The 72,089-nt window shown below is 34.6% G+C and overlaps 3 protein-coding genes across 49 annotated transcripts in view; all 3 read left to right on the forward strand.

Moving 5' to 3' along the window:
* rp1l1b (rp1 like 1b) overlaps positions 1-831 on the forward strand; it is a 68,530-nt gene extending 67,699 nt beyond the window's left edge. Inside the window, exon 7 of the mRNA XM_087298097.1 lies at positions 1-831. This exon is cut by the window's left edge and continues 12,390 nt beyond it. The gene's annotated coding sequence lies outside the window, so the exon portion shown is untranslated.
* Positions 832-24,183: 23,352 nt separating this feature from the next.
* On the forward strand, positions 24,184-46,387 carry blk (BLK proto-oncogene, Src family tyrosine kinase). Of its 42 annotated transcripts, none has more exons than XM_087297658.1 (18): positions 24,184-24,232; positions 25,138-25,208; positions 25,282-25,369; positions 27,210-27,322; positions 27,726-27,767; positions 28,418-28,482; positions 28,567-28,645; positions 29,043-29,079; positions 29,598-29,691; positions 30,571-30,669; positions 30,895-30,998; positions 33,667-33,816; positions 41,311-41,463; positions 44,211-44,390; positions 44,485-44,561; positions 45,209-45,359; positions 45,704-45,835; positions 45,945-46,387. In XM_087297658.1, exons 7-18 carry the CDS (start codon positions 28,568-28,570, stop codon positions 46,145-46,147), a joined length of 1,458 nt encoding a protein of 485 aa, XP_087153784.1. In that variant the 5' UTR covers positions 24,184-24,232; positions 25,138-25,208; positions 25,282-25,369; positions 27,210-27,322; positions 27,726-27,767; positions 28,418-28,482; position 28,567; the 3' UTR covers positions 46,148-46,387. The 42 variants fall into 42 exon arrangements, with proteins under 42 accessions (XP_087153784.1, XP_087153794.1, XP_087153813.1 ...); XM_087297668.1 differs by having other exon boundaries at positions 27,260-27,322; XM_087297687.1 differs by having other exon boundaries at positions 27,260-27,322; positions 28,585-28,645.
* A 7,795-nt stretch (positions 46,388-54,182) lies between these two features.
* fndc4a (fibronectin type III domain containing 4a) overlaps positions 54,183-72,089 on the forward strand; it is a 70,124-nt gene continuing 52,217 nt past the window's right edge. Inside the window, exons 1-3 of one of the 6 annotated variants that reach the window (XM_087298144.1) lie at positions 54,183-54,223; positions 54,306-54,356; positions 54,833-54,980. In XM_087298144.1, the coding sequence (XP_087154270.1) occupies positions 54,971-54,980 (10 nt within the window). In that variant the 5' untranslated portion in view covers positions 54,183-54,223; positions 54,306-54,356; positions 54,833-54,970. Of the gene's footprint in view, positions 54,357-54,832; positions 54,981-63,394; positions 63,891-72,089 lie in introns of those variants that run through there. The other 5 variants (XM_087298147.1, XM_087298145.1, XM_087298143.1 and 2 more) reach the window with 5 other exon arrangements.

The raw sequence follows: 72,089 nt of genomic DNA on the forward strand, positions 1-72,089 counted from the left end.
GAAACTTGAACAGCAGAGGAAGCTCTGTTAGCTTTAATGATAATAAAACCTTTAGAAACTGTATTCAATCAATAACAAAAGAACATATTTAATTGCAATTATTTATATAATTCAATGATTGTAAGCCTTAGCCACATAAGGGACTGTTAATAAATGTATCAGTCAATGTATCATATACTTTGTTTTGCTGCTGCAGTTTTAAAATATATTGAAAGACACTGTAAATGAAAATTCAGGTATTATAGTGACGTAATGGAAATCAGGAGACCAGATCTGTGTGAACGAATGAATGAGAATTAATGTGTGTTGTTGTGAAAGTGGTTGCATATGTTATGTTAAATGTTTCCTGCATTGTAGCAATATGGATTATTTATTAATATGATTTACCTAAAGGTTATTTGGGGGAGATCATACCTTTTTAAAAGGTTAAAGCAAAGCATTTGTATCCCTTCTAAAATACATGACAGAATCACCATCTGAATTAGTCGGAATATGCATGCTTACTTAAAGTAAGTGCAGTAAATGCACAGGATTAACATCACCAGAAATCATCAAATAAAGAATACTGCGTATTGTAAGGACTGAGGCGCATACAATAAGACTTGCCTTAGATGTTTTGCACACAACACATAAAGGATGTACGTCTATAGGACTGAGGGTTTTGTTCAGACAAAACTATGAATTACACTGATGCAGATGATGCGAATGTGGTTCCTTCATTGCAGTTTATTCTCTGCTGGCCAAATGGTTACTTGTTAACTTAAATGATATTAAGTCCTTGTTACTTGAATGTACTAATTTCCTGCCTAAAATAAATATATTTAAGCTTTATTGTTTTTATTTTTATTTTTTTTATTTCGTATGTTATTTTATTTCTGACTTGATGAAATGAATCAAAACTTGACAAAGTCCGGGTGCTCCTCATACAGTAGAATTGATTAGAAAATTGACTTACTTGCTTTAAAAATGCAGAAGCTACAACACTGTGTGTGGTTGGAGTAGATTAAGAGTTGATTAAGAGCCAAAAATGTTCCAGTGTTAAAATAAGGTCTGAATCTTTAGGATGTTCTTTACATGCCTACATTTATAGTAGTTAAGTTGCTTAATTGAATTACGGGGTTATTGTTATTTAAGTCTGTCGCTAAAGCATTAGCCAGATCTAATAATGGCTCTCTGTGGAGACACTTGCCATACTGTTGACCTGACCTGAATGATAATCCGAGACAAGGGTTATTATTTAAATAAGGAAACAAGGAAATTATTTAAATTGTTTTAAGAAATCAAAGCAAGTATAGCTGTATAGTACTGCATTAATTGAAATTTCATTATACTTTTCTCATTTTATTCTTTTTCAATCACCTCTATTCATCATTATATATATATATATATATATATATATATATATATATATATATATATATATATATATATATATATTCACTCATTTTCTTGTCAGCATAGTCCCTTTATTAATAAATAAAGCGGAGTGAACAGCCAACTAATCCAGCATGTTTTTACGCAGCGGATGCCCTTCCAACTGCAACCTGGGAATATATATATATATACTAATCTAATTATAATATATATATATATATATATATATTTTTTTTTTTTTTTTATACAACTTTTTAAATTAATTAATGCCCTGACATTGTTTAAGAATCTGTTCTAGACTGTTCTATAATTTCACACCACATACATACAAACTCTTTTAGATTTGTCCTTGTTTTCAAGCTCCAGAAATGTTGTTCTTCTCAGATTATTTCCCCCTTGTTTTTCTTCAAAAAACTTTTGTATGCATTTCGGAAGTAATTTATTCCTAGCTTCAAACTGTGCTTTTTTAAGTTAACCAAATCATTGAACTTTAGTATCTTCAATTTAGAAAATAAAGGATTTGTATGCTCCAAATACCCCACATTTTCAGTCTAATTACTTTTTTCTGCAGTGTATGAAAGGATTGTAAGCTAGATTTATATGTATTCCCACAAATTTCAACACACTAACTCATATATGGCAACATAAGTGTAATAAAATAAATAAGTAAAAATAAAGGTATGCAGGTTGTCACTGACAACGTGGCAGCGCAGGAGGTAGTGCTATTGCCTCACAGCAAGAAGCTCGCTGGTTCGAGCCTCGGCTGGGTTAGTTGCCATTTCTGTGTGGAGTTTGCATGTTCTCCCCGCGTTTGCGTGGGTTTCCTCTGGGTGCTCCGGTTTCCCCCACAAGTCCAAAGACGTTGTACAGGTGAACTGGGTAGACCATATAGTCCGTAGTGTATGAGTGCGAATCAATGTGAACGAATGTTTCCCAGTGATGGGTTGCGGCTGGGAGGGCATCCGCTTCGTAAAAACGTGCTGGATAAGTTGCCGGTTTATTCCGCTGTAGCGACCCCAGATTAGTAAGGGGACTAAGCTGAAAAGCAAATGAAAGAATGAGCTGTCACTAAGGTTGTACCTTTTCAAAAGGTACACATTTGTACCTAAAAGGTCCATATTAATACTTCAAGGGTGTATATTAGTACCTAAAAAGTACAAAACTGGTACTCTTAATTTTTTTTAGGTACTAATATATATTTTGAGGTACCAATATGGACCCTTTATAATACATACATTGATTTATTGTCCAGGATAAGTCTTGCTTTATACACTATTGCTACAGTTTTTAATAACTTTCATATCACATCATTTATTTGCGGTTTCCAACTAATTTCCAACTAATTTCCAACTAATGGTCCAATACAACACCAAGAAACTTAATTACATATACTCTTTCTATAGCTTCATTATCAATTTTTAAATCTATATTACGACATTTTTACTAAGTTTTTATATTTGGCCAAAATCGAAAAAAGGTTGTCTGTTTGCAAAATTTTTTGGGCACCATGTTTCTCAGTGTAGGTAGTGGTGAGATTACAGACCTTAATTACTCTCTTTTGACTATCATAGTCTTTCTGTATGTATAGCTCTTGTCACTTCACACATTTTTCCTTCAATAAAATGCATGCATGACAAACACCTTACACTACATTAGTGTTCAGTAACCCTTCAGTCCACTCACATCACAGAAGCCCTGATGCTTTGGTCACCGTGCCTTTCAGAAGTTTTGAGTAAGAGCAGAATTATTTCAAGGGAGCTGACTTCGTCTCTGAACCTTCAATAGATCATACCGTGACTTTCATGACACAATAAAAAATACCCCCTGAAAATATTGAAGGTGAAAATCAGCAAACTATTAATAACCTGACCCACCTCATCCATCAAGCACCTAGTTAAAGAGTCAATTCCCAGCCAGTGAGACACCTGAAACAACCTGCGTTTTGTTTTTGCTCCTTAACTTCGCTGTTTTAAACCGGCCGACCAGTTCACAGAACAGGGGCAGAGCACAAGGAGTCAATGACGACTCCAATTACTCAAGTGAACACTCCCCAAATCCGCCATCACCTTTCCTATGCGTTCATCTCAAGGTAATATTTGCAGACTAAACGGTATGTATATGGGACTTTTAATTACTGTCTCCTTCTGACAGGGTAAGTGTGTGGCTGGTTATTTGAAAGCGTCCTGAGAGACTTCATTCCCTGCCTTTGCAGTGCTGGAGTCACAGGTACACACAGCCCCATTGGACAAGTCTGATGGATGGTTCTCTCTCGTTGAGTTTCCATCCTCTGCTTCCGGAGGGAATGTGACATAAATAATTGGTGTCAGTCCCATCGACCGAGTGCCACACTCGAAGGCGGGGCTGAAGCAGCTGACAAAACACAGCTGTCTGATCTCACAAGTTCTCACCACATCTTAGAGAGAGAGAGGGAGATGATGGTGATGAGGTGATCAGACTGTTTTAGCAGCATGCGGATTAACATGCATAATTAAGTGTGCTTTGCTAGTATGCAGGTAATTTAGAAGTGATTTGGGGATTACTGTCTTTTCCTTAATAATCTAAATCAAGAAATCTCTTAAAGGGATAGTTCACAGTATAGCACATTTATGGTATATGGGCCATTCGTCAACTACAGGCACTTTTATACTTGTGAAGTTGAGTAAAAAAAAAACTTGTTTAAAATTAACCCAACATAGCCTCATAAGATTAAACAATTTGTCTAGTTTTAAGATCTGGAAGAGGACAAACTTAGATAAGAAGAGAACTGATCGCGAACTGAATAAATGTCTATTCCACCACATCTCAATATACAGCTTTTATTTCAAAATAAAATAAACTATGGCAGTCAAACATTGTCTAAGATCACTTTTGTATCCAGTTTACCCAATTTTCCCACTATATATAATAATTATACATTTGTTAATGAAATAAATTAGTTGTATGCTGAATTGTATATCTGTCACACTCCAAAATGTAATATTAATTTGGTTAAGAGCTTATTAGAAAATAAATAAACGGAATTTGTATATTAAATAGAGCATGAACTTATACATTGTGAATACACTTTTAATGAAATACTTTTTTAAATGTGTGTGGTGATGGAAATGACATTTGAACAGTTTATAGTGAAAAAATGAAAAATAGCTTCACCGATTAGCTTTGAATTGATACTAGCCTTTCATGTATACAAAACACTCATATATACCTTAATTTTGTTTGGTTTTAAAAACATCTTTGAAGGTACAAAATGAAATGACAGAATAAATGTATTTCCTAATCAAGCAATATTTACCTTGATTTTTCTTCATGTGTTGATCAAATTTAAATTCCCTCCATCTTGACCATGTTCTCAGAGACTATTCATTTTCACTGAAACCACCTAAATAATCTTTGACACACTTTTAAAGCAACATTACAGTGTTGTGGTGGAAATGACACTGATACTGTGCGACAGCTATATTTTGTATAAAAAATAATATTGATAATACTCTCACATTAATAACTATAAATAATTTTTATTATTTCACCAGTCCTTAATTTAGATACATTAGTAGTTACCAGATAAATAATATTGTACAATTTTAAATAAAATAAAAAGATACAAAACTAATGATACAAAACTGATCTAATCATCATTAAGTGGATACAAGCCTATGCCTAAACATTTTGAATGACATTGCCAGTGAGTTTATATAAAAAACTATTTATATGAATCAGAATTATTAGCCCCCCCCCTCCCTTTTTTTCTTTTCTTTTTTAATTATTTTCCCAAATGATGTTGAACAGAGCAAGAAATTTTTCACAGTATGTCTAATAATATTTTTTCTTCAGGAGAAAGTCTAATTTGTTTTATTTTAACTAGCATAAAAGCAGTTTTTAATTTTTTAAACACCATTTTAGGGACAAAATTATTAGTCCCTTTACGCTATATTTTTTCAATTGTCTACAGAACAAACCATCAATTTCTTACCTAATTACCCTAACCTGCCTAGTTAACATAATTAACCTATTTAAGCCTTTAAATGCCACTTTAAGCTGTATAGAAGTGTCTTGAAAAATATCTAGTAAAATATTATGTACTGTCATCATGGCAAAGATAAAATAAATCAGTTATTAGAAATGAGTTATTAAAACTATTATGTTTATAAATGTGTCGAAAAAAATCTTCTCTCCCTTTAACAGAAATTGGAGAAAAAAAAATAAACGGGGCTAATAATTCATGGGGGCTAATAATTCAGATTTCAACTGTGTGTGTATATATACAAATAGTGGTGGGCCGTTAGTGGCGTTAGCATGCTGCGTTAACACGAGACTCTTATCGCACTATAAAAAAATACCACCGTTAATCTATTCTCAAAGTTGGGTTGGGAGCTGGGTCTATTCTACGCAAGCTATGATGACTTTCACCTTGATATTTTAACTTATGAACATTTCATTCATCCCCTGTGGCAAACTGGGGTATTAGATGCAAATAGGACTGGTGAGTCTGTTATGGAATTTAATGGACGCAAATTGGAAAGAAAAAAACTTCCGCGTTTCGTGATGTGTGTGTGTGTGACAGTCGTGTGTGTGGATCTTGCCGGAAAATATGGTGAAAAGTCCTACATGACGGTAATAGTTTGATCGCGATGTTTACTTCAATAATGCCACTAACATATACTCCACGTCTTAATTCCATTTCTGTTTAGTTCAGTTATGACTTTAGTCGGATTGAGGTATTTAAAATTTGCTGTTTGGAGCTTATGTAGGCCTACAGTTCACAATTCATGTTTAACTGAATAAACAGTAAGTAAACACAAGTACATCCTATTGAACATTATTTATTTTCATCACCAATTATTATAGTAGAACAGGTTCTTAAGAAGTTTGTGATGCATTTGGAAACAGGAGATGAGCCCCTGGTCTAATGCGCCACCTGGCTTGAGAAACCCCTTCTTATTTGGGTACCACACATATTCTGAATGCCTTTAGCAGAATTCAAATAAGCCATTTTAATCTAGATTAATTTCCAGCTCTTAAAGGAATTCACCCAAGCTTAAAAATTATATATATATATATATATAAACAGCATTTCCTGAAGACTGAGTGAAAGCCTAATGAAGAATAGTCGGGGTTTTCATGATTCCAAACACATTCCTTCATCCACCTGTCACACATCAGATCATTAGGCACTTTTTGGCTGTTGTTGGCACTGAAAGGCTTTGGCTCTTGAACTTGTGCTGGTGTCCCCGGTTGCCCAAACATGGCTGTAAATGTGGATAAATAAGAAGACTTGCAGGAGGAAGCACCTGCTCTGTGACGGGGGGCTGTTTCCACCCTCAGCACTGGGATACACAGACATCTATTCCGGAGGATAATGCGGGGGGTTTTTCCCTGTTTTTCCCTGTTTACCTTTGGAGTGTTGTGCCTGTAGACCAGCTGCAAAGACCCGGTCGGTGCGACTTTAGTCTCTCATGCTTCCAGATGTTCCAGGAAAAACAAGTGTGCCAGTCTGTCGCTCAGAGAAATCATTTTAAGCTGCATGTGTGCCAGGACTTCCTGCTTCACACACTACACAGGTGGAGGAAAAACACAAGTGCAGCACACTTGTCTCTCTCAGTGTTTTACACATCCCTGAGTGCACACACACACATAAACACACATAGACAGAGAGATTCAGTCACACCAAATAAATAAACAAAATAATTTCAATTCAAAAAAAAGAAGTAGCTATTTTTATATTAAATGTGTTTATCTTTATTACTTCAGGAGTAATTTTATGTTTTTGATGACCGATGTTTTTTTAATTATCTTTACTCCAGTTGGCCAAACAAAACAAAACATATAGTGCAGTTTAAGTCAATACAATACTCTCCAAAAAAGCTACAAAAATTAAATTCCAAAAAATTTTAGCTCAAAAGTTTTCTTGTTTTGTTTGGATTAGAGTTGCATATTATTTCCATTGATGTACATTTACATTTAGTCATTTAGCAGACTTGCTAAAATTTTTATTCAAAGCAACTTACAAATGAGGACAAGGAAGCAATTTACACAACTATAATGCTGTGTTCACACCAGGCGCGGAACGCGCGGATAAATCGTGCTATTCGCGCGTAAATAGCCGCGTGAACATTTGAGTTTACTCACTTCATTCGCGTGTCAAACCCCGCTTCATTCGCGTGTCAAATTCACTTCAGAACAGACGCGGATTCGCGTGATGGGCAGGGCTTCTGTCTGCCCGAAGACTCTAGCTTCACAGCTAAATGGCTAACATGGATTTTATGAAGAAAATAACAGTGTTCATGTGCTTTATGAAGACTAAAAAACAGCGTCGATTCGTTTAGGGTCGTGTCTGAGTCCACTACATCCTTTCAGAGGTGCATCCAGCTCTGTGAGCTCATAAACTCCTCCAGAAACTTAACCTGGATGACGGAGGCTTTCAGCGGTGCTTCTGACTGAGCCAAGCTGAGTTTGATGAACTGTTGTCGGTGAAGGCTGGAGGATTTCCCTCGGAACACAAACAACAGGCGATACGTCACAATCACGCCCCCACAGAAGCAAGCTCCTGATTGGTTAACGCGGCGTGAATGTCCGTTGAAGTTCAGATTTTCGAACTCGAGTGACTCGCGTCAAACGCGCAAAACGGCCAATTCGCGCCGCGACATTTGCGCAATTTGCGTCATTCTCACCGCGCCATTCGCGTATATCGCGCCGCAGGATGTCTATTTGCGCGTTTGCATTGACTTAACATGGAAATCACTTGACACGCGTTCTGCGTCTGGTGTGAACGCAGTGCTGTAGGCAAGTTTCAGGTATGTAAAGAGTAAGAAGCAAAACATAAGTAATTATTATTATTATTTGTAATACAGTTAGCGGTAGAACCAGAGAGGCAATTGCAGATTAGGAAGGGAAGTGGAGATTAAATAGTTGAGTTTTTAGTCGTTTCTTGAAGACAGCGAGTGACTCTGCCATTCTGATGCAGTAAGGGACTTCATCCCACCAACTGGGCAGATTGAATGCGAGAGTTCGAGAAAGTGATTTCTTCCCTTTTTGGGATGGAACCACGAGGCGACGTTGATTCACAGAACGCAAGTTTCTAGAGGGCACATAAATCTGTGGAAGTGAGATAAGAAGGAGCAAAGTCAGAAGTCGCTTTGTAAGCAAACATCAGAGCTTTGAATTTGATGCGAGCAGCAACTGGCAGCCAGTGCAAACAGATGAGCAGCGGAGTGACATGTGCTCTTTTAGGTTCATTAAAGACCACTCGTGCTGCTGTGTTCTAGAGCAGCTGAAGAGGCTTGATAGAGTTAGCTGGAAGCCCAGCTAGTAGAGAGTTACAATAGTCCAGTCGGGAGAGAACAATAGATTGAACAAGGAGTTGAGCTGCATGTTCAGATAGGAAGGGTCGAACCTTTCTGATATAGTGTGATAGATTTTGTTATAGAGTGTAAATCTGCAAGATCGAGCTGTTCTAGAAATGTGGTCAGAGAAGTTTAGTTGGTCATCAATCGTTACTCCAAGGCTTTTCACCATTTTAGATGCAGTAATGGTTGCCCCATCCATCTGGATTGAAAAGTTATGATGTAGAGTCGGGTTGGCAGAAACTTCAATCATTTCCATTTTCATGAGGTTAAGCTAAAGATGATGATCTCTCATCCAGTGTGAAACGTCTGACAGGCAGGCTGAGATGTGAGCTGGAACCAAGAGATCATCAGGGTGAAAAGAGAGGTATAGCTGAGTATCATCAGCATAGCAGTGGTAGGAGAATCCATGTTTCTGGATGACTGATCCTAAAGATGTGTAGATGGAAAAGAGAAGTGGCCCAAGAACAGAGCCCTGTGGTACTCCAGTGTTTAGATGCTGTAGGTTGGACACCTCTCCCCTCCAAGACACCCTGAATGACCTGTCAGAGAGGTAAGATCTGAACCACTTAATAACAGTGCCTGTAAAGCCCAGTGACTCAAGCGTAGATAGCAGGATTTGATGGTTTACAGTGTCAAAAGCAGCTGACAAATCCAGCAAGATGAGGACTGATTATTTAGAGTCTGCTTTAGCCAGTCTGAGATCCTCCACGACCAAGAGCAGGGCAGTCTCAGTTGAATGGCCTTTCTTAAAGCCAGATTACTTGTTGTCCATGAGGTTGTTTTGAGTAAGAAAGTCCACGACTTTCACCAGAATCTTGGCCATGAATGGAAGCAGGGATACCAGTCTGTAGTTTTCAAGTAGCTTTTGATCCAGGTTGGGTTTCTTTAGCAGTGGGGTTACCTAGCCTGCTTAAATGAAGTGGGTAATAAACCACAGTCAAGAGATGTGTTAATTATATGAGTCAGTGTTGGTATGACTGCAGGAGAAATGGCTTGCAAGAGATGAGAAGGAATGGGATCAAGCGGACAGGTGGTTGCATGGCTAGATAGCAGAAGTTTGGTAACCTCAGACTCAGAGAGCTGAGAAAAATAGGTGAATGTGTGTGGTGTGGTGGTGTATCTTGCCTGTTTGTTTTAGGTGCAGCAAATTAAGCATGATTTTTGTAGTTTTGGTGCAAAAGAATGTAGCAAAGTCATCAGTAGTAAGTGTGGAGGATGAGGGGGGAGAAGGAGGATAGAGGAGGGAGGAAAATGTTTTAAAGAGTAAATGAGGATTGGTGGCATTGTTGATTTTTTTGATGGAAGTATGTCTGTTTTGCAGAAGTAACATCAGCTGAGAACGAGGACAGAAGAGTTTGGTATGTTATGAGCTATGCAGGATTTTTAGTTTTCCGCCAAGTTCTCTCTGCAGCCCGAAGTTTTGAGCGATGCTCACGGAGAGCATCAGAGAGCCAGGGTGCAGGAGGACTGGCACGGGCTGGCCTGGATGTAAGAGGACATAGTCTGTCTAGACATGATGCTAGTGTGGAGCAGAGTGTATCAGTGGCGCTGTTCGTATCAAGTGCAGTGAGTTTGCAAGATGGAGGAAGAAAGTCTGAAACAATGGTGGATAGTCTATTGGGTGAGAGAGAGTGTAGGTTTCTGTGAAAGGCAACTTGCGTTGGAGTGTGTGGTGGCTCAGGAGTAATGTGGATGTTGAGAGACAGGAGGAAATGATCCGATGTGTGTAGTGGAGTTACTAGTGTTTGATCAGCGAAGCAATGTCGAGTGTAAATAAGGTCTAGCTCATTACCTGATTTGTGAGTAGCAGAAGTAGGTGCTCTTATGAGGTCAAAAGAGGCAAGCAGAGTCTGGAAGTCAGTAGCTTAAGGTATTTCAATGTGGATGTTGAAGTCACCCAGCACCAACAGGGGAGTGTCATAATCAGAAAAAGATGAGAGAAGAACATCCAGTTCATCGAAGAAGAGACTTAATGTACTTGGTGGGCGGTAGATGACAACCACATTTATGTAGAAGGGGTGAATAACGGTGGCTGCATGGAACTCAAAGGAGCTGATCTTTGCCAGGGACGGTCTCAGAGTAAATTTTCATTCTTTGAAAATCAGTAGTCCAGTTCCACCCCCTCTCCCTATCTGTCGAGGAGTGTGGGAAAAAGTGAAATTAGCAGAAAGAGCTGCATGTGTAGCAGATGTTGGTTAATGTGTAAAAATACTTATTTTAAATTGTATATATTTTTATGATTAAATTCATTATTGGCTTTTCATAAAGTCTGAAATTCTTACGTTGTTTTATTGACATTGTATTATTAATATACACTCACACTGACTGTCCAACTGCTCAATAACGCACATTTCTTATCAGCCAATTACATGGCAGCAACTCAATGCATTTAGGCATGTAGACATGATCAAGACTATCTGCTGCAGTTTAAGTGACTTTAAATGTGGCATGGTTGTTGGTGACAGACAGGCTGATCTGAGTATTTTAGAAATTGCTGATCTGCCGGAATTTTCACACACAACCATCTCTAGGGTTTACAGTGAATGGTCTGACAAAGAGAAAATATCCTGTAAGCGGCAGTTCTGTGGGCACAAATGCCTTGTTGATGCCAGAGGTCAGAGGCCAGACTGGTTCTAGCTGATAGAAGGGTAACAGTAGCTCAAATAACCACTCGTTACAACTTAGGTTTGCAGAAAAGCATCTCTGATCGCACAACACGTCCAACCTTGAGGCGGATGGGCTACAGCAGCAGACCACACCGGGTACCACTTCTGTCAGCTAAGACAGAACTCTCACAGGCTCACCAAAATCGGACAGTAAAAGATTAGAAAAACATTGCTTGGTCTGATGAGTCTCAATTTTTGCTGCAACATTCAGATGGGTCAAAATTTGGCGTCAACAACATGACATTATGGATATATCCTGCCTTGTATCAACGGTACAGTCTGCTGGTGGTGGTGTCATAGTGTGGGGATATTTTCTTGCAAAAAACAGAAATGTGCGCACATCTAGAAAATCTTGAAGGCAGGTGCACGATCAAAAAACAAACATTAGTAGCAAAAGATTCAAAGTAAATCGGCACACTGCCACTTTAGCTCTCAAAAAAAAAATTTTTTATTGTCAATATCACAACGTTTCGACCGACATGGTCTTCATCAGGTAAAGCATTGCAAATGGAAGTACTCCAGAAATAGTCACATATTGGCATTGAACAAGTGAAGGTGCCGAGAAGAGGTGGCGATGTTGATAGACTTTTATTACAGAGGGAAACGTTTTACATTTACACACTAAACACTTTATCTCCGAGAGGTTTAAATTTGGATTTTGATTTAAAATCCTTTTTGTAAGTGTATTTGCATTCTATATTGTTGTATACTTTTCTTAGAAATGGGTTGCAGCTGGAAGGGCATCCGCTGCCTAGGGACTTGCTGGATAAGTTGGCGGTTCATTCCGTTGTGGCGACCCCGGATTAATAAAGGGACTAAGCTGACAAGAAAATTAATGAATGAATTGTTGTATACTAAATATTTACATAATGTTTTTTGCCCCTAGGTCTACTGGCCTTGTGTTTGATTGATGTGATTTTGTGCAGGTGTGATGCACTATATCTATTTAGCCTATAGAATACTGTCTCCAAGGAAGTCTATAGTGAGAATTTGTATTTTAAATGTTTGTTTGTAATGGTGTTTATGTTTTTCATATTGTTGGAGGGATATTTTCTTGGCACACTTTGGGCCCATTAGTAACAATTGAGCATCATGTCAGTGCTACAGCCTGCCTGAGTATTGTTGCTGACCATGTCCATTCCATTATGACCACAGTGTACCCATCTTCTGATGGCTACTTCCAGCAGGATAACATGCCATTTCATCTCAGACTGGTTTCTTGAACATGACAATGAATTCACTGTACTCAAATGGCCTCCACAGTGCCCAGAACTCAATCCAATAGAGCTCCTTTGGGATGTGGTGGAACGGGAGATTCGCATCATGGATGTGCAGCCAACAAACCTGCACTAACTAGGTAATGCTATCATGTCAGTATGGACCAAAATCTAAGGGGAATATTTCCAGTAACTTCAATGTCACAAAGGATTAAGGCAGTACTAAAGGCAAAAGGGCGTCCAACCCAGTACTAATAAGGCTATATATATACATATATATATATATATATATATATATATATATATATATACATACAGTTGAAGTCAGATTTATCAAGCCACCTTTGAATTTTTTTTTCTTTTTAAAATATTTCCCAAATGATGTTTAACAGAGCAAGGGCATTTTCACAGTATGTCTGATAATATTTTTTCTTCTGGAGAAAGTCTTATTTGTTTTATTTCGGCTAGAATAAAAGCAGCTTTTACATTTTATAAAAAACATTTTAAGGTCAAAATTATTAGCCCCTTTAAGCTATATTTGTTTTCGATAGCCTACATAACAAACCATTTTTATACAATAGCTCGCCTAATTACCCTAACCTGCCTAGTTAGCCTAATAAACCAAGTTAAGCCTTTAAATGTCACTTTAAGTTGTATAGAAGTGTTTTGAAAAAATATCTAATCAAATATTATTTATTGTCATTATGGCAGAGATAAAATAAATCAGTTAAAAAAACTGTTATGTTTAGAAATGTGTTGAAAAAATATTTTCTCCGTTAAACAGAAATTGGGGAAACAGGGGGCTAATAATTCAGGGACTAACAATTCTGACTTCCAACTACACACACACACACACACACACATATATATATATATATATATATATATATATATATATATATATATATATATATATATATACACACACACAAATTTTCTCACTTTCTTTGTATTTTGAATAGTTATACAGTAGTTCAATTTGCAAGTAGTCTGAAAAAGTAGTAATGTACTACAAGTAGTTAATTTTTCTGTCTATACGCTCCCAGATGCTACAAACACATTTTACATAAATTTTAGTATACATACATATACATATATACAGTATAAACAACTACCATTATAAAAGTGTTCAAACTCTGTATTGTTAAACAAAATATGATCATGTAAGTCAAATAAATTAGTAATATTAAATTAAATGCCAAAAAAAATCTAAATCATCATTGTTTTAAAAGGAAACAGGAAGCAAGGGACAAAGACAAATTAATATACCATTGTAGAATAAAACAACATAAAAAGCATATAACAATTTCAAAAGCAAAAGTATTTTTCCCATCAAAGTTCAAAATAGAAATATATATTTTTTGTTTGATTACTGTTATATATTGTATATTAAGCTTTCTCAAAATTTCATAGATAACCTGATTCTTGGGAACAGAAACAAAGGACACAAACAGCAAAACTCCCTGAGATGGAGCCAATCATTGATAATTGTATCAATCCTGGCATGTCTTTTTACTGTAGGATATGGCTCTGGTGCCAAGGACGTGTCTTTTCAGAGCTACAGCTCCTGACAAAAACTGATTCCACAAAGGAAGTGGCATGTATACAGCAGTCCTGGAAACCTGCGCTCAACAACAGGCCCTTGAGAGCATTGTTCACTTCACTGTTATTGTGACTGATGTGTCCATGGTCTCATTTAATAAAGGACGAATAAATGAGTGAGTCTCTGTCCGGCTTGATGTGTGAGAGAGGCAGAGGAGTTTTCCCACACGGTGAGAGGAAGTACGCCGCTTTCCCCCGTCCGCTGAGGAAGCACCCCTACAAGGCTGTGAATGGGGGCTTCGCTCTCTCTTTTGTCCTCAGGTGCTGCGGGATTGGCACGGTAAGCAATGGGTGCACGCAAACAGTCTGGGAGAGAGCACTCTTTTAAAAAGTCTAATATACTGTAAGGCCTACCTGTGGGTTAATGCCTGAGAGTCCATAACTGATGCACAGTCATTGCCTGAGAGTCCATGCACAGGTTAAGACTTTTTACATTTGCTGCATCCCAATTTGCAAACTATCTGTCCTAAATAGTATTTGAAAATAGATTTAGGATGTCCCAAGTCGTGGTATGTTAAAAAGAGTATGCCAAAGGTTCCGAGATGGTTTACTATTTCCAGTAAAAATTCGAAGTGTATAACCTTCCACACTCTAACCGCTGATATTGCCCACAATACATTGCATGTTGATGTGTGCATGTGAATAGGGGAATTACAAACCTACATCACACATGACGTCACATGGGTTCAAAGGTGCATACCGGTTGCAAAAAAACCCCCGGTTGCAATAGCAAACATGTCGTGTTGTGCAGTAGGAGGCCAAACTCGAATTCAAAAATAGAAAACTTCAAATTTGGGTCCAAAAGACATGCGATACAGGTGAATTGGGAAGGCTAAATTGTCCGTAGTGGATGAGTGTGTGTGTGTGTGTGGATGTTTCCCAGAGATGGGATGCGGCTGGAAGGGCATCCGCTGCGTAAAAACTTGCTGGATAAGTTGGCGGTTCATTCCACGGTGGCAACCCCGGATTAATAAAGGGACTAAGCCGACAAGTAAATGAATGAATGAAAACCTAAATTTTAATGTACACCACACTGCTTTTAATACCAACTGCAGACGTCTTTGGCTAACAGCCATCAGAAGAGCTGGATGGAGTGAGGCCTTCACGCTATGCTGAATCGTACACAATACTTGTTTTTGATTGCAGCAATGATGTCAGCAAAAACAAGTAATTATGGTTATTAAACTGCAGACACTGAATGCTTAGAATGAAATGTAAAAGTGTAAGTTCACATATCCTGCCATACAGGTGCAGTTTGCTGTCAGAATGCAGGTGTTTCGCTTGTTGATGATTACCCAGGCCTTGTACAGTTCCGTCTTCTTTCCTTGTGTTTGGCCAGGCAGAAGCTCGGTTTTTAGCACTGCAAAGTTCTGAATCTGGTTTTCATGGAACATTATTTCTTACACATGACCACACAGAACAAAATTGCTGGCATCCAAAGACTTGTAGGTCTTTAACTTCTCTCTTGTAAAAACACTTCAATGAGATATTTCGGGCTGGATGCTTGGTCATTTCGTCTTATCCAATATCCATTGGGAGGGTGCAATCACAAATGGTCCTGTCAGATGAACGCTGCTCACTTTAACATTAATTTTGCCAAATCACTGTGCTAATTACTGGGTGAAAAGCTGTTATAATATGCTAAAAGCATTGTGTAAATAATATATAATATGTTATCAATATAACCTATTTCTAATACAACAACAACCACATCGGATGTCATTCCCTCGCTGTAAATGCTAGCGCTCCTGTTTTTTTTTTTTCTGTTCCCTCACTGCGTGCGCATCCTGAATTTTTACAAACATGGTGGACACGTGACCGTCAAGTAGAGAGGCTTCCAAAAAGATGTTTGAATGACTGTTAATCAATATCTAACCAACTGCAAAACATTTAAATCACGTTTTCCGTGTTATGTTTAATCTTTTACCTAATGAAGAGCATGTGGGTCAAAACGTTGTGAGTGATATTAAAGGACTTTTGAGAGCTAAAGTGGCAGTGTAAATTTTCTCTTGATCATTTGCTACTGTGTTTATTTTGGATTGAGCACCTGCCTTCAAGATTTTTAGATGTGCGCACAATTCTGTGTTTTATATTTCATCTGTAACAACTTCGTAAACTTATACCAAGATATGTTTATCAACGTCTGAATGCATATGATTATCCAAAGACCTTAGGAGATTTCTCTGCATCAAAGACACACAAATAGCAGATTAACCTCCTGCTGCTTCTCCTTTAAGGTAGGAAATTAGATATGAAAGAAATGTACTGTAGATGATGTGTGGATGATTGACAGAGCTCATAACTAAGCAACAGAATGATCTGTTAACGAGATGGTAGCGTGTGGCATTCTCTGCTACACACTTAAAAGTATAAACCTTCCCTTCAAAAAAAAGTACATACTATTACTACTATTAGTTCATAGCATATGCGAATTGGGACGCAGCAAAGGACTTTTTAGAACTAAGGAGGCCAAGAGAGCTGAAATGTGCTCAAAAAATACATGCAAATAGAAAAACAATGACTGTTAAGAAACATCACATGGCATGCACACAACTTCTCACAACAAATGCAAATACAGAAACATGTTACAAATGGCAGACCAAATTTTTATTTCATTTCATTTCACAGCACGATCTGCGCTCTTTGTAGCTTGTTGCTCTATTTGCATGTGTTGTAAGAAGTTGCGTCTTTGTGTGGTTAAATTTATGATGTTTTCTCAGATTGTTAGTGTTTTTCTACATGTGTAGTTTTATTTTTATCTTGCAGCATGTTTGAGCTCTCTTGGCAGCTATAAATATTAGGTAATCACACTTTTTTTGTCTTCCAAACCTAAACCATAAACGAAACAAGCTCATTAATTCCGCTTGCCCATCTGTTGGCACCAGCCCCACTAAGGCCAATCAAGCCCTCTCACTTTGACTAAATCATTCTGGTGACATGATAAGAAACATCATATCATTCTGACTGCACTTCATCTCACAGAGTTCTCGCTTCTTTCCACTTTCCAGATCCTTCATCTGATTGTTCCCATTCACCCCTGATGTCATCTTGAAGTGAATTTCACCACCAACCTTCCTCAAGGTTATTCCTGTATACAAATAGTAGACAGATACCCCATATCCTGCAGACTAATTCCTCTAAGTGGATTAACAATCTATGAACCGTTACCATGTCATTCCTGTAGTTTATCTTCCTCACCACTAGGAGCACTATGAAGCTATAGGTGGTCAGGGATTAAATTATGTTTAGTGAGAGAAGATGGCTGCCTTCAGGGACTTGGGAAAGGTCTATCTGATCTGGCTCACACTTGACCAATGTAAACAGCTGAGAGTTCTGTTCTCTTCAAACTTGTTTTCAGATGTTTAAAAATCCCAAGGACATTGTTTCAGGCAGAGGTCTCATGTTAATCTCTTTGTGGTTTGAACAAATTTCATGAAATAGCAAGGACAGACATGACCACTAGTCTATCCACAAACTGCCAACCCCAAACCAATGAACAGATGGAAATGAATACCCATGCAATTTGGGCACTTTCTCCAAAACTTCTGCGATAACCACCTGAACTTCAGAAGACAGCTCATAGACTTGGCCAAATATATTTACTGGACAAAAGGTATGGCTTTCCAACAAGAACATCAATTATTTTTCACAGTAAGTTTTATTATTTCTTCTTTTTGGAAGTCTTTTGTCTTTCAATTCGGCTGAGTAAAACTGCTAAAGTCAATATTATTAGCCCCATTAAAAAATATATGTTTTCTAATGGGCTACTGAACAAAACAATTCTCAATGATTCGTCACCTTAGAGTTATAAGGTTCTATCTGCGTTCTGAACGATTTTAAGATTAAGCTTTAAAGCTTTTGAATTCCATATAGCAAACAGTGTGTGTGTGTAACATTTGTTTTTTAAATAAAGTCTTAAAATGCAAACAACTTGCAAAAACATCCCATAATGTAAATAAGTTGTCAATTAATAAGAATATGTCAATAACTCAATTTTGACAAAAATGTCAGATAGAACCTTATAATTCTAAGGTGACGAATTAACCTCACTTGTCTCATTAACCTAGAGTTAAGCCTTTAAATTGCACTTTAAGCTAAATACTAGTGCCTTGCAAAACAACTAGAAAAATATTACTGTCATCAAAGCAAAAGACAACATAAATTATTTATAAAAATTATTATACTCTGTTAAACAGCTTATGTGAAAAAAAATAACAGGAGGACTAATAGTTTTGTCTTCATTTCTTTGTGTATTTGTGTATACATTATACACATAAGCAGATGTTGATATATTTGTTCTAGAAACACTGTTAAATTTCTCAAAAGATAAGTTATTAATTAAAAAATGTAAAAATGTAATTAAATACACACTGGAAACAATTTCTGTAATTAAATCGTTTTCCATATTTGGTGATTTATTTATTTTCACTTATTTATGCTTTCTTCAAACGTTTTTAATGATGAAAAGTCTAAAATATAATTTATTCTATTTAATTTATCTATAATTTTATTACAATTTTTTTTAATAGTTTGAAGTCATACATTGTCTACAAGTGATACATTGTGTTTGTGTTGTCAATTACAGTCCTGGTAATAAAATACCCGTACATTTTCTGTTGTTTTACAGACTTAATTCTCTCTATATTTTTTTTCAATCTTGTTATATCTCAAACTACTAAAATTGTAATAAAGTCACTTTGTTAATGTGCAGTGTTGAATATTCAACATCAAATGTCAACAGAGCAAAGATAAACCTACCATAATGCAATTCATAACTGTAAATAAACAAAAGACATCATGTGAACCGCAAAATACAGAACTCGTTAATTCTCTACACAATACACAATTCTGTGAATATATCTAACAAAAATAACCAACTCACATCACACACAGGTGGTCCTATGAAAACATGGATTCAGGAAAACAGGAACTGAGAGGAAACAACTTTGAAGACGTTTAATAGATATTTAACAATTAACAGATATTTTATGGTGCATAAAATAAACAAAATATTAACATCTTAAATATGCTTCAAGGTGACATGGTGGTTCAGTGGTTAACACTGTCGCCTCACAGCAAGAGGGTCACTGGTTCGAAGTTCTCCGGTTTCCCCCACAGTCCAAAGACATGCGCTATAGGTGAATTAAATACACTAAATTGGCCGTTTAGTATGTGTGTGTGAATGCGAGTGTGTATGGGTGTTTCTCAGAACTGGGTTGCAGCTGGAAGGTTATCCAATGTGTAAAACATAAGCTGTTTTGCTAACAGACTACAAATCCGCCATTTCATGGACTACAGATTCAGTCATGCAACACACACACACACACCTGCTCCAAGTCACCACTGATTACACTCTCACAGCTGATGCTGCTCAATGACTGATAACACACACATATATAAGGCTCACTTTGAGACACTCATTGCTGAGTCTTGTTGAAGTGTTAAGTGAACATTACGACACGTTTTCCTTGCTTTGCTGTGTGTTTGACCTTCGCTTTGTTTTGTTTGTTTACATTGTATGCTGCCTGCCTGCCTTTATTGACCATCCGCCTGTTCTTTGACTACGACTCTGGATTGCCACTATACAGCTACATCTGTTTGCTCCTGTGTTGACTGTTGCTTCCCTGACCATTCCTGTTAAATAAACCCTGCACTTGGATCTGCACTCCCTGTTGTCAGCGTCCACTTCACGTTACAATTCATTATTAGTTCAAGTTAGTAAATACATTAACTAATGAAACCTTATTGTAAAGTATATTCAATAATTCTATAAAAACCAAAAATTAACATATTAAATATGCTTCATTGTGACAACTAGCCTTATATGGTGAAACATAAAGTTAGTGTCTGTATATTTCCTGGTTAACAACACTGGAAGCGCCCTGTCTATATTTGTACTTTCATGTGCTTGCACAAAACCTGACTTTCAAAAATAACCATCCCTGAGAAATACTCACGAGTGGAAAGCATGACAGCTGGCCCTGGTTTCACATGTATGTATATTCACAGCACAATGAGATGGTGCAGGATGAATTCTGCAGGGTTTGCACATTGTTGTGAACGTGGGCAGGGCATGGAGGTTTTCTCTCCGCTCCTTCGCTTCCACTGTTATTCAGGTTACTCCGCTGGACAGGATGCAGCGTCTGGGGACCTGGGTTGTAGGGACGCAGTATCCGCAATCTCTGGGAAAACCAGAGTGGGAAAAAGATGAATGTGTTACCAGGACACCCTTAACAAACTCCCATCACACACCTGCACTGCATGTCAAAGGCCCCAATACACACAAACACACACACACACGCACACACACACACACAGGTGGTCCTCTAAAAACCTGACACTTACTCTCATTCATGCACAATCAAACAGTGATTCTGACAGGAAAACAGGAACTGAGAGGAAACAACTTTGAAGTGATTTAAGTTAACTGCACTTCCTTGATATAATTGTTTATGTAGTGCTCGTATTAATGTGATAAATGTCTTCCTGATTATATGGGAAAACTGAGTTTACTTTAGATAAAATGATTAATCAACAACCTATTGTTTGATGCTTATGATAGTTTGTTTCCTTTGTTGCTCTGAATTCTTTTAATGATCGCGTATAGAGTGACGTCATCTTCAGAATACTCTCTTTTTCATATTCACTGTAAAAAGTGAAAACTTAAACAAATTTCTTCAATTTGATACAATTAAAGAAATTAAGTTTGACAAACCAAACTTAATTTATGACTGTTTTAAGTTAGTCATTTTAGGTATAACAAGTTTTAGTCATTTATTTAAGAAAACAAGAATGAAACAGTACATACAGTACAGTACAAATACAATATAGTATTGTAATGTAATAATAATAGTAAAAATACTTTTATTTCCGTACAAATGATTTTTTTCCCATGTTAGTGGGTAATGATTTGTTTAAGTTTCCTCTTTTTACAGTGTAATAAACAATTTTGCACTGGTTAATATACGTATAATGTTGACGTTTGTTTTAACATCTTTGATATTAATGACGGTCTTCTAGTTTAATACAAATTACTATAACAATCGTGAATAAGATGTAAAATAATGTCTTTAGGAAAGAGAACTACATGCCAAAAACATTTTTTTTATCAAACATCTTACAATTTGAGATTTTTATGGTGTTTTTTAAATCTATGTTGTGTTAAGAAAACATTTCACATTTTAAGAGCTTCTTTTATTGTAATTTATTAGTTTGTGTCTTTAGATTTCAATTACAAAAATACTACTAATAATAAAAAAATCTTTTTTTAAGTATTTTTCTGGAAATAGTTTTTTTTTTCTACTCTGAGCCATAAATATACACTTTAGCAGCACTTACACCAAACTTGTTTTCCTTAGTTTTATACATATCAATATTTTTATCTACAGTATAGGCTACATATAGATACAGATAAATGTGTTTATACATACTCTGCCTGGTTATAGACAACATTTTATGTCACAAAGACTGTCAAAAATAATTGTACAAATCTTATTAACACAACTTTTGCCTCAGTAAACTTCTAATTTGCTGCATGTTAACAGTTAATTAAGGTAGTTGGGTTTAGCCACTGGATAGGATTATGGGTGTAGATAATAAGATCTTTATGAGTACTAATCAACAGCCAATATTTTGATAATATGGAGGATAAAGCAATAAACACTAATAGTGGGAATTGGTAAACTTATATGTTAGCAATATGTTTTTCTATTAAGTGATAAAAATATTCATCTGTAAAAACCTGACTCTAATATGTCAAAAAATAAATAAATAAATAAACCAGAATTGCAAACCTGATTAGATGGTTTATTTTACAAAAAAAAAAAAAAAAAAAAAAAAAGAAAAGAAAAGAAAAAGAAAGAAAAGTCTCATTTAGACTTCCCCCCCCCAGTTCTAAATGTAATCAATCAGCAATGGGTGTACAATGATAACTTTTTTACTCTATTCACAAGGAACATGAAATTAATAACATGGGAAATGGAAATTTGTTGGAATTCAAAAATTCAAGTTTGAAATTGAGATAACGGGTACAGTGACAACGACTAATGACATTCCTAAATTAGGCTAAATAAAAAAATCTAAAATTGTAATCAAAAATTTTATTACCGTTAAAAACAGTAGTCATTATATAGAAATTGCAACATTTTATTGCGGGTGTCTGAGAAGAGACAGATTAAAGTGTTCTAGGCATAACGTCCAAATTAAACTTTGCTGCCCTCTTGTGAACGGTTTGTAATGGCCTCGTGTTTTGTTTTTGAATCTATTTTAATTTTTAATTTCTGATATTTTCTACAGCTAAAACCAACTGAAACCTGATGATTAAAAATCCTGGAAAAAAATTATTACTCATGGAAGAAATTATTAAGACAAATTCAAACTCAATCGAGAGATTCCTCCTATTCATCAAGGCAACTTCATTAAAATATTTAAGTAAATAAATATAAACAAACAAACAAACAAACAAACAAACAAAATAAATAAATAAATAAATAAATATTTTTTGTTAAAAAATATTATTTGGCATTTTATATGAGTACAATGTTGTATTTTATTAAATAAAAATGATGTGATGTCTCCCCTCTCCCTCTTTTGACCAGTTGATAGATCTTTTGCTTTTGCCCAGTTACAGTGACATGTTCAAAATGGAGAGAAGAATGAAGAGATGTGAAGTGCTAAACAGAAAATGAAAAAAGAACATATGAAACAATGAAAACCGCTGTGTCAAGTTTGATAATAAGAGATTGGTAGAGAGGTAAGCTTAACCCACACTATTAATTGGGAAGGCAGATAAGGATAAAAGAGAAGAGACTGAAATACATATAGAGGAGAATAAGGATAAGAATGAGGAGATGAAGATAAAAGAAGAAAGTTTTGGCCTATAAATGTTAATGTGGAAAAATTGTACACAAAGGACAAGCCCAACACAAGGATTCACGTAAAGAAATGTGCAAAACTCTTGCACAACACCAACTATTACATGTTATAGTGTTGAGCAAAAAGGTCCACAACGCTAAATGTCATGGATGTATTCTGAGTATAGTCTAGGGTTTCTTGATTTTTCCCACCAACGTTTTCATGCCTATAATTCTATATAAATTCTAATTCTATTTGCATAGATATTGAGATCTCAGGATTGCACAACATTAACATACTTTGGAGCAAAATGTTAGTGTGCACAAAAAAGTTAGTGCTGTGCAATGAGAAATCTGCACATAAACAACAACAACAACAACAACAACAACAACAACTCTTTTGGGCAGAAAGGTTAGTGTGGACACAAGGTTTGTATTGTGCGAAAAGACATGTTCACAAAAACACACCCACACAGCAAAACACTAACTAAGCACTAACTTTAAACAATAAAGCTAAATATTATTGTGCAAAAAAAAAAAAAAAAAAAAAGAATAGTTAGTGCTTTGCAAGGAAAAAAAACTGTACAATTAATTTGTTTAAGCCAAAAAGTTAGTGTTCAAAAAAAGGAACTTGTGCAAAAGGTTAACTTTGTTTGGGCAAAAATTTAATGTGCAGAAAAAATTGTGTTGTACCAAAAATGTTTATTTGTTTTTTTTTTGTTTTTTTTGTATCTTCAGTTAATTGTATAATTATGTGATATGATGTCTTCTTTATTCATCCAAGTTTATTGCTAATAAAACATTCTGTAAAGCTTAAGCAATGTCATCATTCCTTTTATTTATTTTTTTGTCAGGCTTTCTCTTAGTGTTTTGGTGTTCATTTTTCAGATAAACAAAGACAAAAAAGCTGGTAAAAGAGGGGGAATTAGGTCAGAAATAGATTCAAGCCAGATTTCAATACAAGTCATTGTCAAGATACTGTATATCAATATTATCATTCAATAACAAAACACATAAACTGAAATTTGCAAATTACGATATGCTTACCTCTTGAATATTGTGTTGAATTTGCTTGAATACTCGAGTTAACATTTGGGTGGAAAAATGCAACTCATGGCAACCCTCTAGCGGTTAATAAACAAAACTGCACGTGTTCGTCGAAGTTTCATTCAGCATGCGTAAGTATATAGGCCTGAAAATATTCAGTTGTTCTATAAAGTATTACGTTACATTTATAAGTAAGGTTGTTGTAATTTATATCGGTAAGTTGACAAGCATGTTTCTAACACATAACACAACAAACGGTATTCACTAGTTGTCATATCGACGCAACAACAACAAAAATATTCGAAGATGTCATTGAAGATTCCAGTAAATTCCTGTCTGAAGTAACCTTTCATCTTTTTATTGTTTATATAATGAGACAAATCTGCTATTATTTAATCTTTAGACTCTAATTTAGCACACAGAATTGCTACTACTGCAGAAAATATAACCAGTTTAAATTGTAGGCCTACAGAAAAACCCTGTAGACTGCATTACAACATACCACAGTGTTATTAGAAACTAAGCTTCTGTGACATACTGTCTCTCTTTATCAACCATTTCCCACATTGTTTTGAATTCTATGCTGTACAGTGGGCTTATTGTTAAACTCAAATGTTATTTATGTTAATGTTCATAGCAATATTTGTACCAGACAAGTGTGAAATTAATTTAAAAAGGAATACAAGAACACCATGTACATTCAGACAGACTGAGAAAGTTAAAAAGTGTTTGGTTGTGCTCGCTCTTCCCTACATAGTGAACAAGTAAGAAAAGCAGAAATATAGATGAGCTGTGAGGCTTCTATGCAGATTTATAAAATAAAACTCATCTTTATTTCTTATTTATTATTATTTATAGCACTTTTACTATGTAGATTGTGTCAAAGCAGCTTAAGATAGAAGTTCTAGTGAATTGAAACTGTCAGTCCAGTTTTCAGAGTTGTTCAGAGTTCAGTTTAGTTCAGTTCAGTTCAGTGTGGTTTAATTTTTACTGCTAAAAAGTTGAAACACTAAAGAGCAAATCTTTTGATGCGCAGCTTCACAAGTCCCAAACCAAGCAAGCCATTAGTGACAGCGGCGAGGAAACAAACTTCACCAATTGACCAAGGTGAAGGAAAAAACCTTGAGAGAAACCAGGCTCAGTTGGGCATAAACATTTCCTGGCCAAACTTTTTCTGCAGAGCTGCTGTCTAGGCGCCAGAGAATGGAGAACGCTGGACGTCCATCGTGACAGAACCTGCAGGTGTGATATAATTGCTGCCCTTCACAGTATGTACCTTCACAAAATGTCTCCCTCCAAAATATTGCATCATTTTGTTACATTTTACTCCGAAATACACTCTCAGAAATAAAGGTACCCAAGCTGTCACTGGGGTGATACCTTTTCAAAAGGTACACATTTGTACTTAAAGGGTTTATAATGGTACTACAAAGGTATATTTTAGTACCTACACATTTTAAGAGGATCACTTTTGTACTTTTTAGGTACTAATATGCACCCTTGAGGTATTAATATGAACCTTTTAGGAACAAATCGAACCGTACCTTTTGAAAAGGTACCACCCCAGTGACAGCTAGCATACCTTTATTTCTGAGAGTGTACAGTTACCTAACTTCCTTCATGACATTTGCTGTGTTACAGAAGATAGTGAGTTGTTCCAAAAGGTATTGGCATTTTTAATTTATGCCACTTCCCAAAAATCTAAATCATTCAAGTAATTTTGATACTTGGCATTAAAAGGAGGGACATTCTCATTTCGAGACTGGCTGGACGAAATTCTGTGTAGTGCAGAAGGAGTCAGGATGTTGTGAATTTACAAGTTTTAAAGATGATGTGATATGACGAAAATTTAAAGCCACAAAATAGTTGTGATTTAATCCAATATTCAAGACCTAACAGGGTTTAAAAACTGCAAAGAAAATGAATGTGCAAAAGATAGACATCAGATTAACTGAAATTTAACCGTAGAAAACCGCAGTGCCTATAAAGGGAAACGCTGTCTGTAGGGGCTAGCCAACAACATCCTGTGAAAAAAGCTACTGCTGTGTAGAGCTAAATCCTATTTAGATGCAGACTTGAACTTGAATCAGCTGTATCTTGTTCAACTTGACAATATTTTAGTATATATTTTTATCTTTAGGCATAATATGAAGCTACTATTTTTTTAAATGATAATTAGAGAATATTTTAACAACACAAATTACAGCGTTCAGCATAATTAAGTACACCACATTTTGAAAATGAATATTTAAATTTTCCATTTCTCAGTGAATTTAGGCTATGTATTTTGGTGCATTTCAACAAAACAGATTTATTAAAGAGATATATTTATTAAAATTATATTGTAGTCACCAAACATACTTAGAAATTGAATGATAATCACATTAAATTCAAGCAAAATATTGAAAAAAAAATGCAACCTACAAAATTTTTACATTTTTTGCTTTTCTTGATTTTTCCTCTTTTTTAAATTTGTATTTAATATTTTTCTATAGCCAAAATTTGGGTGTACTAGTTTTTGGATGTACTTATTTGTGCTGAGCACTGTATATTCTTAAAAATTTCACATTTAATTAAGTATGTAATCCTTTTTTGGTGGTCTAATTATTTGTGAACTTTTTTGCAGTTTCTGTGTAAACATAATTTCTAAACCAAATTTTTTTTTTCAGTCTATATAATGAGAACAGATTCCTTCTATGATTTTTAAAGAAGGTTTCATTTCTTGAAACATATTTGGAATTGTTATTTCGGTGTTTCTAAGAAGTGCTCATGCTTCCTTGTTGCCAACATGCATAGAAACAACAACATCATGAATTTGGCTAAACTCTTCAAGAATGAAACAGTTTCCCAGAATAAGGATGTTGAAAATGCTGTTGGGTGCAGCTTCGTTGTCTGACATCACATGGTCATCATATGCATGCTTTACTTTAAGGCATTTACATAGTTTGTGAATTAACCAGTGACAGAGGAAAGGGAGGGAGGGGAAAGCTAAATAAACACAACTACTGATCTCTGTTTATCTCTTTCCACTAATGGGGTCTCTTAGGGCATATGTGCTGGGCCTCTAATGCAGACTAAACCTGTGTGTTTCTGTGTCTGTGTGTGCAGTAGATAGTCTCTCCATGTCTTCAATTATTTATTTTTTATATATGAACAAGAGAGATACCTAAAACCTAACATTGGATTATTACATATTTAAGAGTGCCGAGGACACATAACATGTAAGTACAAATTTTATAATTTACTTTAAAATAAAAGTGCACAGCAGTTGACCATGATTGCTTAGTGAGTTTTTTAAAGTTACATTTTTAGATTATTTGACCATGTTAACCATGACACGCAAAAAGTTTAACTTTAAAATTAATTAATGGCTGTTGTTCTGTAATTGTTTGAGAAATTTACTAGTAATTTCTGAGTAAAATTGTTTGTTTTACATCATCTTTACAGATAATAAGTGTGATTTAGATAATGATGATGCTTGTATTTATTAATAATTTTAAAAAGGTAATGTAAAAATGATCATCAATCATCTCCAAAGTATTCTCAACATCACTGTTAACATTTTTACGTAACTCACTGATCTGTTAATTGTCTAAGAAATGTCTTGTTTATCTTTTGAACTAGTTCATACTTTTGTCCGATGGAATCTGTTTTCATAACATAAGGGTAAGAAGTCACATTTTATTTCAAATTTTAATATGCTGGTTTGTTATTTGTGTGATCAGATTCACATTTGTGTTTGCTATAGAGCAAGTCATCTATTTGTATAAGCTATTACATTTTACAGACTAAAGCATAAGGAGACTATTCATTTTATAATTGTATGGATGACACTTCATTTATAATATGTTGGTTTATTATTTGTGATCAGATTCACATTTGTGTTTGCTATGGAGCAAGTCATCTGTTTGTACTTACTGTAAACTATTGTATTTTACAGACTGAAGTATAAAGACACTGTGTTCATTTTATAATTGTATGGATGACACTTCATATTTAAAATGTTGGTTTATTATTTATGTGATCAGATTCAGATTTCTGTTTGCTAGAGCAAGTCATCTAAACTTAGCAAACTATTGTATTTTACAAACTAAAGTATAAAGACACTGTGTTCATTTTATAATTGTATGGATGACACTTCATATTTAATATGTTGGTTTATTATTTGTGTGATGAGATTTGCATTTTCAATGACTGTCTGGTTGAGTAAATCGTTTAATTATAGTGAAATCATTAACTGTTGATGCTGTACAGTATTTATAAATAAATGTGTAACTTATGTGGATGAGCTTAAAAATCTTTTTTCTTTTGTTTAGCACCAAGAATGATGAATATCTGGACCTTTCAGCATATCTTTTGGACTTTTACTGAACTCCACAAGGTGTGATTTCCAGCATCAAATCAAATTTTATAAATAAATGTTAATTAACCCTACACAAGAAGATGATCACATTTCATTTTTAAGGATGGGTTGTGCTTGTAGTGACCAGAACCATCCAAAAGGTCATGAGCATTATAATTCAACAAACTCTAAGACATCTCACGTAAGTATTGCTGGTTTTAGTATTTAATTATAATTTTTAATTTAATTTAATTTAATTTAATTTAATTTAATTTAATTTTATTTTATTTTATTTTATTTTATTTTATTATTAATTTTTTTAAGTTTAAAAAAGCTAATAGTTTTTGTATTCTGTGTTTTCTTTCTTTTTATGTTTGTAAAAATTATGTTTATGACATTAAAGTCACAGAAGCATAGTTTGTAATAACATTGTGGTATGTTGTAATGCAGTGTTACCAGTGGTGTAAAGTAACTAATTACAAATGTTATCTTAAATTATATTTAAAAATGTATTATGTCTTGTTTTTAAAAAACAAACATTTTGGTCAATAAGTTATATATATTTTATATATATTATATATTATTCTTGTTATTTACAGGCGTCAAGAGATCACAAGAAGCAAAACAACAACCAAGGTAATGCATATGTTTTATTTCAGTTATCGAATTTGGCATTAGTGAAGAGTATCTGTTTATTGCAACTTATTTAGTAATATTTGAATAGTCATTATGGTTTTTGGCCTAATCACTGTGTTTCTACTGAAAATGTTAAAATCTTTTCTAAAAAAGAAAGGAAAAGGAAACTTTTATAATGCTATGGTCACATCATTAAACATATTGCATTGTCTAAAATAAAGACAATAATATACATCACAAATGCAAGGAAAAGCAGACAAAACATGTCCCAAAAATAATTAAGCTTTTGATCAAAATGAAATGTAAAAATGAGTTGTATTGGCGCTATTAGTTATCAGTTGGTTATTATGTATTAGAGTATTTTGATTAAAATAGGTAAATGTTTAAAATAGAGGTAATTAAATTCACTTTTCATAAGAGAAAATGTTATTTCTTAACCCTGGTTTACATGATGAGATGTTGCAGATGTAAGATTATTTGAAAGGAATTTTTTAACAAATTTAACTTTTTTTTTTCAGATGAAGATGTTGTTATTGCACAATATGACTTCCAGCCTGCTAGTGAAAATGATCTTCAATTCAAAAAAGGGGACAGACTCAGGATTATTAAGGAGTGAGTAAACAACTTGCTAAATATGAATATAGACTATAACTAAAATACAGCACAAATTCTAACATGTTATAATATAACAAGAAGTTGTGAAGTATTGGGTATTTATTTGTACAAGAATCCAAAGCTTAAGTTAGAACTTATTAACTTTATGACGCTCAATTTAAGCAAATGTACAAATGGTATCTATAAGGGAACAGAATAGATAAAAGTGGATGAAAAGATAAGAGATTAAATAATTTGATAATCAAATTATGGGGTATTTGGGGCAACAAAGAATAATGAATAATATTAAACTTGTGCATTTCTTAATGATTGAAATTTGTTTTATACAGATATTCAGATGTTCTGTTCATAATGATAACATTTGTTAGTGTTTGAATAATTGTTTTAAAGGTTTTATTATTTTGTTCGAAATAAATCAATCAAATCTAATTAAATTTGAATCTGTGTTCCAAAAGTACCCAACCTGATGTCACAAGGCAATGTAACTCGTCAGAACAGAAGGGAACTCATACAAATTCATACAATTCCGTTTGTATAAAAAATTTATGATATTTGTGCCCCCAAACTCCCCCTTTACCCTACCCCTCTTTGGGACATGAACAAGTTATACTAAAATGTATGAATAAGATCTGACGAATTCATTTGAATTAGTTGCTAAATCAAAACATTATGAATTGCTGAGAGATGGCGCTAAAAATACCCTCAAAAATGTTTTTTAAAAAGTGTTAATATTGCTGTTATGCTTCATTTAAACTCACTCCAGATTTGCTTTAAATGTTTCAATTCCAAAGTCATGTAAATTAGTACAAACTTCAATCTCACAGTAAAAAGAAAAAGCTAAATCTGATATGTCTTGGTTGTTTTTTGTTTGTTTAGAAATGGAGAATGGTGGTTGGCGAAGTCCTTGGTCACAGGTTATGAGGGATTTATTCCATCTACGTATGTGGCAAGAGCGCAAACGCTACAGGTGGAGCGGTAAGAGCAAATATGATCAATAAATGTTTTTTTTTTTTTTTTTTTCTCACGATAAATAGTGTTTGCTGCTTTTTGCTGTATTTCAGCTGTGGACTCCAAATGTTGCTCTGCTGTTTTACTGTGCTTAATAATATCAGCATCTTTGGAATGTCCCTTGTCTGTTGTATAATTTGCTGACTTACTTGGAGAAGAATGATATTATTAAGGTTCCTGTTTTTGTTCCAGATGGTTTTTTAAGGACATGAATCGTAGAGATACAGAGCGTCTTCTGCTAGCACCAGGAAATAAACCTGGTTCCTTTCTTGTGAGAGAAAGTGAAACAACCAAAGGTCAGACATTTCCACATTATCACTTATTGTGTTGTACTGTATGTCAGTGGTTCACTGGTTAGGATCAATGACTTATTTATTAATTTGTTGCTGCAGTTTATTACAATAACATTGTAATATAGTGCTTATTGCACGCAGTTGTTTAAGGGCTTTTGCCTTTAATTAATTATTTAGCAATATTAAAAAGAAATACAAGTGTCAAGTTGTAGAACTTAAGGATACAAAAATAGGCTAAAGCCGAGGTGTTTCTGTTGCTTGTAGTTTTATTTTATATACCATTTGGACTAAGAAGAGAGGATTTATTTGGTTTATTCATTTGATTAATTTTGTGAGAGGACTGGACTCTTGAAGGCTTTGATTTTGTTACTGTCTGTAAGATTTTGTGAGGCATTGTGTCATGAATTAGGACTCCTGGCTGCAAAATAAGTCTAATAAAGTAACCAATATTACCTAACTGATACTAAAGAAATCATATAGTACTGTCGATCTGTGTAAACATTTTAGAAACCACTTAAAAACTTTATATCGATTTAGTATTTTTTATGTTTGAGGTTTTAGTTTGCAAGTAATAATAATTGTTATTCTGTGATATTTTCTCCAAATTTAAAATAAAACAATTTTTTACACTTTTACAAATTGAGCATTTTTGGTGCAGAAGATAACAAAAAAGTGTCACGTTTTAGAACATGCTGGTATTCAGTTTTAGAAATCAATATTTGGTCAAAAAACCCACTGTAAAAAAATTGTTGAATCAGCTCAAAATTGTAAGGCAACTTCCTGCAGAGCTTTTTTGAGATGATTCAGTTTTCAACCCAAATTTTGCACTTGACTCTAATAAAGTTAAGTCAACTCAAAAAGCTCTGTAGCAAGTTGCCTTAAAATTTTAAGTTGAGTGAACCTTTTTTTACAGTGCAGATGTTTGTCATAGTAAATATAAACGAATTGAAAAAATCTGACAATTTTTTTTTAGGGAAAATGCTACAAATATCAATACTGTAATGTGTGATTTGAAAGAAATGTTATCAAACCTTTATAAAATAAACCAACAGACCCTTTTCACATTTCCGGATTGCTCAGTAGCGGAAGGCAACATCGCTGGGTAAACTGAGTGAATGGGAGAGTACAACAAATAATTTTTTTACAACTCTATTTGCTGTAACAATAAAAAAAAAAACTTCTCGATGGTGTTATCAAGACTTTTAGAAAAAGGAAAAAAAATTGTGTGAGACTGATGACGGCAGCCAGAGGAGAGAATAACGTCAAATTTACTCTCAGCACTATAAACGCTGCATTAGAAACACCTCACATAAGCTTTAACTAAAAACATTGATCAAATTTAACATTTTATCAAACATTAGAAACTTTCAAGGATTTAAGATCATGATGACCATTAAACACGTTATAACAGTCTTGTGAAAAGGGTCCATATGAATATTTTACTTAAACCAATATCAAATAAATCCATATCCTCTAAATCCAGAGAAGCAGAACTTTTAATTTTTTTTTCATTAGTGTACACTATTCTATCACTGTAAATGAGTGTTTTACATCAGACCATTCAAACTAAATGAATATCTGAAGGAACTCCTAATATTCAGCGTTCAGAATGTTACTTTTATTTGACTCTGCTCAAATTCTTTGTTGATAAAGGATGCATTTTTCAAAGTTTACGGTCTGATCTGCTGATCTTCAGTTCACATCATGCAGAGCGCTGAAAGAGCAAATAAATGTCAAACTATGTACTGAGATTTGCTTGTGTTTTTGCTCAGAGCATAAGTAGAGATAAAAATAGCTTTTCTAACTTTTTTCTAAGCTTTTCTGTTTGTCTGATTTTAGAGCCAGGGGAGGTGCAGAAACTAGACGTAACTGGAATTTATAATTTTTTTTATGCAGATTATTATTATTTTTCATTTTAGTAAACCTTGAAATAACTAATATTGTTTGATTTTATGCATAAAGTATCAAAACCTGATAAATAAATTTGTATGCGTAATATTTATATCTTGTTTATAATGTTATTTATATATATATATATATATATATATATATATATATATATATATATTTTTTTTTTTTTAGTTTTTATACAGTTATATTGTCATTATTTCATTATCATTATTTTATTTTTTCATTATATCATCAGTTTTATATTACTACACTGTAAAAAAATATGACAAAAAGTCATGAAAACAAATGCCTTTATGTTACTTTGCCTTTAATTTAAAAAGTTTCTTAATTTTTAGTTTCTTTCTTTAATTTTTAATAACCAGTTTCTTTTTTGTTGTACAAAATTTACTGTTGTATTTTTAGTCAGTTTGAATGATTTGAGATGAAGTTCATTTGATTCTGAAAAATTTAAGGCAGGGAGAATTTTATTTACAGCATACCTTAAGGGAGGTTTACACTTACAAAACCCCACTAAACAGCTTGTGACCAGTTTATCGAAGAATTTATCACACTATACAAGGTGCATTAATCAACATCAGCTATTTTAGTTACATCTAAACCCACCAATGATCTGTTTATGAAACTCTTTTATGATTATTTTTAGTTTTCATTCCAGTGGTGCCTGTCAGATTGAATTCACTTGAGCATCTATTAATCACATATTTGTCTGAATCTGAAGCTGGTCTTTATTTAACTCATGTTTGTGAATGCTCCTTCACAGGTGCGTTCTCTCTGTCCATCAGAGACTCCACTCCAGAGCAGGGTGATGTGGTCAAGCACTATAAGATTCGAGCCCTGGATAATGGCGGATATTACATCTCCCCGTCCACAAGCTTTTCTTCTCTTCAAGAGCTGGTGAAGTATTACTCTAGTAAGTGCTCAGAGCTGCAGCAAAGGCTTTTTCTGTTTCCTCTACTGTGTAGTTTCTGTGGTGGAAGCAGCAAAGAACAGGATAAACACTTGCTTTAACCACTAGATAAATAGGTCAGAGCTCATAGACTGCACCATCGCCACCGTTTTGGTTTGTTGTGTCTTTTTATAGAACTGTGTACGAGTCATTTTTCTACGTTTTGGTTTGGGGATGTATTATAAAGCCAGTAAACATAGTTTCATTTCAGTGAACCAGGGCCGGCCCAAGCCTTCAGGGGGCCCTAAGCAGGATTTTATTTGGGGCCCCCTTGGTGCAAACAATATGGCAAATTATCGTAAATCCTTGATAATTCGCACACTATAAATTTAAAACACACATTATCGATTTTATTCGCTGTAGCTGTGTTGCTTACATCATAAAATATATGTTTTAAGACAATTCTAAATATTATTCTGCAGAAACAACTTCCTATTGATCCAACTTTTTATGTTACTACTTGCCCAAATCTAAATAATTGACACAAAACATTAATATGGGCTGGCAGAAACAAAAGCAGCTGGAAGTAGCCAATAAAATACTTTTTTTTTTATTATTCAGGCACAAGACGCTGTCAAACATAGTGACAATAAAGATACATTTATTTTTTATTGAATATAAATGTTAACACTGAAAAAAAATCATATTGTATTTTGTAGTTCAAATAACTTAAAACATCTATTTAAACTAAAATCAAAGTAAATCAGGAAGCATTTTCTAGACATACTCGCATATTAGTCAAATTACTAAATATGTACAAAAATTGTTCAGTTTTCAGAAACAAATTCTAAATTAAGTGATTTTTTTTTTTTTTTGTAAAACAAATTAATCTGCCAATGAGATAAGTAAAATAATCTTATTTAAAACCTAAAACAATATTCTTTATTTACCCTAATTGGCAGATTATTGAGCTTTTTTAATGAAAAATTCACATAATTTTGACTAAAAATCTGTCTAGAAAATGTGTATTGGTTTAAGAATTTTTAGATATTTGGACTAAAAATCACACAAAAACTATAAGAAAGAAAATCATTTTTGCAGTGTATTTACCAACTGTCAATAAATCAGAAGCTTATTTTTTATCACCAAGTTCATGAAAAAGCATTTTGCTGCTGTTCCGGGCACTGCTGCTTCAATCACGATATCAATGATTCTGAGATATATTGATAGATCACAAGAAAACCAGCCACAATATATCACAATTTTGGTAAACGAGGGGGAAAATGCATCAAAAAAAATTATGATATTCTTTTATAAACACGCATTTATAGATTTGCAACAATGTAAAACAAGTGCACATCTGTCAAACAAGCTTAAAAATGCTGATGTGCAGAGAGGAGTTTATGACTGAAGAGCATCTATCACAGCAGCAGAATCTCAATTTTGTGCAATGTGCATTTAAGAAAAAAACTGTCAAAAAAGTAATTTATTGCATTCTGTAAACTTAAAACATTACAACTTGACCAACTCATTTTATGTAAACATGGAAAATTTTTATGCTTAAACCAGGTTTATTTTTAATAAAAAAATATGTATTCCCACTATTTTTTCAACTGATCAGAATGCTCTGAGAGGTGAGCACAGACTCCTCTGAGTACGTATGTTTTCAGCAGTGGAGAACATTAGTTATTTACTTATCTGTTTAAGTTTTTTAATTCCCCTAATATTTTTTGCCAAAATACCACCCACAAGACTTTGACAAGTTCTGTAAGAGTCAAATAAACGCAAGACCCTTGTAATTATATGTTCATGTCCTATTGATATCTTTATATATTTTGGCGGAGTTAAAAAGTTTGAGCACATAAGAAGTTGCACTGGCCGCGGGCACGCGCGAGTGATATAGCGAAGTGAAAGCGCGTCTGTTAGAAACTAGTGGCGAATTCGGGGGAGCTGGATGTCTCAAACACACAAATACATTGGCCCAGCTTGGACAGAAGAAAGTGTCTGTATGCCTGAGATATTCACCATTGCAATGGCTCATCTCAGTGGTTTACATGACGCTGGTGTATGTCCGATGATCCGCCATTACGCGAAGCGCCACCTGGTGGCGGCTGGGTGTACTGTAGCTAAAGCGGTTATCTGCTGCAGTCAGTGTGGAAAACTGATTAATTAAATCAGATCTTTTGTAAATTTAGGTAAATATCTTGGCGCCTGAGTATGTATCGCTGTCAGAAATAACACTATAAATGGGCACATATTTTGTCCCATCACTAATCAACAACTCAACAAACTAAAACGAAAGTCACACAATAATTTCAAACCAAGTGTGCCGCAAGCCTACGTTTGAGTGAAGGTTTCGGCCGTTAGATCGCCCCCTGGGGGCTGGCTGCAGTACAAGTCATAAAGCCCGCCTCCCCCGTGTTAATGAAGGAGACTTGAGCCCAAATAAAAAAAAATATTACACTTGCAATAAAATGTCCCGAAAGATAGTTCTGGTCGATTAAGGCACTGGTTATTGTGCTGAAATAGGTGCAGATCTTCATTTTTGTAAACAGTTTGTTTTTAGCAGTAATTTAATGCTGGGCGTGTCATCGTGATTTACAGCTGTGATTGACAGTTTCTCAAAGCGCGGCGTCTGAGCTTCGGCAGGAGACTGAAGTAGACTGAAATGTTATTATTCGATTTCTGTGTTATTTTACCATGACAAAATGAGTTCAGCAGTAAACTATAGTTTCTGACATACATGATCCTGGTGGAACACTGTTTATTCGCTAAGTTCAGGGCTTTTTTCGGGCTTTATTAGTTTGCTGATACACGCCTAGCCACCCAGATAGCAAAACACAGTTCCGGCTAGATTCTCGCCTGCCGGGAACTTATCTCTTAGAGCTCAGACTGACTAATGTTACCTCTGCTGGACCTACTCCGGATGCCTGGACTCACTGCCCGATTCCAGTCCGAGTCAATCGAGCCAGATGCGGCGGCCGAGCGAGCCGGTGCTGCCGCATGCGAGCCGGAATCAGCCCGCGACGCCGCGAGTAAAGTTATGCGCTGCGGCCTGGAGCTGGCGCGATTGAATATATAAAACCCTCATATTTGTTAACGTTATTACATCCATTTGTGTTGATATGACAGCAAACGCATGCTGAGCAGTTCGGGGGGCGTAGTTGATTTTACATAAAGCGTTTGATTGGAAGCTCGACTCCGCTCATTTTCGCGGCTCCTCCTCTGGCTCCATCAGACAATCCTTCTGCGCATGTCTGGCTCCAATTTCAGCAGTCTTTTGCGACAGTTTGTGCCCGTCAAGCAGGCGTTTTGCCCTCAAGGCGTTCAATGGGAAAAAGGGCTGTCGCGTCGTCCATATTTTTTACAGTCATTGTTTCAAACACTCTTGGGGGCCCTCTGGTGGCCCCGGTGCCCTAAGCAGCCGCTTAGCTCGCTTATGCCTTGGGCCGGCTCTGCAGTGAACTACAGTAGATGCTTGTTTTATTAAATTATTTTAACGTTTTTTTATGTTTGTGTGACTCTATTCAGTCACACCAAGAATAATAACTATAGTAGCGTCCACACTATCAGTATGATAATAAGAAAAAAGAAATCTCAATATATTTTCGATAATGAGAATTGTAAAGTATTAAGTTAATTGTGTTTTTGTGCCATAGTTTGGCCTGTCATGGATATATAAAAATGACACTAAAACCTCCTGTAGGTGATGGTGAATCACTGAGTCTTTTTAAATATGCTAATTTGTAGATCTCACAAGATGTTGTGGAAATCGTTGCAGTGTTAATTAAAAATTATTGATAATTACATTGTAAAATGTGTTGCGGAGAATATTTTTCCTAAATATTGGTATAAAATGTTTGCACCTCTCTTAGAAACAACACAGCAATTAAACATACGTTGTTTGTTTAAAAACAGGGTATCCGCGGGGACTTAAGAAGTCTTAAAATGTCTTAAATCTCAAAAGCTAAATTTTAGGCCTTTAAAATTAAATCTACTGAAATGTTGTGTTGTAGGTCTTAAATCTTTTATAACAGGTCTTAAATTTTCCTTTGCTCATTTGTTTTAGCTACCCAATCTGGCCATCACCAGCAATCCATCTCAATAAAAATAATAACTTTTTATTTAAAAATATAATTTAATTACTTTCCTTACAGTAACATTTCCTTAAAAGTTCTCCATTTATTTACTGCTGAGAATACTGACCTGACCTATTTTTTTATTTTATTATTTCATTATTATCATTATTGTAGACTAAAGTAATTGACAAGTAATTGATGTTTTGTTCTATTCTTGGTAAGGGTTATAGGGTTTGTGAATGGATTTATTTAATATTATTATTTAATATTCATTTAAAAAGAATTTAAACAAAATTATTATTATTGTTTTATTAAATGTTTTCAATTTTAATCATTTTTTGATAGGGCAAGTGAAAAATCTATTCGGACGGGGATATTAGAAAACTTTTATTAGCATTTAGCCCTGTATAAGTCTAAAATTTTATTCATAATTGTCTTAAAATGGCTTAAATGTTTTAAAATGTGATTTGGTGAAACTTGCAGAAACGCTGATAAATCATCCAGTTTTGTGTAAAAAATAATACATTATTTATACATTATAGATTAGAGCACAATATACAGTGCTCAGCATAATTGAGTACACCCCATTTTGAAAATGAATATTTTTATCCATTTCTCAGTGAATATAGGCAATGTGTTTGTGCATTCAACCAAAACAGATTTATTAAACAGATATATTTATTAAAATAACATTATAGTCACCAAACATAATTAGAAATTGAAAGATAATACAATTAAAATCAAGCAAAATATTGCAAAAAACAAACAAACAAACAAAACACAAAACCTACAGTACAAAATTTCAACTAAATGTTTCGATTTTTTTGCTTCTCTTGATTTCTCTATAGCATATAACTTTGGGTGTACTAGTTTTGAGTTATTTTGTTAGAAAAGTTCCAGATTTGGCTTCAGTACTGACTAATCTAATGTATATGCATTTACAATATTGTATAGCTTACTATTAAAAATATGAATTTAAAAGATAGATTTGTGAGGGGTGTACTTACATATGCTGAGCACTGTAGATTCAAATATGTATTTAACATACTTTAATACTTGCAAAACAATAGGTCTCATTTACTAAGCAGATGCGCCCGTGAGACAAACAGCACAATTTATTGTGTGCATTGCAATATTTTAATAAAAACTGTTCTATAACTCTGCTAATTAAACCTTCACACTCTGCTCTTACTGGTGGAATTTGCAATCAAAGAAGATTGACCATCAGGAAATTTCAAATTTAGTCATGAAACCTACAAGACTGATTTGACCAGAGTTTCAGTTTCTATAATGAAACTGCAACTTATGTATATATATATACACTATACCAGCTTTGCTGGCCTAAGGCTTTTGCACAATATACTGTATGATCAATCAGTCTCTTTACTTAAGTCCTTTCCAAAAAGAATGGTGTAATGTATTAAAGCCTATCTGTACATTTCAACATTCATAATTCCATCAATTCAGACAATATTCATTACAACAATGGTAGAAATGCAGCTCAAACCAGGACAAAAGCCTCTTTAAACTATACATCTTTAACAATCAAACCAAAGAAATTCTCTTACCTGGGCGATGTTTCGGCACAGTAGGTAGTGCTGTCGCCTCACAGCAAGAAGGTTGCTGGTTCGAGCCTCGACTAGGTCGATTGGCATTTCTGTGTGGAGTTTGCATGTTCTCCCTGTGTTCACATGGGTTTCCTCCGAGTGCTCCGGTTTTCCCCACAAATCCAAAGACATGTGGTAAAGGTGAATTAGGTAGGCTAAGTTGTCCATTGTGTATGTGTGTGAATGAGAGTGTATGGGTGTTTTCCAGTGATGGGTTGCGGCTGGAAGGGTATCGCTGCGGAAAACATATGTTGGATAAGTTGGTGGTTGGTGGCGACCACAGAATAATAAAGGGACCAAGCCGAAAAGAAGATGAATGAATGAATTAATTTTCTAACCTAACTCTTGTCAGTTTAGAGAAAAAAAATGCTAAATGTACATGACCACACTGTATATGTTTTGTGGTAAAGGGTCACATATATCTACATTTCTATTGCATATATATATATATATATATATATATATATATATATATATATATATATATATATATATATATATATATATATACATACATACATACATATATAATAGTGCTGTGAAACGATTTATTGAGGTAATAGTTTATTGACCAAAAAAAGAAATTAATAAATAATATATATATATACACATATATTACTATATAGGTGAGGCAGTGGCGCAGTAGGTAGTGCTGACGCCTCACAGCAAGAAGATCGCTGAGTCGCTGGTTCGAACCTCGGCTCAGTTGGCGTTTCTGTGTGGAGTTTGCATGTTCTCCCTGCCTTTGCGTGGGTTTCCTCCGGGTGCTCCGATTTCCCCCACAGTCCAAAGACATGTGGAACAGGTGAATTGGGTAGGCTTAATTGTCCGTAGTGTATGAGTGTGTGTGTGTGAATGTGTGTGTGGATGTTTCCCAGAGATGGGTTGCGGCTGGAAGGGCATCTGCTGTGTAAAAACTTGCTGGATAAGTTGGCGGTTCATTCCGCTGTGGTGACCCCAGATTAATAAAGGGACTAAGCTGACAAGAAAATGAATGAATGAATGAATATAACTATATATATATATATATATATATATAACGGATGCATATTCTGTAATATGTAAATGCAAACTTTAATCATGGACACGATTGAACGCACATGGGTGCTCATTTAGAACGCTCCAAATTGACTAACAAATGAACAAATTTTTAAAGCTCATGTGCCTGTATGCACGTGTTCAGAATTTAGTAAAACGTTTTTGTAAATTCAAATGTGCGCATATATTTGTAAAAAGTACATGCAATTATTAGTGAATAAGACCCATTGTGTTTTAACATTCCTGTCAGTTATAAATGTAGTTAATTTCCTTAGTATTAAATTCCACAACCTCTGTTTCTATGAAAAACTAATTTAAAATACCAGAAAGTCATCAAACTTAACTCAGTTGTGTCGAGAATAAACAAGAATCACTGTCACTGGATTCATATTTTCGCACTTGGTAAATGTAGATGAGAATTGTTTTTGCCCAAACATGGACCAAATAGATAAAATAAATTATGTAATTTATTAAATAGTAAAGTGGCCAAGACTGCAAGTGTGGGCAATTTGAAGAGTCCCACTGTCTAAATCCCTGAATCCTTTATTCAAAGATATTCAGAACAACTGATTAATTTAGAAACAAAACAAGTGACTGTCTTTATGAATGGATAATTGAAATATTAACTTACTCGATTTATTTAAAAAAGTCCCATTCAACAAAAATCTTTTTTTGTCCTGCTTTGATGGAATAAATTTTTATTGGTAAAACAGAAAAAAACAACAATATTGTGGCTATTCACATCCTTATTGCTAGAGTCATTGCCATGAAGATTTTTGTTCTTTTACCTATAGGGACAGCGGATGGTTTGTGCCAGAGGTTAGGAAATCCCTGTAAAAGCACCGCCCCTCAGAGACCCTGGGCTCAGGATGAGTGGGAGATTCCCAGAGAAACTCTGAAGCTGGTGAAGAAATTGGGTGCTGGTCAGTTTGGAGAAGTGTGGATGGGTAAGAAGCAGAAAGTTCAGCAATGTTGAGTTTGGGTGTTAGGGTCAAAAAGATGATTTGTGTTATATTCTTAATTTAAAATGATAGTTTTTAACAATACTAAAACATATGAACGCATAAAATATAATCATGTAGAGTCATATTAATGGTTTTAAATTGAATTAAATAAAATTTTCAATGGGCGAGGCAGTGGCGCAGTAGGTAGTGCTGTCGCCTCACAGCAAGAAGGTCGCTGGTTCGAACCTCGCCTCTGTTGGTGTTTCTGTGTGAAGTTTGCATGTTCTCCCTGCCTTCGCGTGGGTTTCCTCCGGGTGCTCCGGTTTCCCCCACAGTCCAAAGATATGCGGTACAGGTAAATTGGGTAGGCTAAATTGTCTGTAGTGTGTGTGTGGATGTTTCCCAGAGATGGGTTGTGGCTGGAAGGACATCCGCTGCGTAAAAACTTGCTGGATAAGTTGGCAGTTCATTCTGCTGTGGCGACCCCGGATTTATAAAGGGACTAAACCGAAAAAGAAAATGAATGAATGAATTTTCAATTTGAATTAAGAATAAAACAATAGTAGGAGCCAGTTTTCAATATTCTGACATCAGCAAAGCATGTGTTTAATCTGGCAGTGTTTCCTCAATTCCATAAATACAATTTTTGACCAAATATGTTTTTCAGTATTTGATGTATTCAGATGCTAAATTTAACAAAAAAGTTGCATTCTGCACACTTCAGAGTCAAATTCTTATTTTAATGGCCCTGGTCAAAATAGGTTTGTCTAAGGCCATGTGTCTGTGTGTCATGTGGCTTTGTATGATATTGTCACATGCAAACCACAAAAAATGATAAATTGTTTGCATCTTGCAATAGCTTTGATTTTGACCACGAGTGTGAGCATTAACCAATAGTTGCAAAAATCTCTGACCCAATTTCCTTTACTGTATGTGTCTGTGCAAATCATCACTAAATGTATGTTTATTCTAATCATGTTTTAATTATCACAGTGAACTTTAAGACTCCCTTAGGAAATAAATAATATAGTCATTTATAGTAAATACTATAGTGATTTTGGTTCATATAATTGTTAAGTGCTTGAATGAATGTGTTGTGGTTGTTGCTGTGGTAATACATAACTAGGAATAAAAACACATTACCTAATAATGTTGTTTTCTACAACTATAGGGTATATTATACTACAATAAACCACAGTTTACTGTAGCTAAAGGATACTACAGCATTAATTGCAGTTTATTAGTTTAAGATAATTAATACTGCAGTGTTCTTTAGCATTAATTAACTAATGTGTTGTAAATTCTACAATATGTACTTTAATATACTTTGCTAAATGGTTTTATAAATTACTTTATTTTTTCTTGTATGGTGGAAAAATAATACTATTAATAGAATATGTTTTTGTAAGTGTTTATAATATAGAATATTTATTGTTGCTTTTTGAACAGAATTATTTTAAGTGTATTTGAAAATGTATAATAATTGTTTTATCGTTATATATTTAGTAGGTTTTATGCTTAAAAAAGAGCAGTAGATACTAGATTTTATCTAGTTCATCATAAGTTGAAAAATAGTAGAGCAGGTCTCAAATTTGAAGTATTTAGGCACAATTATTGACAATAAACTGAATTTTGATAATAATGTAGAGGCTGTTTATAAGAAGGGAAGTCAGCGTCTCAGTCTCCACTGAAAATTGGGAAATTTTAATCTTAGTACACAGACTTTAAACATGGCATGTAGACCATTAATAGACAGTGTTCTCACATATAATATTTCTTTTTATGGTTTGGTAACACAACACTCAAACAGAAAAAAAAATCATCGCAAATTATCAATCAGGCAAATAAGATAACTGGCAACAAACAACATTTGCTGCAGTTTCTATTTGATTCCTTCATGGAAAAAGACCAACTGCAATGTTTAAAAATAATACACATCCCCTTCACTCGAAATGTTAGCATCTGGATGCAGGATTAAAATTCCTAGAGCCCGAAGAAATTCTTACAAAAAGTCATTTATCCCAATTGCAGTTGTTGTCTTAAATAGGATCACTGTTTGATGTAGATGGGGTGAATGTTAAGAATGATCTGCAGTAATATGTATGGGGCTAATTTGGTTTAAAGTTTTTAATTAATGTTGTTGTCTTAAAAAGTGATGATATTATGTGATTAATGTATGGTTGTATGTAAGTTACCAGTTTCAAAGACAAATTTCCTTTCTGTGCCAAATAGAATGAACAATAAAGTCTAAACTAAACTAAACTAAACTAAACTAAACTAAACTAAACTAAACTAAACTAAACTAAACTAAACTAAACTAAACTAAACTAAACCACAAAATGACTAGGCTGTTTGCCAGATGTGTAAAAAAGAGTTAAATGTTCTTTGTAAACAATGACAATTTGTTTCTAAATGTATTTTGTGTAGTATGTTTGTGTATTTATACTTTCTGAAAGTAGAAACAAAAGAAAATTATTCAAAGATGATTACAGAATAAAAGATTCTGTGAAGGAATTCTTGATTTCTTATTAATCTAAACATATGGCCAAAATAATCAGTCATAAAAAAACTAAATATACATAGTTTTTATGACATAAGTTGCAGCAATCTCTGACCTAATTTCCTTTATATACAGTATATTTATACACACAAACAGTAAATAGAATCTTTATATTTACAGTAGGCGGTTCATTCCGCTGTGGCGAATACTTACAGTAACAAGCCTGTGTGTCTGTTGCTCTTGTATTTAGGGTTCTACAAAAACAACCAAAAAGTTGCCATCAAGACTTTAAAGGAAGGCACGATGGAGCCTGAAGCCTTCCTGCAGGAGGCCAATCTGATGAAGCAGCTCCAGCATGAGAGACTGGTCAAACTGCACGCTGTCGTCACCAGAGAGCCCATTTATATTGTCACTGAGTACATGGCTAATGGTTAGAACCATATTATTATATTTAATAAAACACGTGTGTTTTTAAATTATGTGGCAAATGTCTAAATGATGCAATTGTCCTTTTTCTTTTTAAGGAAGCCTGTTAGACTTTCTGAAGACAGACGATGGCCATAAATTAAAACTTTCCAAGCTGATTGATATGACTGCTCAAGTAAGAATCATTTATTTATTTTGTTTTAATTTCTTTTGATTGCCTTCGTTACTTAGCAGCACTTAAATATTTCTGTGGCCCTGCAGATTTGAAACAAAAACACTTGAACATTGTGCACATTGATGATTTGTGTTTAATAGTATGCATTTGTGCACATTCATGCAACTTTTGTAACTATTTTAGGAACTGCTTTGCATCAAAACTATTCAGAGATGAGAAGAGGAAATGGCCTTTTTGGTTTTGTAAGCTCATGGTCTGAGCATTTAGTAGAGCTGAACACTTTTAAGATCCACCACAAATTCAGATTAATATCTTCCGGGCAGGATATTGCGTAGATTTTTCCATCGCACTGAAGCCCCAACTGTGCATGACTGTGATCTTGGTCTCTGTATGCAACACACAGCTTCCTGTTAGAGCCCACTGTTGATGCTGTCTGATATTTATAGTCTGCAATGCAAATGTACTGTACACAAAATACAGTTGAAGTCAGAATTATTAGCCCCCCCCCCCCCCCCCACCCCACTCCCCCGCCCCCCAGTGTTCAACAGAAGAAAGAAATTTGTTAAAGTTTAAATCCGAGTGTGAGTAAAAAATAACTAAATGATTAATTTTTGTGTTGAACTCACCCTAAATAAATATTCTCACAGATAGCGGAGGGCATGGCTTACATCGAGAGAAAAAACTACATTCACAGAGACCTGCGTGCCGCTAATATTCTCGTCTCAGAGACCCTGCACTGTAAAATAGCTGACTTTGGTCTTGCCAGGATCATAGAAACAGAATACACTGCACAAGAGGGTGAGTACACCAATGTATTTAGCTACTTTTTTACACTACCACAAATTAACAAGCACCAGTCAGTTCTGACATTTGGTTTCTAATGCAATGCACAGACATATCTGATTTTTAAAGTTTGATACGAGCTGCTGATATTCAAAAACGCCACCTTCTATCTGCGTTGAACTTTCCGTGGTGACTTTTTTTCCACTTTACAGCGTGATTGCATGATCACTCTGGCTTTATTTATAGTAATTTCAGTAACTGATTCAATCAAATTATAAATGTATTTTCCATGCATGCTTACAGTATATGTTCCACACCACTATTCATGGCCTATCATTGCATCTTGTTTTATTGATCAGGTGCAAAGTTCCCTATTAAGTGGACGGCTCCTGAAGCCATCAACTACGGTACTTTCACCATCAAGTCAGACGTGTGGTCCTTCGGAATTCTTTTAACAGAGATTGTCACATATGGCCGAGTACCGTATCCAGGTAATACGTTTTTCCTCACTTGGGTTTTGGCTTCCACTCACAGCTGTGTTGTGTAGGAGAGATGAGTAGATCTTGAGCAACCAGGTTGGGATTTTCTTCACAATTTCAGGCATGACGAATCCGGAGGTGATCCGTAACCTTGACAGGAACTATAGGATGCCGTGTCCAGACGCATGTCCAGGAGAGCTCTATGACATCATGACAAAGTGTTGGATGGAAAAGCCAGAGGACAGGCCTACTTTTGAATATCTGCAGGACACACTCAATGACTTCTTCATTGCTACTGAAGGCCAGTATGAGATGCAGCCATAACCTCCATGTGGAAACTGTATGAACTGTAATAAGGATGTACAAAACACAGAATGGACTAAATCCACACCAAAATGGATTATGGGGAATATACTGTAGCAAGAAAACTGCCTCCTTGTATATTAGTAAATATTTTATTTGGCACATTTTCACAGTTCCATCTATTTCTACGTTGTTCTTTTTACATTTGTTTCATTGTTCTTTCAAGTCTGTATTGTTTTCAATAAAATATTTAAGTTAGTCCATATTGTCAGTTAGTCTTGTTTGGCCAGACATTCAGATTGATGGCAGAAGGTTTAGACTCAATCACAGCTTTCAGTGGCTATGTTTCCATCCACCTATTTTTATGTGCATTTTGTACATGCGCATAAAATTTTTTTTTTGATTGAAACGGCAAGATGCGCATACATTTTTAAAAAGTGCATAAACGTTTTATTTGATAAGAAAAGATATGCATAAACTACGATGGAAACACTTTTACCAAACAAATTCCAGTGTGCGCATTATAAAAAGTGATGTGATTTTGACAAACCAGCAGGCTGAGCACATTGTAAACCATATGAAATGTTGTTTCAAATGTTGTTTTATTTCAGTATTAGTGTTATTATATTATGGATTACCTACAAAATTAATAGTGTCTGCGCTCCGCGTCTCACGCCTTTAAACGCTACCATGTGTTCACTGCGTGTCAGGATTGCGTTCTGAGGCACAAGACATTTATTAAATGAAGAAAAGATTCACGCAGCTTCTCCTACTGTAAGCAGCAAATTCTGTTTTTACTGTTGATATTTGGTGCCAGATAATCAGGACATGACGATTTTGTTCTCTTTGACTCATTGGATGGAAACGCTGCCTAATTTGAAAAGTAATAATTTTACAAATTTTACTAATTTTAAAGTAATTTTGCATTTTTGGATGAAAAGTATTGACTTATCCTTATTGATTAAAGTTTGTCTAAACTACACATACTTTTGAAAGATCATTATGATAAGCATCAGTTCATCACAGCGGAAAACACACCCGATTTCTTCTCTGATGAAAAAGTTTGACATTGCAGTGACATTGCCTTTAAGTTCCTAGTAACAAGGCACAAGTATTGTTTATAATAGTACAAATGTGGTTTGGTTAAAAAAAAAAAGTAACTTGGGTTGAGAGTAGCTGATTTGTTGTTGTTGCATACAATAAGTTGCATTCATTAAAGGTGCTGTAAAAACGGCAGTATCCTCATCTTTAATACGATTGTAGCGATACAGCACCTCACTACTTTGGTCAAATGTAGCCTAATAATATGGTAATGGACATTGTTAGAAATAAATTATTTTGTGAATTGTGAGATGTATAAAAAAATAAATCATCAGTTAATTGGCAGCAGTCAGTGCTGAAATTTCTAATGTGATGAAAGGACATTTCTGCCCTTTAATGTTAGATGCTAATGTACAGAAGTTTCTTTCTTCGTTTTTAATTTTCTTATTTTATTATTATCTTATTTGGATATGCAAAAAAAGGGGAACTATTATGTAAAAATCTCATTATAATGGCTTTAAATACAGTTGTGTGGCATCAGTGTGTGACAATAGCCAGCCTCTAATGGTAAAAAAATTAAGTAACATTATATATTGATAAGAACAGTCTGCAGAAACACTTATATTGACATTCTTCACTAGGGGGAAAGCCACGCCCATTAGTGACAATCTTCCCCTCATTAGCATAAACAGCCGTGAGTGAGGAAAGATTATAAATGTGGAGTTTTAGGATGCACAACTGAACATTGTAGTCTACATAGCAACGTTGCCCTCTCCTGAAACACTTCTTTTCACATTTCCTTTTTCTTTTTTTTTTTTACTTAGATAACATTACTACTTATTTAAATCTGCCACCATGATTAGGCACGGCCATTTGTCGCTCCGCCCTCTTTTAAAAAGATCTCAGTTGAATTTAAAACAACAGTTACAAAAATGTCACAATTATCCAAATTGTGCCATTTTGGTAACTGTCGCTTTAAATTCAAAGCCTAAAGAGCATAAAGTCTAAAGAGGTCAGTTTCAAAGAATTAATAATATATGTATGTGTGCAGTATTTTGAGCTGTAACTTCACACACACCGTAGAGACATCAGAGATTTATTTTACATCTTGTAAAAAGGGGCATAATAGGTCTCTTTTAAAGAAACTGAAAACAGCATCAGAGGCAGTTTTAAGCAGGAAACCTTAAAATGATTGTTGTCATTTGTTGGCTTCCTCCTGAGATAACAGGCCGTGAGGCTTCCGTTCATCAGGAATTGATTGAAGAATTAGATAATGGTGCCTCAGTAATTAGTGCTTATATACACTACATCAGACATGTGTGGTTGATAAAAGTATTTAAAATATTTTTATGCTCAAATATCCTTGGATTTACTTTTTCTTTTAAAAGTTAAGTGGTTGTAAACAATTGATTTGGCCTAAATTTAAACAAATAAATAAAGTTGAATATTACTGAATATAAATTGTTTGTTTAAATCTAACCCAAATAAATAATTTGCAGTGTTCATTCATTCATTTTCTTGTCGGCTTAGTCCCTTTATTAATCTGGGGTTGCCACAGCAGAATGAACCACCAACTTATCCAGCAAGTTTTTTACGCAACGGATGCCCATCTCAGGGAAACAATCACACACACTCATACAATACAGACAATTTAGCCTACCCAATTCACCTGTACCGCATGTCTTTGGACTGTGGGGGAGACTGGAGCACCCGGAGGAAACCCATGCAAATGCAGGGAGAACATGCAAACTCCACACAGAAACGCCAACTGAGCCAAGGTTCAAACCTGCGACCCAGCGACCTTCTTGCTGTGAGGCAAACGTGCTACCCACTGCGCCACTGCGTCTCCCTAATTCGCAATGTTTTTTTTAGAAAATTCTTACTGAAAAGTTGTAGCTGAAACTGTATAGTATTGGTATGTTTATTGTGCTAAGAAGGTATTTATTTATCTTCAGACAAAATATTACAATTTCACTTTTGCACTTTTTAGGAAACTATTATCCAAACGGAGCAGGAAATTCATTAAAAACAATAATCTTTTTTTTAAGAAGGTTCATTTTTAAATTTTCATTATCAACCTTTTATAGCTCACTCATTAAAATATTCATTGCAAAAGTCTTGGAGTCTTATTGGGGGTTACAAGACTTTTATGACTTAGCCTTCATATTATTTATTTATATATATTTTTACATTATTTTGTATTCAATGTCAGTAAAAGTTTCCATGATTTCTCACCCGCTAAAGGATTAAATCTAGATAAAATGAGGTCAGCCATCTTTAAATATGAAATACAGATTTTGTAATAAATAAGTTAAGACATCAGATTAAAAGCCTTTAAGGATAAAAAAAAAATCGCCATTTTCTATTTTCTTTTTTTTTTTTATTAACAATGCTTGAACAGTAACAGAAAGGCATTAATACTTCCTAGAAGTACACAAAAGACTGAGATAACAATGAATTTAAATACATTCACAATCTTTCCACAATCACTACTACTACTACTACTACTAATAATAATTATAATAATTAAAATAATTATAATAATAATAATACATATATAAAAAAATAAATGATACAGAAATTGGCATTTTCTTTCTGAGACTCGTGTGCAGGTTTTGCAAATTCACTTTTACGGCAATAGTTTCTTTTCTTTATACCAGACAGAGAAAAATGTTCATTTTAGACCTTCGATGCAAAAATCAATAATACATATGTTTGTTTACTTTAAATTTTCATTTTTTTATTGTATTTTAGCCTATTTAAGAAATACATTTATGTTTAGGTAAATATTCCAACTTTGGTTCAGCAATATCACATTCCTGAAGTCAGATCCTTTGCTGAACATCTCTCCTGCAGCTCTGGTTCTTGTTGCTCAGATGAATATGAGAACTGCCCTGCATTGCTCCCTGCCTTAAACTCACCCCTGGGGCTTTAAATGTTTAGAGAATAGAGATAAGTGAGCGACATCACAACCAACACCCAGACCTCTGCTGCTGTGGTTTCCTGCTGCCGCTTTCAGCTCAAACAGGAAGGCGTGAGTCAGCAATTTCTCCTCTCGTGATAAAATTCCAAGCACACTTTTCTCAGCATTCATGACAAATCAAAGGGGCCCAGTAAAGCGAAGTGTTTTGGGGAAGCCTTTTTATTGAGGCGTGATGACTCATGTTGAGATCCAGTGAAATATTTATAAAACATTTTAAGTCAAAGGGACTTACTTTTACATACTGACCCGAGAAGCCTTTTTCTCCAATAGCAGTCAGGGGTTTTTTATAATCTCTTAGACTCGGATCTTGTGACAGATTTGCAAAACGGAAGGGCAAAAGTCTTGCTTCTTGAAATGTGTGAAACCACAATCACAACAGCCAATGGAATTGCTGCATTAGCGAATGTATTTGCAAATGTAATAAGATGGGGAGATGTAAGATACTGTAAAAAAAAAGGTGATTAGTTGACTTTACCTAAAATAGTGATTAAACCTGTTGCCTTAAAATTACCAAGTAAATAAACTATGAATTACTTCCTGCATATTTAATTGTTTTTAACAGAGAAATGTCTCTCAAAATGGTTGGGATAGTTTGATGGTATTCATGTGATGTCACACCATTAGGAGAACACATAATGGGAAAAAACTCCTGCTGACTGCCAACTCACAGTCTAAGTGATTTCTCTTTTTTAGCCAAAAAGCCAAACAATTGTTGTGTAATAACACACAGCATTACTAAACGAGGAGGAGATATGCCTGTGCTGTGCTTCTACAGAATTCCCTCAAAGAAACAACAGCCCGAAAGTAGAAATTTATGGATTTGTACCGGATGGTAGCATCATTGACTCTTAACAATCTACGGTATAACCAGGGCAGTAGATTTGTATGCTTTTTATTCAGCTTCTATTCTAAGTGCAATTGCAGTATAAATTGAAATTTAAGTATAAATGAATGAATAGATTTTCCCTGCAAACAAATATCAATCTAAGCAAAAGCAACTGACACTAAATACAAAAGCAGACATTAACTTGCTGTAACCGTCACCAGTCATTAATTTGCTAAGAAATATCCGAAAGACAGATGTAAACATCATTGAATTGGAGTTCTGACAGAGACTTTCATACTTTGAAACACAGCTAGGTGCAGAATATGGATCGCAAGTGCCCAACATCTATTCAGTTTGTGATCATATTGCTATTCTGTTTGTTTGGTATATATGAGTTATTAATCGGTTTCTGCTGCATTTTTATGGAGATACCAGTGTATCTACCATTAAGGTCTGTTGTTTTTTTGCCCGCCAAGTCTCTGCACAGGTCATGCGACTGAAAGCTATCAATTGTATATGGTGAGTAAATGATGACAAAACTTTTTATTTTTGGGTGAAATGTCCCTTTAGGCACACGTTTTAGAACACAGTTGTGGTGGTGCGATGACTGTACCAATTAGTGAATGGCTTTTTAAATTAGAGGGTGGGACTATTTCATCATATTGCATTTGTCTGGCACTGTCATACATTATGTGGGCCGAACATGGCCCTGGTTTGGCAGAGGTGGCATTGTCTTTAATGTGGCAGATGTTAAAAATTGATGTGTGGGCCACATAAGTTTGGCCTATCTTGACCCACATTTAAAACACATTTAAATAATTTTTAAGTAAAGAAAAAATTCTACCAATCAGGTCACTTCGAGATAAAAGTGCGTCCATAAAGTGAAATCCTTCATATGTTTATCAAATTTAGACAGGAACAGGAAGATATGGGCCATGTTTGGCTCTTGTCTGGAAGCCAGACTTGGTCCAATCATGTACCGTAATTCACTGCAGCATGTGGGTCAAGCAAAAGCTGATTGTGTTGGCCAGATCTGGGCCTGGGCCAGAGAAATTTTGCTATGTGGGAATATTTCCATGAATATTTTCACCTACCTACCTAACCTGCATACAAACATACATACATACATACATACATACATACATACATGCATACATACATACATACATACATACATACATACATACATACATACATACATACATACATACATACATACATACATACATACATACATACATACATACATACATACATACATATATACATACATACATACATACAATATATATGTGGGTGTGTGTTTTAATCTTTCATCAAATTCACTTCCTCTACCACTTACAGTTTCTCTTATATGATGACATAAAATCAACTAATAGCAAACCAATCCCATCCGATCAGTTCCTGTCTCCTGATGGACAAAATCCAATCCAAAATTCAATCCTACTTTTTTCTTAAATATGTCACAATAAGGGGAAAAAAAGATTATGACAGCTTTTCTTTAAAGCTGTCTGAAAGTAACATTGTGTTGATGGAATGATGATATTAAACATTGGCTGATAAATTAACCGGTGATTAGTTAGGCTGGTTAGGCTTTATTGACTGTGGCAGTGGAAATGAGAGTGTTATTTATTGTCGTACTGTATAATTAGGTTGTTATCCAGCTCTTCACAGCAATGTTAGATGGATGCATCATGAAATGCATATGATTGCATGAGTGTTTTTGTTTGAATAAAACAAATAGTAGGGTTAGACAAGGAGTCAGCATACTCTCTCAGCAAGGTTTTATCCAGCTACCTAAACAGTGTGATTTATACATACAGAAGACCAATTATCCTAATGCATCATCACAAATTGCTTATCTGCAAAAACTTCAACCCATTATAAAGATTACAGGAGGAGGTTTTCTCTGAAAAAGTATGCAATGAGCACCTCTTGATTTAACATCCGGATTGGCCATGTTCCATCAGGCTGCAAAACCTCTTTATGGCTCCATTTACTCTACATTGTCTCCTGGCAAACACAACCACCCTGTTATCTGAATTTTCAAGTTCATAGAAATGTACATGTGAGGCCAAAGTTTTTGTCAATTGTAAAACTGTTTTTTCCCCCTTCTTTTTTGTATAAAACTACAATTTTCAAATTACAATAAAATATTATGTTGGCAACACTGCTCAATGCTGGATTGTTTACTTAATGCTTCAGTATGGTTTTGATATGAAAAGCATTTTACATTTTTAAAAATGGATAAAAACAAATCATTAAGCTACACATATATACGTGAGTTGGCTGCATGAAAAAATATATTGAAATTATAAAAATTCAAATAAAATAAATTAGGCCTATTTAAACATATAAATAAAAATGCAGGTAATATGTAAGCATTCTGCACAGAGTTAACTTAGACTCAAATTATAATAGTAAAAAGTCTAGAAACAGTAAAACCTTTAATTTATTTTATTTGTTTGTTTTGATGGCCAGAGAGTGAATTGATATTAGATTCTCTTAATGGGCTCTTCTCTTTTCTGTCTCTCTCTGGCATTTCCACTAGGTGGTAGTCAAGCACAATTAAGATTTTAGGTTTCTTTGAGCATCTGTAGCCTCTGATAGTGTGCGAGAACACACATTATTTGACATTATAAATGATACCTAGTCAAACACTGTACTTTTCATCTTAAACATACAAAAAAATCCACTGCCTGGCTGTGAGCACGAATATCTCTTAATTAGATGCTAAAACACTATAAAGCTCTATAAATGAAACACTATTATATACTATATATAGTATAACACTATAAATCTATAAAATCTATAAAATGTATAAATCTCTACATCTTTTCAATGTCTCTTCTCCTCAGACATTTAGTAACTTTTTTTTTAAAAACTGTTATACTGATAATATTACAGACAAACCATGAACTGTATAAAAACGCGTTTCTTTTAAACTTCTGATTCGCCAATGAATCACTGTTTGTGAAGCAATCGATTCGTTAATAAGATTCAAGCATCTTTTCACATGAACAGTGAAGTGATGGAAATAGAGATCTTCATCGTTAATTTCTCTTACACTGTGCTTAGAAGGTTTACAGTATAAAGACTAGTTTCCATTATAAATATATATAACATTTTATTCTTAACGAGTCTGTTGGATTTGCGCAAGAGTCGGTTCGCAGACATGTTCTGTAAACTGATTCATTGAAAGATTCAAACGCTACTTTCCTCATGATCGATGGTGTCTGTTGTCCAGGTTGAATAGACTTTTGACACTTTTATTGAGCTTTTGCAAATGTTAATCGTATCATTTATCTAATTTATCCTTCAATCATCAGCAGCATCAACTTGTCAGTACACGTTGTGAGATTTTGAACCTTGACCGAGGGGTGAGTACCGTAACCCTCATAGCCTACCTGAAATATGTTTGCGTATTATTTTCATCAAATGTGTGCAGCTCAAGACTGGTGGCTTGTTGGTGAACTTGAGTTAACATTTTACTCCATAACCCATACACCATACATTCTGTATTTCAGACATAAGTTGTGTCTCCAAATTACATTGTCCAAATTTTACTAACATAGTCCAGACTTGAGACAATTGAGAACAGCAAAAAGGAAAAAAAAATCTGACAGTTTCTATCAAAAATCTGTGGACTGATAGAGTTTGCAATTTGCATGCCATACCAGTCACAAAATATTAACTTACTGTATATTACTGTTATTCTTTTCACGTAACACAAAATGATATGCTTTTGGCAGTCAGACAAGACCAAAAAACAAAAGGGTCTCTTGTTGGATGTGTTTAATGTAACCTCTGTCCTTGGGTTGACTTTGCTGTGCTTTGTTTCATTTACGCACCCCAGATGGAAGACCGAAATATTCTCCTCACAATCACTCCATCCCTCCCTCCTATACTCACCATCAGTGGACAGAGAGTGATATGAATACAAAACAGTAAGGAAATGTAGAAGAATAAAACGATTCATTGTCCCAGTTTAAAGATGCATTCAGGTGGGTATTCTTTTCTTAACGAGAAACCTCATTAAAATTACCCATCCCTCTTTTTATTTGAAGACTAATATGCTGCCTTACAGAAGTCTTCATTTTAAGAGTAGTGTGCAATTCAATCAATTGCAAATCTTGCACATTTATTCGCTTCAGTGATAAGCATATACCAAACCAGAACAATGTTTAGAACTAATAAAATTTTATAAAATTTTAAAGTTTGAAAGATTTCTTTGAACAATTTCAAAGTGCTGCTATTATGCTGTTTTGCTGCATTATCTTTCCTGCAGTCTGTAATGTTGCTCTTTGTAAATGTAAGAATTTCTGAGATTAAAGTGCACAATACATAATTATTATCTCCCAAAAGAATACTACTGAAGCCAGTCATTTCAGCTTCATTTTCTGCACAAGCTAACATTGGGTTGTAACAATTCTACCAGTCTCTGGTCTTCACTGGCTGCCCATAAATAGTTAGGTGTTCAGTTCATGAATCAGTGTTTACAGTTGAAGTGTGAATTATTCGTCCCCTTTTTAAATATTTCTCAAATGATGTTCAACAGAGCAAGGAATTTTTCACTGTATGTCTGATAATATTTTTTCTTCTGGAGAAAGTTTTACTTGTTTTATTTCAGCTAGAATAAAAGCAGTTTTAAATTTTTAAAACACCATTATAAGGACAATTTTTAACCCCTTTAAGCGATATATTTTTTCAATCGTCTACAGAACAAACTATCATTTACAATAACTTGGCTAATTACCCTAACCTGCCTAGTGAACCTAGTTAAGCCTTTAAATGTCACTTTAAGCTGTATAGAAATGTCTTGAAAAATATCTAGTCAAATATTATTTACTGTCATCATTGCAATGATAAAATAAATCAGTTATTAGAGATGAGTTATTGAAACAATTTGAAACGTGTTGAAAAAATCTTCTTTTTGTTTAACAGAAGTTGGGTTAAAAATAAACAGGGGGACTAATAATTCAGGGAGGCTAATAATTCTGACTTTAACTGTACATGGACATCAGTAATCAAATAATTTGCCTTAATCTGAATAAGACAATAATATGATTAAGGTGTTTACATGAGTTGCATGTTTCTTTCACATAATTTGATTAATGTCATCGTGTCACCACACTATCTACATTTTGCTTCTGAGTTTCATGTAATTTCCGGCGTTTTATTTTAAATTTTCAGACTTTAACTGCAGTTTGGCACTTTTACTTTCATTCAGGAACATTTCATGCATGCCCCCCCGTGAAAAACGAGATATTGGATGCAAGTATGAACTGCTGGAAGAGTGTTGTTTTATTGGAATTGGACTTTGTAGGTGCAGAGAATAGTGTCAAACAGCTGTGTGTTATTAGGCATGGGCCAGTATAAGATTCTGATGGTATGATAACCTTAGATAAAAATATCACGGTATCACAGTATTGTGATTACTGCTCTACAATATGTTCTTTTTAAATGTCTGGGTAAAAAAAAATAAAACTTTTTCCCCTTTGAACACAATATATTTTATTTTGAGAAACATTTAATATATTTTGGAACAGTAAACATGTCAGGCTGAATAATTCAAATGAGTCATTGATTTCTGCTGTCTTCATTAGTTTTAAAAACACAGATTTCCTTACGATTTAAAACGGCATCTTGGACATCGTCTCTGCTGGAGATACTGTTGTCCTAAAAACGAAAGAAAAAAATGTAAATAAAAATCTTACAAATACCTTAGCAATGAATTACAGAAATTTTTGGTGGTCTTAAAACCTTGACTTTTCTAAACCGTGGTAAACTTTGGAAATGGTTACTGTCCCATGCCTAAGTGTGTATAGACTATTCATTGTTACATTATCTAACTTTGCACGGCTCTTCAAAGAAAGCCAGACCCGTAATAATAAAATAAAATAAAAATAAATAGGACACATCTAAATTTATGAGGAGCCCGGAGTCTCATCTCCCGTTCAAAAAAAACACAACAACAAAGACGATCGACCAAGAAATAACGTATAGTCAATTTAATTTGACATTTAACTTTAAAGGAGATATAAAAATCTTGCGGACGTAAAGCCAAAATAACAAACAAAAAACTCAACAACTAAGTTTTAACCCCTCTTACCTGCACATGAAATAATACAAATTAAACAACATTCACTTACCTCCCATCTAACCGCAAAACATGAGAAAACTTAATAAAACAAGGCATCCTCCTCATCACGTGTCTCTGTATTGATCTTAATAATAGTCAACACTCAATGTTCCAATTCATCAACATTACTGAGCAAATGCAACACTAGTTTTTTTTTTTTTTCACAAATGAACAAAACAAACCAGGAGAGAGGAGACTCTCCGAATGATGTTCTAGCCCGGTTTAAATGGACTTCACCAACACGCCGGCAAGCTTCCACATGTCAACACCTGATTCACTGCACATGTGCGCTCAAATTAAATTTGTCGGAAAGACAGCGGAGAGAAGAGACCCACAACAAACAGAGGCATATACAACAACACAAAGAAAAGTCACTACTTCAAAATGTGTATATTTTTGTATTATTGTTTTAATAAATAAGAAAAATGCATAATTATCCTGTCACAAAAATGTGGTAAAAATCCTACACAACGGTGATAGTTTGATTTCAATTTTTACAATCCTGTACTGCACTTTAATAATGCGACTAAAATCGGCATATTCCACATGTGATTTCTGTTTAGTTTGATTATGACCTTAATCAGATTAAATTAATCAAAAATTGCTGTTTACATGGTAGCCTCCTAATTAGAGTATTGTCTTAATCGCATTAAAATCGGATTATTGGTACCCATGTAAAAACACACACTGTTTTACTCCCTGTGAATGTAAAGTTGCCTTTGCCTACATTTCCAGATCCCTCAGGCTCAAATTGATGGTGTAAAACCAGTCCTATATCATTCTCTTCATTTCATAATATTAAAAAAATTTGGTAAGTGAGTTTTCATATGCACTAATAAAGATAATTTCTTATAATTGAAGTAAGTTTGTTACAGTTGTAATATTGTTAGCCATTACTGGTTGTTGTCAGAGATCTGTGAAGTGAGTTTTGTAATGTTCTAACTATATGGTTTGCTCTTTGTATATCTGTAGCTCTAATAATATAGAAGAGTCCAAATTAAGTAAATAATTTTATTTGTGTATATACACCTTATTTTGTGTAAATAGTGCGCATTTATGATTTTAATTTAGATCGTTCATTTGTTGACAGTTTTTTTTCCCCTTATTTAAATAGAAAAAGTGGCATGAAGTGTGAATATGAATAGCACTTTAGATTGAATTTTAAAACTTACAAATATGCAGACATATATGCTGCTCATGTATGGTGTCACATCCCCCTCACTTTTGTAGTTTGACTAGTTTCCTGAATTATTTCTAACAAAGGAATTTTAGCCAAGTTCTTACAAAAGCTTCTGATATGTATTTCAATTTGGGACTTGTGGAGCTGCGCAGCCAGCCTCTTCAGTAGTTGGACTTTCAGCAGTGAAAAATTGCCCAAAAGCATACACATCACTTTAAATGGTAACTGCGCCAAACAGCAAAAAGTGCTAAATTATGTATTCAAAAAGGCGGCAACACCAATTTATTAAATTAAAAAGACTGATTCAAGGCGTATATATAAATTGGGTGTATATTGTCCAAATTCCTCTTTTCTGTGAATATCAGCTGTTAACGTTAGGAAAAAGACTTAGAATGCAGATGTGTGAAACCAACTGGTTAAAGATTTTATTTGTTCCTGCCTCGATAAAACTGTTAAACTCTACAAAGAACTATGCACCTGTAGCACATTAAAACCTGACTGTGTTTTGTGCTTTTATACGTTTAATTTTTATATATTGTCTGATTTTGTAAACAATGTATTTTCTTTATTGTTTGTTCTTAATTGTTTTGTTTGTTTTATTTATTTTATTGGCTGCAGAGCAATGGTCTAGCACCTTTTTGTCTAAGACAAATTTCCAGGGACAAATAAAGTTTATCCTAATCCTAATTGGTGTTGCCACCTTTTTAAATATATTATTTTGGACTTTCAGCAGTGAAAATGAAACCACACTGAACTGAACTAAACTGAACTTCAATTCTGAAAACTGGACTAACACAGGTTCAATTGACTAGAACTTCGATGTTAAGCTGCTTTGACACAATCTACATTGTATAGAAATAAAGATGAATTGAATTTAATTCAATTGAGGGAGTTTTAAATATACTGAGCAACAATGCAGATCCCTAGAGCGCATAATTAAGTATGTGGATGATTAATATCAATCTACAGAAGCTGGCATTGTTGGCATACAAATTAATGTTTCTTTGACCTAGAGTACTGTCCTTGCTGATGATGGAATTGACCATCGCCTTCTCTCTTCCTCTCCCAGAAACAATTAGAAAGCCCTAGAGAGCCTGTTGCAGGAAAAATCAATAGTCGTACGTGCTCATTCTTTTATTTTTATTAAACAAACCAAAAATACACTTTGTTTTGGTGGGAATTTACTTCCTCAGATATTTCATTTACTATTCCATTGATTTTTTTTTTTCGCCATAGTATTTCTACAGCTGTTCTATATTCAGTTCTCAATCCTGCAAACATAAAAAAAACAGTTCATAAAAATAAAATATTTTTCTCATTTTCAATATCTTTTTGGAAATATTTAATGGTTAATTTACTTCTATTCCCCCCTCTCTTTAAATGATTCATTTTTTGATATCTAAAGTCTCATTTGTGTAAGTAATATGCATATTGGAAAGAGAAGGGCTGATGAATTTATGTTGAAGGAACATCCTATCCAAGCCAGTATTTTTCAAATGCAGCATGTCATCCTATTCTGCATTTACTAATTAATTTATTTTGAAGCAATGCCAGATGGAATGTGCTCATCCGAGTGTTATTGTTTTTTTTTCACAGATATGAAGAAAAACTGATAAAAAAAGTTACAAGTTACAATGCAATACTGAGTTACTTAGTATTAATGAGCAATACTTAGTTACACTTTTATATGCTTCTCTGTCTCTGATATATCTTTACCTCTGTTATTACCATAATAACTCCCATTCCCCACCCCCAGTCATTGAAATCCTTCTGTACAGTTTTCTGGTACAAGTAAAGCATATTTCTAAGAACCTGCAGAATATGTGTGTTGGAAAAAAAATAATAAGAACTACACAGTGTTCGAAATTTATTCCCTTCTGTGCTTTTGAAAAGAGACAAATTACTTGCATGGCCTGATTACAGTGCTTTTTTCTGCTCCACGGGTGTCTAAAAGACATTACACAACTTCAGCCTATTTAAGGACCTGCAGTCTTTAAATGCAAAGCAGAACATTATGAAATATACTTAGAATAATCTCAGAGCGAGTCTTGAAAAATAAGCTTTATTATGTAGTCTGTGCATTCAACTCTGATCAGGTGTAATTGTAGCCTATTGAATAGCACCCCCTTGTGATCAATTTGCACAAAAAGTAACCCTGGGCCACAAAACCAGTGTAAAAATTATCTATTTAAAAAAAAAAACCTTTTGAATTCGTAAGTAGTGAAGACATTTTGGAGATGTTCAATTCTAAATATATCAAAAGGTTATTTTTGATTAGTCATATGCATTGCTAAACTTAATTTGGACAATGTTAAAGCATATTTTGTAATTATACAATTTTTTGAATCCTCAGATTCCAGATTTTCACATTTTTGCATCTTGGTCAAATATTGTCTTGTCTTAGACCTATCCAATAATATACTTAAATGGAAAGCTTATTATGACTGGTTTTGGGGTTTTCCAGGGTCTCAATGGTACACATAATGTACAAAATTTGTCACACGTGTGGTACAGCTTTATGTTAAGTGTCCACCTTGGTACTTTAAATGTAAAGTACATATTAATACCTTGAAGTAAGTACAAAATTGTAGCTTTTGAAAAGTGTAGCTTTTTTGTAAAGTTTATTTATAAACTAATTTCCAGAGAATCACATGCTTATGATTGCTTGGTTGATTGATTGCTGATCCTGCATTATCCAATTTTTAATTTACCAATCAGACGATTTCTAAGCCACTATAAGTACCCTAAGTTCCATATCACAGCCAACTTCGTTTTGAAGAATCCCCCCTTCCACCCCTACTCCTCCTCCTTTCCTAGATGGGTGGCACGGTGGCCCAGTGGTTAGCACTGTTGCCTCGCAGCAAGAACATCACTGGTTCTAGTCCTTACTAAGCCAGCTGAAGTTTCTGTGCGGAGTTTAAATGTTCTCCCCGTGCTCACATGGGTTTTTCCTGGGTTCCCCGGTTTCGTCCCACCGTCCAAAAACATGCAACTTAAGTTAATTGACTAATCCAAATTGGCACCATAGACATGCACCTAGTAAGTAGTTATCTCTTAGGAGCCATCACTATCTGTTCATTAGCTACTACAGCAGGGGAGTTCTCGAGATCTACCTGAGCTCAAACACCCCTCTTATCTTGCAAATGGGAGGGAGCCCCGGGCTCAAGGATCTTTATAATCAATCATCTGCTAAGTGTGAACTCTTGAAGTATCTTTATTACTGACAGCGTTTGTAAAGATAAATAAATACAGGATGGAGCTGTTTATGACACAATAAAATAAAACATTATGACTAGTCAATGATAAAGTGAGCGTTTAGTGGCTAATTCGTATAAATTCATACAATCTCATTCATACAATTAAGTATGATTTGCTTATCTCCCAATGACAGTTGGGTTTAGGGGCGGTGTTGGGTGCCACGCCTCCTTTTTAAAATTTTAGTTTCAGGTACGTTTCCTTGTGAGATGAGGCTGGAAGATCTGTTAAGAAGCCAATATATTAAGGACTGTGGAGATTATGGTTAGCAAACAATAATGTCTTGTAAAAGACACTCAGGACTTTTTTGTTTGAAAAAGGGGTAACCTAGGTGCCCTTTAAATATTTTATCACACAATAGCATGTTTAGCAAATAAAAAAATACTACATTCACACTTAAAACTAAAGATTTTTAAAAAAAAATTATGACATACACACTTAGGAAAAAAGAATGTGCTGTCTTTGGAAGCTTTTTTAAAGGTACACTTTTGTATCTACAAGTCAGTGCCTAAAGTGCACATATTATTCCTGATTGTACTTTTATATACATGTTTTGTACTATACATATAGTGACATTTGTAGTAACTTACATTTATTTTTGAAAGTGTAGATAAACCATTTTTGTTCCCAACAGAATTGTGTAGTTAAAAGGTCTTAAAGGAGTCATTTCTATGGATCTATTTCTTTTAGATCTTCTTTTAGGTCCTTTAACACAAGCCTTTCAAATATACAAATCTTTTCCTTTTATTTCCTCATGTGTTACCTTTATGTTTAGTCAGAGTCAGGACCACTGACAAGATGATGGGATCTTGTTCACTTCTATCTCTGTCTCTCCAGCTTGGCACCATCACGTCCACTCTTTTACCTTCTGTTCACAACTTTCCACACCCATTCGAAAAATAGATTATGTCCCTTTAATCAATGAAGTACAATAAATATTTATTCATGTCTCAACTTTATTGTAATTTTTTTATTTAATCTTTCATATTTCAAATCATGTGGATTTGCCTGTACTATTAAAAAATCCTAATGTTTGAGTCTGTCAAGTGCAGGGATTGTGAGTGACTATCACTGCACTTTAAAGAGTATTCAGAAAATTAGACAAAATTAAAATTATTTTCAACACAAGCCAGTTTTATGATTTTAACATAGTCTTATGCATTGTGTCACTAATATGTAGGACTCTTCTAGAATTGTAAGTGGGTTAAGTACATCAAAATAAATATTTGAGCCACTGTGCTAAATTGACCTTTAAAAACCTTCCCAGTAAGGTCTCTAAAGTTGAATTATGTCAGACAGCTGCTCTGTGATTAACATATTTAAGTTTTAACCTTCAAACTTACTGTAAAGTAAAAAAAAAAAAAACTTAATTAAGGTCAAAGCAGAGGCCTTTACATTTGCATTTTCAAGTTCTTTACATATTTTGAGTATAAAATGTTAGAAACATTACTAAGTATAGGATCAGAAGGAATTTTGTATTTATTCTGCGTGCATTTAAATTGGCATTATTTTTAGTGTATAAATGTAATGTATACTGTATACATTTAATTAATTTTACTAGAACAAAAAGCTGTAAAACGAAGTTTCTCATTTTATTGCAACAGCTGAAGCGTCGTACTACGCTTAATTAAAATAAGCCTTTTTTGTCCAAAACTTACCCCAAATCAAAATGTTTCTAAAGCCATAAAACAAAAAGAACCTAGGCTATCCATCGATGTCAGTGCTTGGCTTTATAACGAACGAACAGAACTCGCTAAGTCTTGGCATTGAGGACTGTAGGAACACTACGATATCGGCTTGCGCGCACATTTATAAATAAATATTTCTGCTGGCGTTCGCGCGCATCAGAAGCGCTGGCACTGGCCGTGGTGCTGATCGCCGCGCGCGCGCGCAAGATCGCCACTGACATGCACTGAGCGTCAGGATCTGAGCACGTCCGACTCTGAGATTGAACCTGATGCTCCTTCACAACCCGCACTATCGGAGGAGAACCTAAAATAACCGATCATGAATCTGAAGTGAAACGGAAGCCTTTTGGAAGTCGAGGAAAAGTCAGTGTTAAACCTGCTGCTGACATGGACGTTCCGGCACGTGTTTTAACAGGCTTTGCGAACATGATGTCCATCGTGAGATTTGTATTATACTTTTCTTAATGTGATTTCGCTGGATGAATATAATAATGTCGCTTTAAAAAATCCCACTAAAGAAGCAAAAGACGAAAACGACATTTCTTTGGATTGTTTGACGTTTGAAGTGAAGAAATGGCTCGCGTTCTTGTCCTTGTGAACTCTGTCGGACTGTTGCTCTTCGGCAGTGAAATGTTTCTTGTGGGAGCAAGTAAGTTTATTTGTTCTGTGTAATGTAGGTGTTGTGTATTCTGTTGAATGAGTACACGTGAGCGTCTTCAAATGATATTGTCTGAATCTTTGTTGGTTTGTATGGGAGGATGTGTTCGAAGGCTTTGTGCAAAATTATGTCATGCAGGTTACATGAGGATTATGACTGTTAAATTCAGAGAGGTAAACTGTTATTCTGAATGATTTTAACATGATGACCAAATAAGTGCTTTGATGAGCTCAAATGTGTGGTTTAAGATGTTCGAGGAGAGTTTAAACGTATCATCGAGTTTCATTCAATCATTGCTCAATGACATTTTCAGCTGATTTTTTTTATTATAATTTAATTCAGAGGATAATCAGAATTCCCTGCACATTCCTGGCAAGTGGTATGCTATTTATGGAAAAGAAAATAGCTGAAAATAAAAGATTATTAGGTGATATCAACATTTATCCAACAAACATGTAGTTCTGTGTCGTAATATCATTGCCTTAAAAAGAGAAGCTCAATTAAAAGTAAATTTAAACAAAGTAGTTAATTGCTTTTAACTAAAGCCTGCATGGATTCGGTTAATTGTGCATTTTATTGTAAGAAATCTCTGTTAATATTAAAGCAGTTTTTACAAATGCTATTATCCAAAACATCTAACATTTTAGTTATTCTTTTTCTTTTTATTATTATTCATATTATGATTATTTAAATTAACGTGATGTATTTCCTATAGGAATTGAATATGTGACTTTGGCACTGCTGTAGAGACATTTTCTACTTTTAGAGCAATTTAAAGTAAATAGTATACTCAGTACTTCCAATATTTATGTAATTTTTTTTTTCATTAGTAAAACGCTATTGAACATTATAGCCGAAACTCTGGGCCTTGGTGAAGTCAATGGCCATCGGAGGAAACCCATGCGAACACTGGGTGAACATGCAAACTCCACACAGAAACACCAACTGACCCAGCCGAGGCTCGAACCAAGGACCTTCTTGCTGTTACGTGACAGCACTACCTACTGTGCCACTGTGTCACCCTATTCAAGAAACTAAAACATTTAAATTATTATTACCTGAGTGTTTTTGCTGACCGATTGCTTTACTTCATAAGTGTGTTGTCATGAACTACAGGTAATTATTTAGTTTTACCTGTAAATATTTATTGTACTCTCAAAGTGCCTGTAACCTCCAATTTACATTTTGTGAACTGCCTGAGACCACAGATTCACCAAAAAAAAAAAAAAAAAACTCCTTTAATGTTCTAAAGGAAAAAGTCACATTAGTAAATTGGTGTTAAATAAAAAAAATTGTGCTATACTATCCAATTAAATCTTCTAAAATCATGACAATATTTTTACTAAAACACTTTTACCTGTATCTTTTTTGATTTTTTTGTGCATTAGTGAGCATGGCATGATGGTGCGAAGCATGTCAGGAAGATACTTTCCTGGTGTATTGTTTGGATCCTTTTTTTTTTTTTTCCTGATTGAGTCATCTGGGATTTTGTGCTTGCTTTGATAGGACAGCTGCTGCTGCTTCTGTGCTCAGAGACAGTGTCTGAAATATGAACACTTCCACTGCTGGAAGTTGCTCCTTAGAAACTAACATCCTTTTGCAAAATAGATACACCTGTCAGAGGAAACATAGCAGAATAGTGCAATATTCATTCTCAATGACTGCATTAAATGCAAGAACTCACTAGAGATTATAACACTAAATGACCTTCGCGGCAATCTGCATTTTACTTAAGCACACAGTCAGAGCACAACCAATTAAACTGTTGGAAATCATCCACATGCATTGCAGAATACACACATTTGATTCAATTTAACCAGAGGGATATGGTAGAAATTATGATCATGCAGCCTGAAATCTGCCCTAGTTTATGATCCAGAGCAGCTTCTTTTTCAGAGATTTAGAACTGGGGAATAATTTAAATTCATCTTGGTTTTTGTACCTTGACAACAGACATCTGAAATGAGCTAGTTAGTGCCACGGAGAGCTGAAAATACTTCAGCAAAACCACAAAATGACTGAACTCATGTTAAATCAAGAACATATTTAATGCTGATGAAGCAGATGCATGTCTGTTGTATGTCAAACAACCTACTATAAAACATTTAGAATTAACTGAAACCAAATCCTGAAGATAATATGTCTATGGTAAACCTTCCCAGTATAGTAGAATCTGCTAGATTTTTTTTTATCAAATGCTCAACAAGCCCATATGTACAGTTGAAGTCAGAATCATTAGCCCCCTTTGAATTTATTTTTTTTCTTTTTTAAATACTTCCCAAATGATGTTTAACAGAGCAAAGACATTTTCACAGTATGTCTCATGATATATTTTTTAATATTTCGGCTAGAATAAAAGCAGTTTAAAAAAAAAAAAAACATTTTAAGGTGAAAATTATTAGTCCTTTTACACTATATTTGTTTGATTGTCTACAGATCAAACCATGGTTGTACAATAACTTTCTTGTAGAAGTCTCTTGAAAAATATCCAGTCAAATATTATTTACTCTCATCTTGGAAAAAGAAAAAAGAAATCAGTTATTAAAATGAGTTATTAAAACTATTATGTTGAGAAATGTGTCTGGGCATGTAGTGTACATTTATAGTATTTGAGCTGAAATTGGCTTCCTGTTAAAACGGTCAGACTCCCAACACCTCATCTGGCCCGTAGTGAGGTGACAAGAGAATTGCATTGCCAGGCCAGACCTGGTGGACTGTGGTCACCAATTAAATTGACCTTAAACTGCCACAATGTCCAATTCCATCTCCTGTGGACCCAGCAAGAGGAAGTGTTCACGGATCACTGATAGAGACGACACAAACCAATCCAATGAGTTTACATAGCCAGGAACATCGCTGTCAGTGGCAAATGAAGGTTGCATTTGTGCACAGGTGATAAGTGTCATCCATTAAGTCTATTGTCATGTTTGGACTTAAATTGAAGATGTAAAATGCAAACTATTTATTATTTAGTTTTATTCAAATTAGATTAAATATTTATTTACACCCCATAACATTTAAAACATAATGCTACCATCACTTTATCTAATGTGATGAGGTACTGTTTTAGATTCTTTTCTGTAAATACTAATATTTTGTGTAAGAATGAGCAGCAAAGATGATTTAATATAGATGAATCACTCATGTGCATGTTTTACAGTTCAAACATTCAGTCACTGTTATCTTGTTCCTTGCTTTGTTGGTTCAATTCTCTAATTGTGAAAAACAAGAGATGTTTGGAGAATATTGTGAACCTAGAAGGAAAAATAACAGGGAGAAAACAGATGACTATGACTCAGTTATACCATAGGCACGTTTTGAGTAAAGCTCAGAGTATCCTGTCAGATGATTCTCATCCTATGCCTTATGAATTTTAACTTTCTCTTTTTGGTATTTGGTACAGAACTCTTATTAGTAAAACAAATCGTTTCAAACTTTCATTTATTCCCGCAACTGTAAAGTCTTTGAATTTAGGGTAGATTTGTATTGTACAATGTGTTTTTTTTTAGCCATATCACCCTGTAGCCTAAGACTAGTTACTTACTGAAGCAGGGCCGGAGTGGGACTCATTTTCAGCCCTGGAGTTTCAAGCCAGACCGGCCCACCTCAGTTCACGACTGATTCCAATTCAGTTTCTAATGGCACTTTCACGTTTTTTTTTTTAAAAAACAGGTGCTTTAGAAATTCAAATGTTTAACAGCCCTAACAGTATTAAATGCCTTAACAATAAAAAAGAAAAAAAAGAAAAACTTTGCAGATTAGATTCGAACACAGGTCTGCGGATTTAACGGCTACGTCCTTACCACTGGACCACAATGGCTCTATTATAATGAGAGTAAAAAATAACTAATGACTTGCGACCCTTAAGACACAGCACTACTTTCTTTTGATGGCTCAATCTTTTTCTCCCCTTTTTAGATTTCTGATCAAGTTATGTCAGATTTATTAATGTAGTGAACCATTTGATTTTCATTGAGCAGCTGTATTATTCATTTTATTCGAATTCTTATATTCACTAAGGTGCCGCTGTTTGGGGTCGATAGTTGCATTACATCATCATCATTAACGTTAGTTAACCTGCCGGCTGCATTTTTCTCACGGGGCTGCGAGAAAATAAATGAAAAGAGCAGCGCTGCGACAAAATAATGAATAAAAAGAGTAAAGCTATGGCCAAATAAATAAATTGAAAAAAGTGTGACTGCTGAGAGTGCTAGCAGCTAGGGACACCGGCCCTCACGGCCAAAAAACGGACCGGCCCACCGGGAATTCTCCCGGTCCTCCCGATTAGCCAATCCGGGCCTGTACTGAAGCTAAGCAGGGCTGAGCCTGGTCAGTACCTGGATGGGAGACTACATGGGAAAATTAGGTTGCTGTTTCAAAAACTGATTATTTGAAAACCACAGGTTGATTAAGGTATTCAGTGAAGGTAAAACTAAACACATAATTCTTCATTCATGACAAAGTAAGAGCACAGAGTTTTTTCATTAAAATGTCTCGACTTCTGATCTCAGTGTTTTCCAGTCATTTGTACTGCAATCACATTCACACGCACAACACACAAAAACATGATTTATTTGCAAATTACTTGGTTAACTGAGCTTGAGCAACTTCATTCTTGAACTTTTTTTTTACATTTTAATTGTATTTTGATCAATCCACTTTATTAGAAACTGATTAAACTTAAGTTAATAACAGGGTAGCACGGTGGCTCAGTGGTTAGCACTGTCGACTCACAGCAAGAAGGTTGCTGGTTTGATTCCTGGCTGGGCCAGTTGGCATTTGTGGAGTTTGCATGTTCTCCCCGTGTTTTCTTCCGGTGCTCTAGTTTCCCCCACAGTCCCCCACCAGACATGTGCTATAGGTGAATTTGATTAATTAAATTAGTCATAGTTTATGAGTGTGTGTGTGTGTGTGTGTGTGTGTGTGTGTGCGCGTGTGTGTGTGTGTGTGTGTGTGTGTGAAGTGAATGAGAGCTTGAGTGAGTTTTCTAATATGAAGCATATACGGGAATAGTTGGCAGTTCAATATGCTGTGGTGACCCCTGATAATCATAGACCAAGCCGAAGGAGAATGAATAGTTGAATGAATGAATGAATGAACTTAATAACAGTAATGATTAGGGCCAGAGAGAATCTGCAGACTTTTTTTTGCTATTTCTGCTAAGAAGTTTTTAAAAATCGGCAGATTTATGCAGAGTTATTTTGAGCAAATCATAATTAAAAATTTTGTCTTAAATAAAAAATTATACCTTTTTTACTTTAATGTTTATAATGCAAGTCCTGTTAGATTTATTTATTTGGTAAACAAAGCAAGTCTCTCATATAATATCTCTACTAAACGACAGAACTTATTACTTTACAAACTGTATTGTAAATAAATCATGAACATTTTCATATTAGTTAGTAATATTACTGAAATTAATTTAAAAACTGAATAAATGTAAATGTACACACATTTACACACAACTAAATAAATAGACTCGATGGGCTGAGAATCTGCAGATTTCTGTGCGTGCAGATTTTGTGTAGCCCTACTAATGAGCAATAATTGTGCTAAGGGCATATCTAGCATATCTTGCTATTTTCAGACCAGCGCAACCCTAAATGTTTATGTTTTGCGCCAGGTTGTTTAAATAGCAAATCCATTTGTGCCACTTTGTTGACTTATGGGTGGGTTGGTGGTGATGTACAGCAATGCACAAACATTTGTATAATGTTATTAATATTAGCAGTATTATTTATTATATACAGTTGAAGGCACAATTCTTAGCCCCCTGTATTAATAGCACCCTTGTTTATTTTTTACTCAATTTAGGGTAATTAGGCAAGTTATTGTATAAGGATGGTTTGTTCTGTAGACTATCGAAAAAATATATCTTAAAGAGGCTAATAATTTTGACCTTAAAATAATTTTTAAAAAATGAAAATTTTTTTATTTTATTTTAGCCGAAATAAAACCAATTTCTTCAGACTTTCTTCAGAGGAAAAAAAGATTATCAGACATACTGTGAAAATTTCCTTGCTCCATTAAACATAATTCGTGAAATATATAAAAAAGAAATAAAAATCAAACAGGGGCTAATAATTCTGACATCAACTGTACATATTTATATTTATTTTTACTTGGCTAATGGATGTTTTCAGTGGAGTGCATACAATACCCTTCCCTTATCTACAAAAGTAAAGGAGTAAAGTAAAGAGTGAAAGTAAAATTAAGAAAAAAAGTAAAGAGGCCGAATGGAGGAGGCTCATTCTTAATCCTCAAGCTGCAGATGGTCTGTTCAACTGTTTTTTCGCTGGTGAAGCGTTCAGTTTTTTCACTTACAAAGTCCGCCATGTAAAAAGCAAATGCTCCATGGCGTGACACAACTAACTCTTAAAGCGAATGAGAGACTCTGATTGGTTTAATGCACATTAAATAGAGCCCAGTAAGATAAACTGTGTATAACTTAACAAAATAGTTGAAACCTGCTTAACTTATTAAAATAAGTTAAAGTAAGATAAAACATTTGTTGTCGTGTCTTTTTGTATTTTCATTTTTATAGTGTTCTTGTGATAAGACAATGAAAACATTTTATGATCTTTATATATAACAAAACCTTTATTTTAAAAATGCTTGGTCGGTCCACTATTCTTCCATTCTTTTCCACACTTCGATGACTGTACTGTACCTTTATCGCCAAGTGTCATCCACACTGTAAAAAAATACTTGCTGCATAAAATCTTTTAGTTGAGTCTACTTAACTTTTTTTAGTCATCTCAGTGTTCATCAATCAAACAGGCTAAAACATTGATAAACTTTATAAGACTAAAAAAATGTTGTTGAAACCTTATTGAAATAAGTTAAAGTTATATAACATAATTGGCTGCCATTATTTTCATGATTTTAAGGATTTTTTTTTATCATTAAATTCTCTTTTTTTATAATGCAAAGATTTTCAGTCAGGTTTTTCAGTGAAATTCTCATGTCTGAGACACTGTATGCGCAGTGACAGTTCTTCTTTACCCGCTTCAGTGCTATACTGCAGAGCCATTCCAGCTGCAGTGTTGAACTGATTGTTGTTTCTTGTACAAATGTAGGAATTGTAGGGAGCTTGAGTTCTTCATCTTGTCCTCAAAGCACCTGATGACTGTTGAAGGGTAGTGTGGGGTGTTGTGGTGACACCTCGCTCCGCTGGGAAAGTGCTGTGCTCCCCTGAGGCCAAGATTTGCTCCCTCGATGGCTTTGTGTTGATAGAACACCCCGCAGCTCCATCTGTGAGTGCATTGTCTATCCAAAGAGGATCAGACAGCACAACATTTCACCAAATCTTCCATGAAGCACCAGAATCCATGCATGCCTGGAGGTCCATATAGAGCTCCAGATAACATAGTGACAGATAGAGATGGCTTGTGAGAGATGCCATGTTTAGGTTGTGAAGACAAATGGCTTTGTGTTGTGCTCTCTTCATTGCATTCAGCAAATAGACCTCTGATGCAGTAATGAGATTCATTCAAAACCTAAATTTAGCAGTTGGAGGAATCAATATGCACACTTGCAATTTAGACAGAGGTTGAGATGACTTGCATTATTTAACTTTTAATGGGAAAAAGGGTTTTTTCGGAGACTAAATGTGTGTTTTTAGCTAGCAGGATCAAAGCCGCATGGAATTCTCCATTTAAATTCCGCAGACTTAAAACACACACATTTATTCTGCTTTCACACAGATGGTGGTTGAACTTGCATCTTGAAGGTCTCTTTGAAGGAGATTCTGGAGCAGTCCCATGTCTGAAAAACAGCTGAAGTGTTGCTATGTCTGTTTTCTGTGAATTACTCTGAAAGAATCTGTCTGTGTCTCACGTGGCCTTTTCCTTTTTAACTGTATGCTTAGTGTTTTACCCAGAGTGACCTGCGCTCTTCTTCTGTCTGTTACGTAACAGATGTGAGTGCATTTGACTTGTGCTGGAGTGCTTGAGACGTGACAGAGGTAACGACAGACATTATATGTGATGCATGATCTTACTTTACATTAGGTGTAAATGGGTTTTATGTGACTGAAGGTTTTATTTTGCAATAAACGTAAATTACTCTTCGTTAGATGCTAATGTAATAAGCAATGCATACATCAGGATATCTATTGATATTTGCGATGCACATTCAGATAGTCAAGTGTAAAAATATTTGCCTATTAACTAATATTTAATTTTTATT

Source organism: Danio rerio, chromosome 20, assembly GCF_052040795.2.
Source record: "Danio rerio strain M-AB ecotype USA chromosome 20, GRCz13ab, whole genome shotgun sequence".
Classification (NCBI taxonomy): Eukaryota; Metazoa; Chordata; class Actinopteri; order Cypriniformes; family Danionidae; genus Danio; species Danio rerio.

Coding starts and splice junctions, on each gene's coding strand:
- blk (XM_087297647.1), top strand. CDS start 28,520: ATGTTAATTAACCCTACACAAGAAGATGATCACATTTCATTTTTAAGG. Junction 30,999..33,666: donor AGAAAGTGAAACAACCAAAG/GTCAGACATTTC, acceptor GCTCCTTCACAG/GTGCGTTCTCTCTGTCCATC. Junction 45,836..45,944: donor TGGCCGAGTACCGTATCCAG/GTAATACGTTTT, acceptor TCACAATTTCAG/GCATGACGAATCCGGAGGTG.